The sequence below is a fragment of the Adiantum capillus-veneris genome, chromosome 5 (assembly GCF_014529385.1).
Source record: "Adiantum capillus-veneris isolate H3 chromosome 5, ASM1452938v2, whole genome shotgun sequence".
Classification (NCBI taxonomy): domain Eukaryota; kingdom Viridiplantae; phylum Streptophyta; class Polypodiopsida; order Polypodiales; family Pteridaceae; genus Adiantum; species Adiantum capillus-veneris.
In genome coordinates this window covers 166,100,055-166,172,143 of record NC_140935.1, presented here as the reverse complement: position 1 = coordinate 166,172,143, position 72,089 = coordinate 166,100,055, and positions in this window count along the sequence as shown.

The following is a 72,089-nucleotide window of genomic DNA, read 5'->3' as shown; positions in this document are numbered from 1 at the left end:
CCTCTGAAACATGGAGAAAAAGGCACTCGGGACTTCTCTCCTCTTGGAAGGTGGGTCTCAGGATCGCTAGATAAGTTAATCACACTTCCCCTACGGGGTGGAACTAGATCTCGATGCTAGTAGGTTAGAATTCGACTCACTTTGTGATGAGAGATCGTCCGTTAGATGAACCATAAACCACTTTGTTTGCTTCCGCTGTAGATCTAGTGGCCACCAGGTTTACCATCAGATCCGTTGTTTGAGACGATGGGGTGGGGACCTCGCAATTTGATTGTATTCTGGACCTAAACCTCGTAGATATATTTCCACCTTGTCATCATCATCATCAACATATGGTCTTTATATTTAGCAAATAATCATTGATAGACATGTTTTTCTTTTGTACTGTATTCAACCCAGTTTGCAGCAGCAATAGCTTTCTTGCTTTTGTGTTGGTCATTCCCAATGACAGTAAGGTATTCCAAACCTCCTTAGGGGTGTGAGAATCTTGTATGTACGCAATCATAGTGTCTTGTACACTCGCAAAGAGCCAATACATAAACTTTTGAGCTCCTTGGTTTTGATCTTTAAATTCCTTTATCTGCATAATAGTTGTACCTTTCTCTGGTAATGCTGGTGTTGTCTCATGCTCCTCATCAATGTACTCCCAATAGCCTTTACCATAATAAAATTGGTCATTTTGAACTTCCCAGCATGGAAGTTGTTCTTGTCTAGCTTCTCATTAACAATATACGGTTAAGCCCATCATTGCTTGATGTCATACTTGCAGAACTTTAGTAGTATGCACTATCTTTGAGTCACCTACCAAAAATAATAAATTTTGTCTATAACTATAGTATGTGTACATACACCTCTTCTATAATATCAAATAGTATCTTGACCACTATAGCCAAAATGGAACTTTTTGCACCACCAAAGGATATATATGCAAAATCTTAGTGTTTTTGCATGCAAAAACACTTTAATTCCAAAATGGGGCCAAAATGCACCCGGAATGGAAATTTAGATGCACATGCATAGTCCAAAGTACTACACACAAACTTGAGATACATAATCTCTAAAAAGATTGGAGATTATTTGGTGATGGCTCTTGGGAATCCTAAGACCACTTCTTCTACTGCTCTTTCTTGCTGCTCCAAGATCCTCAAGCAGACACAACTAAGCTCTACTACCATGTTAAGAGATAGAGAAGGAGCAAACTTGAGCTCTTGCAAGCACACGTGCGTGCACACACACATATGGAGGAAAAACCTTTTGGACGGGGGACCGGCTCCATGCAAATCCGGTTGTCAACTGTTGTCAATAGCTTAATTTCTCTCTCTTTTGAAAGTATTGTTCATGCTATCTAACTAGGTGTTATGCTTTTTGTTGCTCTCTCCACCCAAGCACTCTTGTAATTCTCATTAGGAATCTATTCTAACGAAATGCCCACTATGTTCATGCTAATTTCCGCTACACACAAGTTTTTAGCCCATTAAATGTTACAGCTCATTAATTACAGAGTTTATCCAAGAAAATAGGAGTTAAAATATTCCCGATTTATCAAAATAAATATTTACAAAGAGAACTCCAAAAAATGGTGTCCGTGTTAGCTTGCTGCTAACATTCCCCCCCCTCCTTGCCTGTGTCGTCCCTTGACACAACTTTATGGGTTGAAATAGTCTTCGGGTTGACGGCGGCTGGTGAGGTGGTCTTTAAGCGCATCCAGTGCCTTCTAGTATCTGATTCTTCTTTCTTTGTTGGGAACTTGCAAAAATTGCATTGTCAGTTTATTCTTCATCTCCACTACTGAGTAACCTACAAACCTGGATGTAAGGTTATTGATCACTGGCGCAAATATCTTCGTTCGCCAGGTGAAGAATCCAGTGTAGAAAGATTCTTGAAAGGTTAGCATATTATTTGATGGCAAGAGCATACATCTGGCAAAGAATCCATAAAGGACTTCTTCCGAAGGTTGACTACTCAGATCGTAGCATAAGCCTTTGTTACCTTGTAAAAATGATAGCCATGGGGCTTCTGTTTGCTCAGGCTCATTAAAAACTTGAATGCATGTGACTAGCATTCTGCAGATCTTATATAACATGGCATAGGAGAGATCTGGTAGACTCTTGAAGAAAGACATGGCGCCCGTTAGGGTTTTCACCATGTATTCCTCTGTTGCTTGTCCTCTCTCTAGAGCTAGCAGCCTCCTGGGGAAGTTAAGCCAAGTTGGACTCTTCTTTTGCAGTGCTTCATGCGCTTGCCATGTCCTTACTCTGGGTACAGGATAGAAGGTTGGATCTCTTTGAAGGGCTACAGGCGCTCTTGTGAACAGAATCAGGTATCTCAGATTCTTATTCAGCCAGCTTAACCTCCACTTTGGGTGGTCTTTATCTGCGTCATCTTCTTGCATATCTTTGTACAGCCTCTCTTTCACCTGTAATAATTCCACTTTGATGAGAGGGTATGGCAGGGATTTCTAATGCCATTGCGCATTGATCTGATTGGGAGTGAGTTAAGTGATGTTGATAGAGTGTAAAACTCTCAACTCCCAATCCATTACGGTTTTCCACTGCTCATCCACCTCTAAGGGTGATCTTCTCCTCCAGTGCGTCTTCTTCAGCTTTTGACAGTTGGACCATTGGCACTGTGCCTGCATCCGTGATGTTGATCTGAAAATCTTCATCACCACTCGACTCTGTTGTGGATTGTGTCTCAAGCTCAGCAAATGAGACCGAGGGTATGTCTATCTACAGTGGCTCTGAAGTGCCCGCCTCTTCCTACATGTTTGGTTTTCCATCTCTGAGGAGTTGGTTAATTCTCTTGAGTTCTGCAATCTCCTTTAGGAGCTCCTCTTCTCTCTGAACACTAATCAGTGCCAGGTCCCTGCGCTGTGATTGTTCTAGCTTTAATTCCAATTCAAGATCTTTATTTTTCTTCTCTAGTGCCTTGTACACTCTGTTAGTTCCTTTGATCGAGGCCACGGTTGGATTTTCTCTAATTTGTTGTAAGAAGATTGCTTGATCATTGATCCGCTATTCAGAGTACTGCAGAGAAGCATTGGCAACACCTAATAGCACCTGAATTTTTTGAGCTAACAGAGATGTCGTAAGAAGTTCATTCGTAACTTCTTTCATCTGCTCGTCTTTTGCTTTGCAGGTATCGCATAGTTTGGTGAGTAGATCACCTAACTCCTCCATTTCTTTTTGTTGCCTATCTCTAGATAACTGATGTTGTTCAGCTTTTGCCTTCATCTCTTGCACCTGCCTTTGAAGATCGGTGATGACAGTCATCATGTCTTCCAACTCTCCTTGGAGAGCGTCGATCACCATCTCAAGTTCTTTGGCCTTCGTGCTATGGTTTAGTGCTGCTGAACAGAGTCTCTCCGTCATTTCCTGCATCTGCTGTGCATATTCATTTACTTGTATTATTACCTCGTCATTTGACTGCCACTCCTCCTGTCTTGCCAGTTGAGATGTGCCTGCAACCTCATGTGTATCTTTCTGCTGCATCGTAGCTGCTGGTTGTTCTTGTGTTGAAGTAGAGGGTCGATCTTCTTCTTGGTCATCCTGAATCTTTGATGCCTCGGTAGTTTCGAGCTGAGTGGAAGTAGATGGTGATGGCTCATAGCTTGTTGTCTTCTTTGGTGCCGGCCTTTCTTCCTTCTCTGGATCAGGTTCCTTCTCATGTGCAGTGGTAGACTCTTTTTCTCCATCTGCTTCTTTATCAGACTCTTGTGTAGATTCACTTGCCTTTTTCTCTTTAGTCTTTTGAGTATCTTTGGCAGCCTTCTCCTGTTCTAGCTCGACTTCTTTTTCTTTTTGTCTCTTGTGTTGGTCATCTTCTTCTGCGGATTCTGTTTGTTTGGTGGACTCAGAATCTTTCTCTTTCTCAGGTGATGGTGGTGGGCTTGGTATGGGGTGTTCCTATTGTTTGGTAGGTGGTGAGGTTGGTCGGGGAGACCATATCCTTGCTGTGTTTCCTCTCTAGCCGTCTCCTCAGCTTGTCTTTGGTCTTCTGCCTCTTTGGCTTTCTTAGCAGCTTCTTCTGTTCCTTCAGCTTTAGAGATTCAGCCTCTTGGTACATTCTTTCTAAATGCTTTGTCAGATCATCCGTCTCTTTTCTTGTGTGATGCTTCGTTCTTGGGCCTTTGAGTTCAACAGGCACCCATTTTTCTGGGTCCTTCCCTTGTGCTTGTCTACCGTGCTGGTAGGCCTGTTTCTCTCTTTCAAAGCACGCTTGTTTTTGAGCTGGCTCTTCTTGGTGTGCGGCCACAAATTTTATTTTCATTTCTTCTCTCCGATCTCTCTTTTCTTCGTTGTCAGAGCTCTCGATGTTGTGCCTTTCCGGCGAGCTGCCAGCTGACTCTTCATCAGATTTATATGATCTTTTTCTAACCTTGTAGCTCTTGGAGAGGGTTGTGCTACCAATATCCAGGTGTTCTGATCAGAGCAAGCGATAGGTTGTCGGCCATGCCAATGGCATGATATGCTATCTTAGTCAAGACCTCTAGCGCACCCAAGTAAGTGATTTTGCCTTCCTTCTTGGTGCCCTTCAAAGTTGTCAAGACATACTGCACGTGGTCCACTGGTTGTCTTGTTGTCTTGTTGTCGACTTGAGAACTTGAGTGAATGGTGGCCACGGTGTGATTTGGTGTAGTGTACCTTGGTGGCCTTTTTGCCAAAAAATGAAAGTGTTGGTGGTACAAACAGGCTTGGTGGTACAAACAGGTTGGCGAATGTAGCCGCGGTTGTCTCTTTGGTAAATGTTCTGGCTGTTTTCCTGTCCTTTGCTCTCATGGTCATTCCTTCTATAGGCAGTCTGAGTCCCTCTGCCACTATCTTTTTAATGATCACTACTTCAACCTTGTTCCCTTGGGTGTCAGATATCTGTGCAGTTCCATCTTCTTTGATTGTGGATAGAAGCTCGTAAGCTTTCTGAAAATCCACTCCGCAAGGCTCTTGTTTGTAGAAATCCCTAAGTCCTAGCTTGTGGTTAGCTTCTTTGGTTTCTGGCTTGGCAACTACATCATAGACTTCCTTGGGTAGGAGTTGCAATTCCACCTGATGCCACTCTTCACTCTTGAATCTGCCAGAGAAGACTCTAATGTGGTGCTCTTCTCGCTGCTCTCTGGAGAGGTATGATGCCTTGGCTGCTTTGATTGACTCGAGGTCTCGTTGATAAGCGGACAGTTCCTGTACTTTCTCTTTTTGGTTGAGCTTCTTCTTGGCCCTCTCTGCTGCTTGCATGGCTCCTGTTCAGTGAATAGAGTGAAAAGTTAGCAGATTTGTCGAAATTTTCTCTGAAATGTCCTTTAGGTTGAAATGCTGACAATTTGGTCCAATTTGCTTCAAATCAATTTTTGAACAAGCAAAGATGCATAAAAATATGCAAGGAACAAAACTGTGTGGTCAAAACAAATATTTGCAACCAAAGTAAATGATCGCGATTATTTACAGCTGAGAAAAATTTTCAACTTTTTGCAAACTTGGCTTTATAGGCTTGAAGTATATACCAAATACATGCTCTGAGTGAACTATGGGCTCATTTAGATGCATAGGGTGAAAATGTGCCAGATTTTGTCTTTAGGTTATCTGAGATTTTGAGCTCCAAATTGATTCAAAATTGGCTAGGGGCTTAACACATCATGTACTTTGGATGTATGATGGAAAAATATGAAAATTCTCCAATTTTGACCAGAAAGTAAATAATCGCGATTATTAACTTTTCTTCCAAAATTGACATTTTTTGGTACAATCTGGTTCTAGGCATTGTATAGACCCTGTATATGAGATATAAGGGGATTTGGATCAAGAAATGTGGTCCACAACCAGGAAATTGTCTTGCAAAGACTTCTTTGCGTTTTTTGACAATTTTACAAGTAATGGATGGTCATTTTGGCTCATATTTGATTTCTGGCATGTAATAGGTGTGTATACATGATAGGTGAGGTGAGGTGACAATTTCCAAGCAAAACTGATGCAAAAGTAAATAATCGTGATTATTTACAAGAGTGACAATTTCTTTGCAAAACTCACAAATTTAGACCTAGACATATTCCATACACCTAATACAAGTCCTAAATTGAATATGGTCAAGTTTGGTCATGCCGGCATCACTTTGTGCTTTGTTGACTCTGAAATCACCGTTTTTGTGTGACTACTCTGCCTGTTGGGTTGGTCGGTCAACTTTGAGGCTTTGGACTTGTCCGCAACATAGTCGTGAAGCAACCTGTCCAATTCTGGCTCATTTGGAGTCAGTTTGACCCCGTATGTCAAATTTGACGCTTTGTAACCTCTGAGCCGTTTTCTGCTTTTCAAGGGCTTTGCTTGATGGATTTCACCAAACCAATCATATACATTGTATATGGACCTCATAAGCAAGCCATCTGTGGAGTCAGGTTGGAATTCTCGCATTTGCCAAAAATCTAACTTTTCTACTGGGGACCCCCTCGACCCCTGCCGAATGGTCAACTGATGATATAGAAAGGTTCTATTATGTTAGGGCATGCTATGGTTCAAAGCCCATCTGATTTGGTCGAGGTGGCAGGCCGCTATGGTCAGTTTTAGGTCGTAGGTCTTCGTGCATTGCTCGATTTCTAGGGTTTTTTCTAGGGCTTTAGACTAGCTACCGGCCATACAAAATGGATCATTGACGAGTAAAGAACTTACCCCTCATGTCTCTGTGAGACGGCGCTGAAAATGGTCAACTGTGGGCTCCAGAAAAGTCGCGCGAAAGAGGCCGAAATCTCTCTCTGCGAAGGCTACAAGTGGAAATGAGGTGGTTTTAGCCTACCTTGGATATCTATACCCGAACTTCCCGAACCAAATTTCCCCAGATTCCCCCATTAGTCCTACTAGGCTATGAAATCTGTGTTAGACTCAAAAATTTTCCTGATCGGATTCTTGTAGCTCATTCTACAAGAATTTTGCAAAAGTAGACATGGCCGCCTAATTTAAGCTTCCCGCTTTCATCTTCTGATTTTATTGAAAATTTTTGTGCTTGTCCGCCTTGTCTATCTAATCACCATCGTGTCTTCCATTTTTCCATCTGAGCTTCCCTGCTATTTATTATTAATTTTTGACCTGTTTATTTGAAAAAATCAAAGAAAATAGAAAAATGCTCTAAAAAAGTAAAGTAAAAATCTAATAATTAAGAAAATCCCTTGAAAAACACAGCTTTATTGTTTTTTGTTGGATTTTTTTATTTTTAAGCCTCATTATCAATAAAAATGATTAAAAATATCCAAAAAAGAACTATTTTTGATGATTTTCTGATAGTATATACACTATTTACACTCATCGGGAAGATATTATCAGTGAATTTTCCCTTGATGATGAATTATAAGGGAATTATTAGGTGATTTTGCAAAAAATCACACGTTCACGTCGAACTTTTTCCTCCCTCTTCAAACATTGTCCTTAATTACTTAGTACTTTAGTACTTAATGCCCTTTCACCCCTCCTAGATGGCGTACTCCAGGATGACTGTGTGCATGGGTTGAACAATTGTGTCTATGCATAGGTGTGGTTGGCTCTACCATGCTATGAAGATCAATCATATGATGTGCAAGAGCTTGGTCTTGAGTAATTGACTCAAGGGTTTTCGATGTCGAGGTTTGCTGCTGATGTCTTCCAAAGAGAAAATCTTGTAGCTTGTGTGCTCTCTGTTTGATTGTACCATAAGGATGCTTCAGCACACTAATTGCTTGAGCTTTTGGTAGCACTTTTGATTGTTGTAGAGCTTTTTCTCGCCATTGGTAGCTTGGTCGGTTTGGTGCTGCATGGTTTGTTGGAGTCTTTTGAGACTTAACTCGCCATTGCTTGATTGGTTTTGCGGTTTGTGGAGAAGATAAGTGCTCCTTTTTCTTCCAAACCATTTCCATGCTAGGTTCCTTGTGCGGAGATGCTCTTCTCTGTGTTTTAACCCTTGGAACCTTCTTTTGTTTTGTTGGTGAAGTTTTAGGCACCCAGATTTGAATCGGTTTATCCTTAACCTGTGCTTTTCGTACCCAAATTTGCCTGACTCCTTGCATGCTACATGTAGCATTTGATTGTCGAGGGGATGGAGAAGATTGACTACTTCGTGGTTTGGTCTGCTAATTACTTTTTTTCCATTCTTCCTTACTTAGTGCAATTGGAACAATGAGTTGCCCTCCATTAGGTGATAGCTTTAGCTGATTTGTATCCCAATCTGCTACTGCTTTGTATGTTTGCATCCAGGGAAATCCAAGAATCATTGTCTCATTCATATGTTCATCTGGTAAGCATACAAACTGATGAGGACATGAACATCCATGTACTATCACGTTCAAGTTGACTACTCCCAATGTTGGAGTTGGGTTCTTGTTGCATCCTTTGATTGTCGCTATTCCTGTCGTCAATGCTTGACTTGTAGCCTTCTTGTATGTGGAATAACTGACTGCATTTACTCTAGCTCCTGTGTCAACCAAAGCATTGGTGCTATGATTGTTGAGCTGTACTTTGATGCACATGTCCCTTCCATCTAACCAGTCATCATCTATTGAAACTGTTTCTTTAGGTAATTCCCATTGTCGATCATCTATTTCCAGAGTGTTGATGGGAATCGATATCTGTTGATTCTTGAGATCAGCTTTCCACTTGAGTACCCGAAGCCGAGCTTCCTCTTGGGCTTCATCAATAACCTGTTGTCATTTGATCTTCCTTTGTTTCTAGCATGCATTCTTTCTAGCAATTCATTGGTTAGTGGCAAATTGTATTTCTTTAAACGACATCCACTAATCCAATTAGCCATGGTTCACCATCTAGGGTGGACAATTTTACTGCTCCACTTGGAGATACATCTTCAATGATAAACGGTCCGTTTTCCTTTTTCTTAAACTTGGGAATGTGTAGCTTAAGGGAATAGACTAAAACTAAGTCCCCTTTCTTGAAGATCTTTGTGATTAAGTGGGAATCAAAAAATTGTTTCTATTTCGGCTTTTGTGCATAGATATGAGCTACAACAGTTAGCTTTTGCTCGTCTAGATTTTCCAAATCTTCGAGTCTTTCTGACAATTCATGTCTAGTCCACTCAAGATTCTGTGCTACCCTTAATGTCGGCAATAGAAATTCTATTGGCAGCATGGCATCAAGACCATAAACAAGGTTAAAGGGTGTAGCATTTAAAGTTATTTGAATGAAACTCGGTAAGCCCATAGAGCGGCATGGAGACTCATTTCCCAGTCTGTCCTTCCTGAACTAACCACTTTAGTCAGCATTGAGCTAAGAATTTTTTTCGTATGCTCAACTTGTCTGTTTGCTTGTGGGTGATAGGGAACTGATTTGTTATGGATGACCATAAACACATTTAAGCAAATACTCTATTACCTCATTGAGGAAATGAGTTCCCCGATCACTGAAAATCTCTATTGGTAGTCCATATCTTGTGAATACATACTCATATAAGAATGTAGCAGTGGTTCTGGCATCATTCTTTTGAGTTGCTTTAGCCTTGGTCCACTTGGTCAAATAGTCCGTAGCTACAATGATATATTGACCTTGGGTTCTATAAGCAGGTGGCCGTATCGGTCCAACAAAATCTAAACCCCATTTTGTGAAAGCTCTAGCCCCCATCGTTGGTCTTAAGGGCATGCTATCTACTCGTGTTGGCATTTTTTCTTGTTGGCAAGAATCACACCTTTGAACATATTCTTTAGCATCTGCAAAAAGTTTTGGCCACCATATGCTTGCCATCATGATTGCTCTTGCGGTGGTCTCACTAGAAAAGTGACCTCTAGCTAATCCATCACGTGCTTGTTCTATAATCGGAATATACTCGTTTTCATTTGCACAAAGATGCAAATGTTGATCTTTACCTCTCCGATACAAGTGGTTCCCAATAAGAGCGTAGTCTCTTGCTTCAGTTTCAATTGCTCTTTGACGGCGTTTACTCATATCCTCAGGAAATGTTTGGCTTGATAAGTAGGTAACCAGATAATTACTCCACTTAGGAACAGGTGACATTTCAAACAATGTTACATGAGGTATGGGTGTTTGTTTTTGACATTGAGGGTAATCCTTTATAAAAGATCGAACATCTATCCTCATAGTTGGTCAAAATACTCCAAGTCTCAAGATTCGTTGTATAGTTTGGTCTTCCGCAAAGTGAAGTCCTACTATGGAAACATGGGCTTGACTTAGGTACTGCTCTTTTTCTTCAGGATTAATACATAATAGCAATATCGAGTCCCGATTTCTTTTGTATAGCCTTCCAGCTAGTAATTAATACATAGTCGATTGCTCGATTAATTTGATCATGATAGGAAGTGGTATTTGTGAATCCACTTGAGCTATTGTCATCAATGACACAATGTTTTTCGACCATCTAGGTATCAGTTCCACGGAGAACAAATAGGCATCTGGTAGATCATCGTCTACCCCTTTAGGTGATTCCCCTGAAACAATCCTTGACAAATGATCTTCTCGTTGATGTGTAGTGCCTTTTCTTACAACCACAGTGAAATCAAATTCGAGAAGAATGATGAACCATCTCACTATTCTCCCTGTGTTGCATGGCTTGTTGACCAAATACAACAAAGCTTGGTGGTCCACAAAGAACACAAACTTGTTGGCTAATAGGTAATGTCTATACTTTTTAATGGCATAGATCATTCCTAATCCTTCTCTTTCGGTGGTGGTGTAATTCTTTTTCGCCATGTTCAATTGTCGGCTAGCATAAGAAATAGGTAAGTCAAATATTTCATCTCCTGGTTGAGCTAGTATACAACCAATAGCAAAATTGGAAGCATCTACATGTATGTGGAATACCTCGTCCCAATCTCGTGCTTTCAATATTGGAGCTGAGGTGAGAGCTTGCTTAAGCTTCATGAAGGATTCTTCATACGCCTCAGTCCATTCAAAGTGTGTAATCAAGCTATACATGGGTTTTGAAATTATAGCGTACATGTAGATGAACCGTCGGTAATATCCACAATGCCCCATGAAGGCTTGTACCCCCTTGACTATTGTTGGTCTAGGCAATTCTGCAATGACATGAATCTTCTCAATATCAGTAGCTATGCCATTTTTAGACACTATATGCCCAAGAATGTTTCCTTGTCTACCCATGAATGTGCACTTTTTAGGATTTAAGCGAATCCTATAAAGTCTACATTTTTTAAATACCTTTTGAGGTGTTAAAAATGATCAACCCGGATTAATGAATGTACGCATATATAATCCATATATAATTCTAAGAATTTCCTAAGATATTCTTTGAAAGCATGGCTCATCAACCTTCAAAACGTGGCTAGAGCATTAGTTAACCCAAACGGCATAACCCGATATGCAAATATACCCCATTCTATTGCAAAAGTAGTTTTGTGCTGATCTTTTGGGTCAACCAAAAGTTGATTGTATCCCGAAAAGCCATCTAAGAAGCTGTAAGCTTCTTTTCTTGCAACTTGTTCTAAAACATGCTCAGTTAACGGAAGAGGAAATTTGTCTCTAATGGTAGCTGCATTCACATTTTTGAGATTAAAACACACTCGTAATTTTTCATTCTTCTTGGGTACTACCACAATTGGAGACACCCAATCGGTGTGTTCAATTTCGTAAATGAAGTCGGCTTCCTTTAACTTTTCGATCTCTTCTTTTATCTTCCTAGCAAATGTTTTGTTATACATGTATGGTCTTTGTCTACTTGGTTTTGCATCATCTCTCATGGGTATGGTATGTTGACAGATTTTTGGATCAACACCCTTGAGATCCTTGTAAGACCAAGCGAAGATATCTCGGTATTCCTTTAACAAGCTCAGCAAAAGATTTTCTTCTTCTTCTGTTAGGTCATTCGCAATGTTAGCAGGTCTAGGCTCTTCTCCTGGTTCAGCCAAGTCTATTCTTTTAGCATTTTCAGGTCCTTCGTAAGACTCACCCTGTTTTCGTAGTTCCCTAACAGGTTGTTCGACTATGATTTTCCGATCTTGGAGAGTATACTTTTGTAATGGGATGGAACATGCATAACATCCTTACCATCCTCTCTTGTGGTTTCCATTTCGGTTGTGTATATCTTCTTTAGAGCTTTTTTTCAACTGTGATTTCTTATCCTGTGATTTTTCTTAAGTACCCTTCCTTGTTTTCCTTGATGTCTAAGACATTTTTGAGTTTTTGTTTGAAGGATATCTGCCAATTATTTTGTCCTTGACGCAATCATTAGCATCTATTTGCATCAGGAATTGTGGTTTACTGGAGACTGATGGCATAGGTCATGTTTTCACAATTCTGGTGTCTCTCTTTCGTCTATACCATTTTTGTCTTCTTGAATTCTGGTTTGGAAAGTTAAAAAACTTTTTCTTCCCTCCTTCTAAGACTAAGTTAGATCTCATATGCTCTTTTTCTGACCCCGAATCTTCTGAGGTAGCTGAGTGTTCATCTAGCTCATTAGTTGCATTGTAATAGAGGTCTGAAAAGACTTGTTGAGATTTCATTAAGTCCTTGGATTCCTCACCTTCTTCTTCAATGTTGAGGATTGAAATCATTTGGATGGGACTTATGTCGTAGCCATCCTCATTACAAAATTGAGTAGTCATAGACATATTCACACATACATCCATTGTTGCTAAAATTTGAGTCCACTCGAATGGCTCAAACAAATGCTCTGGAAAGGGTTCAGGTACGTAGTCTTCGTCTGTGCAGTCCCTTTCTAGGATACATTCTTCTCGTCTTAAGCTTCCGTTTTTTGAATCTCCACACATCCAAATAGGAGTGTCTTTGTTTAACTAGGACGGGAGTTTAGTTTGAGCCGAAGAGAATGAATCAAACTCTTGCATGGGTGTTTTCAAGACATCTCTATAAGTGTGATCTTTTAGATTGACTCTTGTTATAGATCCCACTTGCTTCAAGTACAGATAACTATTTCCCCAATCTTGGATAAGCTGTACCTGTTTCATGAAAGGTCTTCCCAATATGATTTCCTAGTTGAGTTTTTTCCCAAGTCTACTATGGCAAAAGTGTGTTGATATTCAATTCCACAGGAATTGATTATCACCTTTTCAAGCAGCCCTAATGGTCTCTCAATGTGTCCGTCAGCCAATTGCAATTTCATTCGAGTTTGTCTAATGGCTGGTTGTCCCCAAGATTCCCATACTGCTTTAGTGGCTATGGCTATGCCTGCTCCACTATCCAATATCGCCATGGTTTCAATGTCATTATATTTCACTAGGAGGGTGGTGTTTCCTTCTTCCCCTTCATAATATTCTCCGACTTTGTTCATAGGAACTAATCGAATCTCTTTCTTTTCCATTTCCTTTTTCAATTTTTCCAAACTCTTTGAGATTAACCCAGTTATACCCACCTTCTCTAGGGTTTTCTGTAAATCATTCCACAAGTAGGGTCTGAGTTTTAACAGTTCTCCCAAGGTAAGAGTGCATTGGATGGGTGTAGACATGATTGAATGAATGTTGTCTACTTCTAGGGTCTATTCAACTCTTTTTACTTGAGTGGTCATACATATGATGGATTCATCTTCATTATCTCCCAAGTAAGAAGGAAATGTTTTTAAGGTCAATGGTTTCAACATTCCAGAAGCTTCCGATCCACAATCCCTGTACAAGGATTGTAAATCCATGTTCATATCAGAAGGTAGGTTATCCAACCAGACTTCCTCTATAGGAGTTGACTTCAGAGTTAGGCTCCCATCATTGATATCTCTCACTTTTTCCCATAAGTGTCCTGGCCAGTCTTCCTCTACGAATGGAATTCTATCTAAGGCATCTTCGTTGTCTAGCACTATAAGCTCTGGTTCTTTTGTGTCAAGGTGGGGTTCTGCCACCACATCGGATTTTGCTTTGGTTTCTTTTACCACAAGCTCTTTAGGTTTTGCAACACTTTCAAGCTTGGATTTTTGTTTTTCCAGCATTTCTTGCACGATTCTTACCAAATTTTGATAAGCTTCCAGCTAAGCTGCTTCCATGTCTGGAGATAGATAATTTTTCTATTTGTTTTTCATGTTCTGACCTGCTTTAAGTCATGCTTGGTAGGCTTCCAAGGCAGCATTGATAGGCTCAAAAATTTTATCACAACCAGAATGGATCCTCCAGATTTCACGGTTTTTTCCTTGAATTCACTTCCAGTTTCTTTCAACTTGTCCTGGAGTAGCTTCTTTGATTTCTCCTTGATTTCAACCCGTTATTTTTGTTTTCTCATCTCATATCTTTTGCTTCTACTCCTTTTGATTCTTTAAAAAGAAACTTTTGTATTTTTTGAATCATCAGAGGAGTTGTGTTTCTTTTTCTTTGCCTGGGCTCTAGTGATTACCTTGATTGGAACAATTGGTTCACTCTTTGATAAGCTACTAGGTATCACTTAGACTACGTTTACTACGGTTTTACCCTTGTTCAAAGGATTTTTAGGACAATCTTCCGGAAAGTGTCCTCCCTTTTTGCAACATTGTATGCAATAGGCTTCTATTGGTTTGAGGTTTTTGTCAGGCTCTGGACATTCATTTTTCCAATGATCATCAACACCACAGTTATGATAGTTTCCTGTTCTTGGCTTCATCATGGGTCTTACCATGGGAGGTCTGACACCTTGATTAGCTACATAATACATTGGTGCGAGCTATGGTGGAGCATAAGTCACGGTTTCTTCCATTTGTGGTGGATGTGGATTATACCAATCTCCTTCTACCATTATTGTAGATGGACTAGGCTCTGCATAGGGTGTCATAGGCACTAATACTTGTTCTTCTATGACTCCTTCAGAGTGCATGTACTTTACAGGCACTGCATTATGTCCTGGATATGGAGATTGTTGTCCCAACACAGATTGAGGTCTTTCCATACCCATTGGTGGTCTTTGAGCGTGGGCCATATTAGGCTGACATCTGTACATGGGTTGTCCGGTGGCCGCATGGGCATATACTGAACATTCCCATCATACTTTGGCCTGAAGTAGCACTCATGGGTCTCATGATTAGTCCATGTACCCTCGATTGCACACCATTTTTGTGGCCTAATTGGTTGTCCCTGTGGAGGTATCCCTTGTCCCGGTCCCCTCATAGGTGCTTTTTGCATGTTGTTCATCATGTCGTTCATCCTTTTTAGCATATCTTCTATGGTTGAGAGTGGTGCTGCAGCAGCCGTTTCGCTTGTGCTGGTTTAGTGGATGGTGTTTTTTTGCTTTGGTTATCCTTAGGGACATCTTCCTCATTGAAAATATTACAATTGTCTCCTAAGTCAATAGCATCCGACACACACGCTTCTAGGGTTGTATGCTTTTTACTATAGAGTATAGCATGAAGTTCTTTGTTTAGCAATCCCTCTAGAAACAAAGATACAAGTTGTTCTTCTGCAAGTATCTCCAGTTCTGGGCATCTGGCAATGTATTGTTTCATTCGAGTTGCACAATCCCTAACAGACTCACCATGTTTCTGTTTAAAGATGTAGATTTGAGCTACGGTATTATGTTTGATCTTAGTGGAATGTTTTGGACCATGTCGATTCTTTTCCTTCTAATGGCATTCCAAACCCCTCGAATTGAGTATGAAAATCGAATATATGCTCTGCTCTTAGCACTTGCTTAAAGCTTGCTAAGTGGTCATATGGATCCCCTGATCCACTGTATTTTCTGACCCATTTTTAAAAATCAGCTGGTCTGACGCATCTGTTTGGTTCAACTCCCAGTCTTCTGGCAGTTGGTCCTTTTCTAAGTCCTTCAAACCAGTCTGTTGGAAATAGTGACTGATATAGCCTTGGACTGGCCTTAGTGTCACCCGGTTTTCTACGTGATGAGGTGGTTTCTGGTTTCTTCACATTACTCTCAGATGATCTCTCACGGTGTTCATCTCTTGAAATTGTCTCTGGTCCTTGTCCCAATATCCAATCCCGTATGGAATACCCTTGGTATTTGGTTTGTTCTACCTCCTCAGGAGTCATCATAACAAAGTTGTTGTTATAGCAATCCCTAAACAGGTAGGTTAGTAGGTCTGTTGATCCCTTATCTTTGATCTTGAAGATATAGATGATCTTCATGGCCGTTAATTATCCTAGTTTGGCATGAGAAGTCCACAAAAGATCTTTTATGTTTCTATCTTCCCAACAATAGACTTCGATCCTAGGATTATCCGTACTAAGCCGTTTCAAAGGCTTCAAGTCTACTTGATCATATCCCTCGAATTCTAAAGTTGGCGGTCCTTCTTTTGCTGACATACCTAGGATTATGGTGTTTTTTACTTCTAACCCCATTTGTCTATCATGTCAGGGTTTTTGACTTGTAAATAATGAGTTCCATTTCGATCCATGTACATTTCTCCTTGTTTGTTTGCCCTAAACTCTTCTTCGAACTCAATATCATGGTCATCAATGCGAATATCATACTCCTCGTTAGGGTCCAAGTAAACCTGGGTTCCATGATGATGGTTAGTCTTGAAAAATGATAGTATATGCAAATAGCGCACTGTCATTCCGGTTTCCAAGTGAGTCGAGTAAGAAGACATTTCGGATGTTGAATCTGAAAAAGTGTCTCAGACGTCTTTAGGAATTATGTGCAAGGAATTTCCTTGATTCACGCTTTCTTCGGTTGATACTCTACTGGAGGTTTCTCCAAGTATGCCCTAATTTCCTAGTACCCGACCTAAGGTTCATATAGACTTATGAAGCCCTGGATAGAGTACTCACCTTTGGATTGACTTGTCGTCAATTTTCACTTGATTCAATTGTAACTTTTTGTCAAGCCATTGATTCCTCGTCTACAACCTAATTGCTGTACAAATTTGATCAAGTTAGCTATTCTTCTATAAAGACAGTAGAGTTTTTGCTAACTCTTGTGATTGGTCTCTGTGTATCACTTCAAAACGAGCTATGAGAGTCAAAATTTGACTTTCAAATTCGACTTTAGCAAAAAATCCAAGGTCTAATCGCAACCTGTAAACTGAGTGTACATGTATCAATTTTGATCTGATTGAATCCAAAATTACCCTGTGGCTTTATATTATGTTGGTCTAACATTGTATAAGTTCAAAAGTCAAAATTGATGTCTCTGGATAGCAGAAGTAAATAATTGCAATTTACTTTTGTCAGTTTTTTACACTTTTTTGATTGGTTTGGCAAGTATACAACTTGTTAAAGTCTCTGGACAAGTTTCAACAAGTTTGGACAAAATCTGATCAAGTTTATCAACTGTTTTATGTCCGTAGACTCTGATTTCGAGAATCTGGCTTAAGTCTCACTTTTGGGATCCAAATTTCACCAAAATTGATTTGTGAGGTCTAATTGATGTGCTTGACCTTATGGTATACTCAAATTTGCAAAATCATTAAGTTTTGAAGCAGATGTAAATAATCGCGATTATTTACTCCAGCTATATTTTTGCAAGTTTTTGCCCCAACTTTGACACAGATCTGTTAAGCACGTTTAGTTAAGGTCACTAGCCAAGTTTCATCAAGTTTGGACAATTTTTGGTCAAATGGTCATCAATTATCTGTCCGCAGACAAACTTTGCAATTTTAGTCACAATTTTCAATCCAGTGATCCAAATCTTATCAAATTTGGTTTGTGGGCTTATTACAACATGGTGAAACTAGTGGTATGTAGACTTGGTCAAAAAATTTGAAAAAGTGGACAGATGTAAATAATCACGATTATTTACATTTGACAAATTTTTGGTCAACTGAGCATGTACACATGTTTATCATATCAACATAAGCCTATGAATAAAATTTCAACAAGTTTGGATAAAATTTTTTCCAATTTATACTCAAGATTCAAAAAGTCAGTACAAACTTTAGTTTTTACCCAATTTTTTACCAGTTTAGTGATCCAAATCTCTTGGACCTTTACAAAAGTTATTTGTACACATGCAATGAGTCAATGGTATGAACCTTGGTCAATTTAGAGCAAAAAGCTAATAATCAGGATTATTAACTTTAGGCTTAAAATGAGCACTTTTTTGCAATTTTTTCAAAGAGAGTCTTTATATGAGCTATTATAAGCCTATGAATTAAGTCAAAACTTAATTTGGCCTAAAATGTCAAGAAAGAGTAAATAATCTAGTTTTGACCAATTCTTGAAATTTTGATCTCGAAGTGTCTTTGAGCTTACCAACTGGTTCAGACAACTCTTAGGCTTACTTTCCAGTCGGATTGAGTGGTCTCGAGTCTTTTCGAGCTATTTCTAGCCGTAGACCTGAAATTCTGCAACTTCCAATAACAACTCACACTTGATTCTTTCACAGAGAGCAATTTTCTAAAATCCACCTCCGATCCTACTTACCCTACTCCTAAATTCTCATGCAATGGGGTTGTGGAAAGTGTCCATAAACACTCGTTTTTTTGTGTTTAATATGTTTTCAGAACCTTGATCTTAAGACTTGTCTCGCCTTTCAATCATTCTCCAAATCCTAATCTAATTTTACAATCCTACAATCCTAAAGGTACTCACCAAGTACGATTACTTCCAAGCTACCTCTACACAACAAAAGACGACAATCTTAAGCTATACGGTTTCTAAAGAAAGTTTTGAACTCTATGCGAACCTAGAGGAAGTTAAAGGACAACTACACAAAACGCTCGTGTTTTTCCCTAGTTTAGGTCACTTCGATCCCCAGCAGCGGCGCCAAATGTGGGACGCATGTCTAACCTCACTATCCTATCTTATAGCAGTATTAGCGAGAACCAAGATTAATTTGTCAAACCATGGGACGAAGCTGACTCGACTAGAGCATAGAGGCTACAAAAGGTTGTCAATCTCTCAGAAAACAACTAACATCTCGCATCTAACTCAAGCTACACTCAAGTGACTGAAATTATCAAAAGCCAATCGCTCATCGACAAACAAATCACATCCGTTACAGCATCAAATGACATTCAAACGTAAAGAAACTTCTAGGACAAGTTTATAAGACCTAAGTACACATGCTTATGGTCTCAAACCTCACTTTGGGTCATGTTCCAAAATCGTGATTATTAACAGCAGTGGATTTTTGACCTAGTCGTTTTCGACCCAGAATGAATCTAAATGCTTAGCAATGATGCCCCAATACCCGACTATGCTTAGTTTTTGATTTAAAAGTGTGAATTACTAGTTATAATGAAATTAAGCCGCGGGTTGAGGACGCCAAAAGCTACAAAATACTATGAACTGCTTACGTCAATGCGTGGAGCTCTTACATGCGATTGCAATGCAACAAATGCGACTGCAATTGGACAACTGGGGAGGGAGTAGGAAGTGCGAGAAGAAGAGAAGTGAGCGTCGTTAGCTCACGTTGTGTATTTCTTATCCAAAAACTTCTAAAAATCTTACAAAAATTGGCTTTTATACCTTAGCCAAGGTTTTTGGGTGGTCAAAACTAACAATATGGAGTTTTACCAAAGTTGAGTAATGACTGACTCATACAATCTGGAAGCTTGTAGCCCCGGCTCATTAATTACAGAGTTTATCCGAGAAAATAGGAGTTATAATATTCTCGATTTATCAGAATAATAAATGTTTTACAAAGAGAACTCCGAAAAGGTGTTCGTGTTAGCTTGCTGCTAACACATTATTAGTCAAATCTAGGAATGAGACTTATACACCTACTTCTAAAGACTATCCTAAGCCCATTGGTGAAGTTCAATGCAAACTTAGATTAAAAAAACACAAGTTAGTCCCAATTTTGAATGTATGACCATATCTTTGCGTGTTTTAGCCCTATATTCTATCTCTTGGCACTTTTTGGAGGTGAAAATGATTATTTTTTATGCATGTTCCTTTGGGAACTTATCCTTTGTAAGTAGTTGACTTTGTGATGGAGCTTATACTTAGATTTTTCTGCAAGTTGATTTGTTGCACTTTTGGTTCTGAATTTCTAAAATCTCAACATTATTTAAGTACTTTGTTAGTTCAGTGATAATGATTTTGTGGTCTTGAAGGTTTTGCTAGCTCTCCTCCAACTTGTTCAGCCACAAATTGTCAAATGTAGGAATGGCTTGTTAAGTCTGCTAGGGATGATGGATCACAATCCATCATTTCTAGAGTTTTACTTCTAGGTTCATACCATGCTATGTTGGGCATTTTGACACTTGTCTTCCACAAGTTGGGGAGTTAGATCATCTGCTTGTATATATTCTAGTATGTTAGCACCCAATCTATGGTTCTTTCCATTATCATGTATATTTATAGCAAACCCTTCATAGCTTTGCACTAAGCATTAGTGAATGTAACCGATGTTTACCTTTTCTTTTGCTACTATGTCGAGACACATGGATCACAATCCATGTTTTGATAGCTGTGATAATTTTGATGATGCATCCTGATAGATGAGCCTCAAGTGTCTAGCTTTTGTATATTTGAGCCTTTGATCCTATGACTTGTAATGATAGTTTTTGATCTCATGTTGAGAGTTTGAATACCTTTGAGATCTCTAAAACACATTCCTTATGTTGAAGTTGACCTCACTTTTCTATTCATTCTTTTGACGGAGCAATTTTGCTGACCTTGATGCTTAGGTCTACCCTTAGTAAAGCTTAGGTCTACTCTTGGTAAGGCATAACTGAAACTTTGTGTCCCCATTGCTAATGTATTGTGTAGAAGGAATATGAAAGAGGATAGGGATGAATGTTTCTAGGCTAGGGTCTAAGACTTGGATGACCAAAGTGACAAAACGTGGTGGGGAAAAAGTACCTTTGATATATTCTCTTATTTGAGTTGATCACTTCATATTTAAGTGCCTCTTCATGTGAGGTGAGTGCCTAGGAGAAACAAGGAAAGAGTGTCTAATGCAAGTGCCAATGATGGGACACTCTATATGCATACAAGAAAATTTGTCAAGAAAAACATGCAATGAAAAAATAGAGTTGATGAGTGCTTCAAAAAATAAGCTTCTCCACTCATATCTCACTATGCTCAATGTATGAGTGTCTTTTGGACTTATCTCCTTCACTTCATCTCGATTCTTTGCAAAGTGACTTTTTTCTTTGAGGAAATATCCCTTGACAACCTTCTCATTTTATCTTTGTCGAGCATGCATACACCAACTCATCACACACATATCACAAAGATAATTACTCGGCTTCACAAAGATAACTACTCGACTTCAACATTTGTATATGGCACCTTTTGTTTTTGGTTCTTTCTCCACTGCAATTGATATTTTTCCTTATCAATATTCCAAATTAGAATTCTTCCTTCCCTCTGCTACATTTGAAATTCAAGGCACTTGGCTGACTATGAATTTTCAGGAATCAAAACCGCTCAAAATGCAAAGACTCCATTAAAGGCTTGAACCGGCTGTAGGATCGCCAATGTGTACCATAGCACAAGCGCTAGACACATACACACATAAAACACAGTCACTACATGCAATTAGAATACAACACAAACTAAATATTGATTTGCTAACTATAGGATATGCAATGCACCATGTTTCTCCCTCATTCTAAATAGCAAACAGGCTCACATACTCTTAGAATACACAAAAACACACAACAAACGTGACAGAAGACATTCTTGATACATTCAAGATTTTAGTTACACAATTATGTCTATGATTGAGTAAAATGACTCCTCTATCTAATTTTGAACCTCATGCTATCTTTTTACATCTCATCACTTCCTAAGGTTCATTTAAGCCCGTTCTATCACCCGTTTACAATGTCTTACCATGATTCTATGCACTACGAATGACTTCCTTTGCTGCCTTCAATATATCATTCATATCTTCAAAGAAATCCTAGATAGATGAAATCTTCTCCTTCGCTAGGCCTATGACCACATGAATTCTTGGGTGGGAACCATACATCAACATGAATGGTGTAAATCCAGTTGAAGAATGTTTATGATTGTTGTAAGAAAAATTCAAATTGGGTAAGTACTCTTTCAGTTAGATTGCTTCTTACGTAAGAATGCAACATGTCCTATAGGATTTGGTTAAGGGTGTATGCATGATCAAACGTATCCACTTTTTTCGTAGTTTTCTCCAAGCGTGACATTTGCGATGCAAAAAACTCAACGAGATACTCTTGCTCTTGAAGCACCACTGCCCGCCGCGTGGCCTTGCCCCAAACTGTGGAGCTACACATCGAAGCCACCTTGTAACTTGGTGAGTTACGTGAGACAATTCCACGTGGCTTTGTGTCACCTGCTACCTCGACTACCATGGAGGAAATGACACGTAACTCGGCAAGTTACGTGGTAATCCAACTCGAGAGGTTGGGTTTTCCACATCAATTTGGCTTCAAGCGCCACATCATACCGACACGTAACTCGCCCCCACTGACTCGCCAAGGTGGCAATCATGCTTTCAATGTATAATTCGATGAGTTATTCTAAATTTGTTAAAAAGTAACTCATCGAGTTACTTCAAAAGTTTAGATTACTATTGTTATTACTTTTTGAAAAATTTACCAAAACACTCCTTTAATTTGCGGAAATTTCCAGAATATTTCTCAAATTTCAAAAATTCCCAACATATTACCCTTGTATCCATTTTGGTTGGATTTTTCAAGAATTTCTAATCTTTATTCCTTTTTGACACTTGAGATACGTTTTTGAGTGCTTAACATGTAATTTGTCACTCGCAAAAAGGCGATTATGTCTGAAATTAATGAAGCAATTCATCTCCAAAGCCTACATAACCAACTCAAATTCTAGTTTTATAATCTTGTATCCATAGACAATCGGTTTTCTTATGAAAAGTTACAATTTTTTCCATCTTTGAAGAAATTTAATCTCACAACCAAGGGTATATTGGGAATTTCGAAAAATTTCAAGGGCATTTTGGACAAAATATTGGGGTTACTTAGGGAATTTTTGAAATTTGAGGTGTATTTTGAAAATTTTTGCAAATTAGAGGGGTCTTTTGGTAATTCAAAAGTAACTCGTCGAGCTACATTTTTAAATTTGCCGCATCATATGTACTACATAGACTAGACTTTCTCTTCAATTTAAATCAAAAGAGGTAACTCGTCGAGTTACCTTTTTAGATTTGCTACCTCATCTATACTATACTATCTATTACGCGGACAAGGATTTCAACCTATCACGTGGAAAAAGAAGAGATGCTGCAAAGGACTTGGCCAGCAAATGAAAACGGGAAATTTGCCGCGTGGTAGCAATCTATACTAGTCTATTAAGCGGACAAGGATTTCGGCCTACCACGTGGAAAAAGAAGAGATGCTGCAAAGGATTTGGCCGGCAAATGAAAACGGGAAATTTGCCGTGCGGCAGAAAATAATAGTCTTCCCCGTTTTGTTTCTTTTCCCACCCTCCACTTCAAGGTTTGCCAACATTTTATGATTTTTGTGAGCACTATTTCGGTTGAGAGCTTAAATGACTCCTTGCCAAGGCTCATGTCCATCGTCTCTCTCAATTGACTGGAGGTCTCACTACTCTCTCCCTTTCAATGTAGTGGGTGGCTGCGGGTCCCCTCCTAGTCCACTCTCCATGGCTAGAGATGAATCATTTGTGAGCTCTAAACTTCTTGACGATATCTTCATTGTCGGGTCTCGAATAGTTACACCCAATTAGTTGTAGCCCAGACCGTGATTAAAGTTCTCTTAGCACAAAGAGGCTTTGTATGACGATGCATGTTGTGTGTGTGTGTGTGTGTGTGGATGTGTGTGTGTGTGTGTGTGTGTGTGTGTGTGTGTGTGTGAGAGAGAGAGAGAGAGAGAGAGAGAGAGAGAGAGAGAGAGAATTACCAATTCCCATCACCTTCTAATCCCTCCCAAGTCTTTATCACATCAACCTTCTGGGGCTAGGTAGTGGCCATAACACCTCTCTCCAATCCTATCCCCCTAACTTCAGAGAAACCCAATTTGAGCAGTCCTCCAATGCAATCCTCACCAACTCACCTTCTTCCCTGAACCTTAGCCTAGGTGGTGCCACATTTACCCAGCTAATGTTCCCCTTGAGTTTAGCAGAGTTATTAGCTTTGGCATATGATCTCGATACAAAGTTGAGATGCAGTAGAAAGAGAAAAGAGAAGAGAGAGAGAGAGAGAGAGAGAGAGAGAGAGAGAGAGAGAGAGAGAGAGAGAGAGAGAAATATGAAGCTAGAGAGAGAAGAAGGAAATATATATATAGAGAGAGAGAGAGAGTAGGTAAGAAATCAATAGAGAGAGAATATAGAGGGAGAAAGAGAAAGAAAGATAATATTTTAACATCTATAGGATATCAAAATCGACGTATGAGACAAATATTAAACTAGGGTGCATGAGAGAGAGAGAGAGAGAGAGAGAGAGAGAGAGAGAGAGAGAGAGAGAGAGAGAGAGAGAGAGAGAGAGAGAGAGAAAGAGGGATAGATTTTATTATTGTCCTTGGAGGTCAAATATGATCGATGGGACCAAAGTTACATGTGATGTAGTATGTGTCTAGCTGATGAGTAACTCTCGATGCTCCAAAATTGTGGTGATGAGAGTAGCAATGGAGAGCCCACACTGTGGCTGGGAGAGGAAAGTGTGTAGGTCTAAGTCATGGCTGAAAATGTGACAGAAGCAAGTTTGGATGTGACCAAAATTTGAGCACTCTAGTAGTGTGTTGTACTCAGACTCTCGAACTTACAGTGAGCATAATGTGCACAATCGATTTGACTCTTCTCCATTGCCCCAATGTCGTGTCTCGCATCGAAGGGAATGGGACCTAAGCCGAATTGCTGCGATAGTGCGTATCACCGACAAGGGGACAGGCTCAAGCATGTAAGTGTGAGTACGGTTTCCTCTTTCAACGAAGAACATGGTGTTGTTGTTGGGGGCAATATGGGTGGTGTAATGTGTGAAGCCTGACCCACCGGATTTCTCCCAATCCGTAATACATTGGCGTTGTAGAAAAGCTTCATTCATATGGGAGTCAATTGAAACATCATGTAGCAAGTGTAATGCATCCCATCTCCCAAACCACTTCTTTATGTCTTGCATCCATCCCCTGCTCAAGATCTTGCTTTTTATGCGTCTTTTGAACTTTTTTGCTTGCTTCCCATGCAATTGTAGGAAGTCGATGTGAGGGGTTTTGACGCATATTTATCATGTACTCCACAACCCTTTTCATGCTCATAACCTCAATTGGAAGAGATCCCAACTCAAGAAGTAGGAGCATATATGGTGTTTGTGTCTTAGCTTAGAGAAAGCTTGTAAAAAAATGCTTTTGGACATTCTCAAACTCTTTCCAAGTAGAATTTGAGATTCTCCCGCCCCACACTTCAACTCCAGAGAGAGAGAGAGAGAGAGAGAGAGAGAGAGAGAGAGGGAGAGAGAGAGTGGAAGAGAGAGAGAGTAGGTAAGAAATCAATAGAGAGAGAGAGTGGAAGAGAGAGAGTAGGTAAGAAATCAATAGAGAGAGAGAATATGGAGGAGGAGAGAGAAATAAATAGGATATTTTAACATTTATAGGATACCAAAATTGGTCTATGAGACAAATGTTAAACTAGGGTGCATGAGAGAAAGCAGGAAAGAGAGAGAAATAGAGATAGATAGATAGAGAAACAGATATGCATAAGCTAAGAAATGTAGGGCTCTCTCTCTCTGTCTCTCTCTCTAAATGTAGGGGTTATGTAGACAATGTTGGCATGCCTACATTGAGAAAGCATGTGGTGACGCAACCTCATACATTCATGTCCGTAGCGTTGTGAGAGGCAATGTTGGCCCCTTTGCTACATTTGTTCAAGTATTGCATTAACTGCTTTTTCACTTCTTGTGCCTTGGAGTGGCTTAATCTATAAGAAGATGTAGCTATAGGTTTTGAACGTGGCACAACATCAATGCCATGGTCTAGTTCCCAAGATGGAAACAAGACATCCGATAAATCACTAGGAACTTGAAACTCCTCTAGTAAATTCATTAAAGCATCTATTTACTTTTTTTGAAGGGTCTCTTTTGCCTTGTATTCTTTTGTTTTAGAATTGTATGCATGCCAAACATGGTTTTCAAACAGTGGGTCTTGTCTAAGGCCATCTTTTTTATCATGCAAACATTACTTACACTTTTAACTACAAAAACATTTTCACTACTTTCAATTATAAAAAACATAATGTAAAAGAGGGTAACAAGTAAATACCTCTACTATCTAGCCTTTGTGAAATGATTTATGTAGCTCCATGGAGGAAATGTGAGAGGTAGAGAGAACACTATGGTCACCAACTAGGGTGATGACCCTACCACCGTGATCTAACGGTAGTGTGTTATGCAAGTAACTCCGAACTAGACTAGGGCTGAGGCTCTACAACCACGCCCTACCTAGATATACATCTAATCTGATCAAAATCATGAACTAAAAGTCAAGCAAAGCCTCATAGTCCTACATGGCTATTAGACCTCCCAAGACTATGGTATTCCATACCATCTTATCATAATCGTTGGCAAACCAAATAGTATACTCATGATTGTTTGTGGTCTCGAACCTTCTTAACTTCTCAACTAATGAGGAATTTAATAAGTTATGGCTAGCTCCATCATTGATGAAGACAATGAATCTACGGCCACCTATGGTGTCATACATGCACACGTGTCATAAGGAACTACACTAGGTTGCCACATAGCTGGTGTCACCAAACAAGCATGAAGCTCATCATAGTGGTACAAAGTCACGTCCCTGAATTGTGCAAAATTGAGAAAAAGCCTATGCATTGTATGCACCTGCATGGAGGATATTCCATGTCTCTTGGGCTCATTATTAGTAGTGCTAGCTTTGAGCTTTGGACATTTTTCCTTGGTGTGTCCTACCTCATTATTACAGCTAAAGCAACAATTTTTCTTTTGTTCTTTAACATAATTCTTTTTTCTGAGTGGATTTCAAACTTTCTTTTCTTTTGGAATAGTCACATTTTTTTAGTCCAATGACCACCCTAAGTCCCTAGTCTATCCTCTCTCCGTGTTTATCACTACCAAACCCTTTTCTTTTAAACCCCAACCCCCTTTTCCTCTATCCCCATCCCTACTTGCCCCATTTGGTGCTTGATATCATCATAAATTTGTGCATAATTGATTGCCTTGAATAAGTCTTTTGGCTAAAGAGCTTCAACACACTCAAGATAATCATTTGTGATGCCTCTCTTGAAGCCCCGTAGCATCTATACTGTATCAATCCCTTTCAAATTGAGTACTATCTCTCTATAGTCGAGATGTATTGAGCACTTGTCCCATACCTCCCAATTACTCTCTTCTTCATTGCCCGACAAGGGTTCCTTTTGAAACATCATTTCAAATTCCATCCAAGTGGCAAGAAAAGTAACCAAACCCATTCACCACTCGTACACATTGCCAATCACTAAGAAGCTAGCCTCTATGGGTTACACATGACTAGGCCGCTTTTGCAGCGCATGAATGTCCGACCACTTTGCTAGGAACATATTCACTGAATCCTTATTCCTTTATCTTTCTTCACCTCCAAAGCTAGGAATTTTAAAACCTTTGAGTAGGGATGAGTCTGTCTCTATGTATGGCCATGTAGGCACATCGGCTTGGACTCTCGTAACTATAGATGAGGCTATGCTCACTATCATGGAAGCTCTCCTAGCTTGAGAAAGATAAGAGCCTACTAAAGCTGATGTCAACACATCTAGGCATATGGAGATTCTCTATTAAATCTTGATTACGTTAGCCTAAACCTTCTCTAAGGTGGTTAAATTTTCATGGAAATATTAAACATCTCATTACTAGAGAGCTTCATCTCTATCATGACGATGGTAGGGTCTGCTAGGTCATATTCATTATCCTCATCATCCACGAGGTCTTCATCATCCCCCTCAATAATGTCGATGTCCCTAAGATATGGCTCATTAGCCAAAGGAGGGTCGTCAGGTTTGGCGGCCTCTTCGGGCATGATGGATCCAAGGATGGGGTCTATGAACAAAAAAATTGGAAATTTTAAACATCCCGCTGCTAGAGAGCTTTGTCTCTATCAAGACGTTGCCATGGTTTGCTAGGTCATAATCATCATCTCATCATTCAAGAGGTCTTCATCATCCCCCGCAATAATGTCAATGTCCATAAGGTCTGGCTCATCACCCAGAGGAGGGTCATCATGTTTAGCAGCCTCTACGAGCACGATGGGTCCAAGGATGGGATCTACGAATGTGGAGGGCGTTTATGGGTCACATGACATGATCAAGAAGCACACTCCAAAATGGGAGAGAACTTGGCATCTATGACTAGACAATCTGGAAATATTAAACATCCCACTGCTAGAGAGATTTGTCTCTATCAAGACATTGGCAAGGCCTGCTAGGTCATATTCATCATTCTCATCATCCCCCTTGACAACTTCGATGTCCATAAGTTCTGCAGAGCTCATTGGTCAGAGGAGGGTAGTCATGTTCGACAGCCTCTACGGGCACGATGTGTCCAAGGATGGGGTCTACAAATGTGGAGGGCATTTGCATGTCACATGAAATGATTTACAAGCGCACTTTAGAACAAGAGAGAACTTTCTATGGCCAAAACATTTGGTCGAGGTTAAGTCTGCAACCAATAAGGGGAAACCCAAAAATCCTTGAGAATTAGAGGGTGGCACGGAGAGGTTACGACTAGAAAATTAAGTGCAAGAAAGTAAAAATAATGGAGATTTGAAAAAAAAAAACTAAGTAATGAGCAACCGAGAGAGGTAGTCCCCCCTTCCTTCTCTTCTGAGAGTTGCAAACCGGTGTCAAAGTCTACAGTGCATCGTAGTATCCGATGTGAGGGCGTGTCGTACTAAGAAGCTCCTTAGAGAACACTCCTTGTCCGCACGTGTGAAGAGCCCCTTGATTTAGCTTAGAACCTTGAAGGGTTTGAATAATTAATTCTCTTTATGAATACAAAGAAGAGAGAGAGAGAGAGAGAGAGAGAGAGAGAGAGAGAGAGAGAGAGAGAGAGAGAGAGAGAGAGAGAGAGAGAGAGAGAGAGAGAGAGAGAGAGAGAGAGAGAGATGCAGGCATGGGATGGTAGTGGTGGGATGGTAGTGGTGGGAAGGGGTTTGACAGTAGTAGCAGGGTAATGGTTGTAAGGCTTGGGTGGGTGAATTGATACAATGATCTCAAGGTGGTTTGAAGCTTGGAAAAACCATGGCTATACACAGTAGAGAGAGAGAGAGAGAGAGAGAGAGAGAGAGAGAGAGAGAGAGAGAGAGAGAGAGAGAGAGAGAGAGAGAAACTCACATTCAATAGACCATAGTGTACATACAATATATTTACAGCATATATTATTATCATTCATATACAAAAGGAAGTGTTTATGTACAAAAGGTCTCACAGCCAGTATTCGGTAGCTCATATCTCCAGGTGCCTTTTCAAAAAGGCTACACAAATATATGTAACATGTGTCACATCAAAAATTTAATTAGGTGTCGAAGGAGTTCCCATGCCCACCTTGCAACCCTCCCCTTGGGCATGTCATACATAATCAAGACCCAACTATCGACACAGGATGACACTATCCAGACAAGATGACAAGATCTATCCACACAGGATGAAAATACCTCCCCTTGAACTGGAGAGAGTAGAAACCGATCTTCAAAGTACATCTATAACGAAAGAAATTTCTCCTTCATCCTCAGTTTCTTCTTCTTGGACTATATGTGCTGCTCCTCTCACTGCTTTTTTTCCTTTGTTATTACTGTGGGTGCTGCTATCTTGAACTTTTGAATAGCACCTAGAAGTAGGATGCCCCTTCTTTACGCAAGTGCTACAAAATTTATTGATATAGCAGTCTTTAGCTATATGACCGATTTTACCATAGTCATAGCATTTTCGGACGTTGGAAGATGATATGAAATCTATAGATGATTCGCCTTCTCTTGCTATAAAAGCCCTGTTTGTCGGTGTAGGTGGATTTTTCTGCTTCCTTTCTTCTACCTCAAGTGAACTTACCACATCTTGAAGTGCTGGGGTTGGCTCTTTTTCTTCAAGAATAGTGACAATATGGTCGTAGTTGGAAGGAAGTACACTAAGCAGAACTATAATTTTGTCGTCTTCTTCTACTTCGCATTGGATGTAGGTCAATTGTGTAACCATGCTTTTAAGCCTATTGACCAAACTAGCTATGTCTTCCCCCTCGAGCATAGTGAGTTTGTAAAGTTGCCTTTTCAAGCTAACTTTACTTCCTTTTGCTTTAGCTCCAAAATTCTCTTCTAGAACTCACCAGGCTTCATATGCATGTGTGCACTCATCTATAAAATGCATATGCATGTGTGCACTCATGTGTGCACTCTAGAACTCACCAGGCTTCATATGCATGTGTGCACTCATCTATAAAATGTACATAATTGTCATGAAGTGCAGTAATTATTATGCCAAGTGCTTGTTCATCCTTTTCTTGATTGAATGTGGTAGAATCTCTGGTTTGTGTGCCTTCGTGATCACTGAGAGATGTTTTTACTACGGCCCATAATGTTTTGTTCATTAAGTATCCCCTTAGCTTAGTTTGCTAGGTATGAAAATGCTCCCCATTAAATTTTATGATTCCTTTCTCTTCCATGGTGCAAGCAGTTGTGATAGATGACAGGGACTTGGTTTTACCGATAGAGAGACTCTCTCTATGGCAGTGTCTTGTCCATTTTACAAAATAGTGCAGTTTCGAGCTTAACAATTTTGATTTGTGAAGTCACTCTTCTCTCCTGAGAAGTACCTCTTCACTAAAGCCTTGAAGTAAAAAAAGTATGCCTTGAAGTCATACAAGAATAAATGATGAAATCTTGATGTGGTGCTTTGCTTAGCTAAGATTCCTTTCAGCTAGTGGGATTGCCCTCTTGAGTAACACAGCCTTGTAGAGTTTTAAAAGAGCCCTTGGTTAGGAAACCTTTTTAGGCAGTGAAGCCGAGAAAAAGGGCCTCTCTTCGGGTAATGAGGATCGTCTACTAGCTTGAGCCTAAAACTCTTATGCAGATTTTGCTTGTGGGAAACCCGTTTGGGTGACAATGAGTTCGAGTAACAATGGGGGTGAGAACAAGTTCTTATATTCCATGAAAATTTAAGGCTAAAGAGAGAAAACAAAAAACGTATTTCCAAATTTCTGTTCACTGGCGAAAATGAGCAGGAGCTGTCAAATGCTGCAATGATGGATTCCTGTGCTTGGCATGAACTGAAGATGCAGAGTGTATCACCTTGGCCTCGTGACTCAATCTGTGGGGGCTGATCAAATCCTGAAGCACTCATGTGTGTGTGTGTGTGTTTGAAAATAGCGCTGCATCCAATCGATTTTATTTGCATCGATTTGCTTCTCAAAAGAAGACACTGCTCGATTTTGCCATGAAGTGCTTCAATATTCCCCCTCCAAGCTTGCTCGTTTTCAGATTGCCCTACTTTGCTGTAGCTTTAACACAGGGTGTGACTATGTGTACAGGTAGCGGCAACAAGTATCACCAAGCTTGGCAGTAGATAATGATGCCCAAAGTTGATCAGCTGGGGCAATTTGTCCCGATTTTGAATGGCTACACGCTCGCAAGAGTTGAAGAGTTTGGTTGATGGAGAGCTTGAGAGATTTAAGTTGCAAGAAAATAGAGAATGATGAGCACGTATGTGTGTTGAGATCAATACATATACTACCCTTTGTTCAATGCAGCATTGTCAATTCTCTTTGCTCACTTTACTGGCCACCCAATATGACTTGGAAGCCCTCAAGCTCACTTACTGGCCACCCAATATGACTTGGAAGCCCTCAAGCTCACTTACTTGCCTTGAATTTGCTTCTTGCAAGGTTGGCTCCAATTTGCGTGCTTGCATAGCCAAGATTTTCCTCTATTGCACTCGACTGCCTCAAGCTCTCAAGCTTCCATCTCTCGCTTGGGAGGGTTGCACGCGTGATGATGGAAGCGAGGATTGAGATTGGACTGCTGTGATGCTAGTTGTAAGGCTTAGGTGGGTGAATTGATATAATGAGCTCAAGGTGGTTTGAAGCTTGGAAAAACCATGGCTATACACAATAGAGAGAGAGAGAGAGAGAGAGAGAGAGAGAGAGAGAGAGAGAGAGACTCACATTCAATAGACCATAGTGTACATACAATATATTTACAACATATATTATTATCATTCATATACAAAAGGAAGTGTTTATATACAAAAGGTCTCACAGCTAGTATCCGGCAGCTCATATCTCCAGGTGCCTTTTCAAAAGGCTACACACATATATGTACTATGTGTCACATCAAAAATTGAACTAGGTGTCGAAGGAGTTCCCATGCCCATCTTTCAATGGTCAATGAAAACTAGTAGTGGTGTTAGTGGTGGCTAATGACAACTTGGCCATCCCATGCATTAGGGGAAGTTTGAGGTCTCTTTTTTTGTCTTTTACCATTTAGAGAGTGAGTGGACTTCCGTTATGAAATCTTCTTTTTGGAAATTACATTTGATTCTCTAAAATGAATCTTCTATGAGCCACAATTTGAGGGAACTCTCGAGTACATGTGCTTTTTACCTCAAAAAGGTCTCTTTCACAAACCCCACATATTTTTTGAATCTTCTCACGGTCTTTTTCCCCCTCCTCTTCCCAACCCTCTTTGTCTCGCCTCCTCATCTACATAATGACTTGGATCCTCAATATGCGCCTTTATGTAAGCGAAGCAAGACCAACACACAAGTTGCAGAAGCAAGAAAAGAGAGACTGAGAGCAGAGGAAGCACAACATGTAGACATTTGGACATAGGGATCCCTCTTTCTTTTGACTAATGCCTCTATTGCATTTAGAAAACCTACTGGTCTATTGACCTTTGCTATTGATGGAGAGAATGGGTTTCTTGTCTATTGCAAAGATTTAACTGGCCAAGCTGAAAATCACAGATGCATGCTTCATGCTCAAGCAAATGAGATTCTACAACTCTCTCTAATGACCAAAAAACCATATTGTAGCACACAGAGAAATTACAGGTCTTATGAAAAAAGGTGCAGAGCTTACAAAACAAAGATACGAGCTTGGGTGCTCGAGTGCGAAAGAAGAAACTATGGAATCTTGAAACCTTGAAGGTTGGATCTAGTGGTCTTAAAAAGAGAATCCAAGCATTGAGGTGAGGAGTTCAATCTTATTGGTTTGACTTATGTATTGCTGTCTTTGTAGACATGCTAATTAATGTAGGCATTCTATCTATGTATTGCTCTCTTTGTAGGAATGCTATCTATCTATTGCTTTGACTTCTAAATTTCTTTCTTTGTAGACATGCTATTTATCTGGACAAGGAAAAGATTTTTCCCACAACCAATGTAGGGAAGCAGTTGAAGCCCTTGATAAGTATTAGTCTTGACAAAGACATTGTCCATGACAAGAAGTTTAAGGTTTTCCAGAGGGATGTTGTGGATTGATTTATATATCAAAATGCAGTGCTTGCAATAGAGATACAAGGCACACTTGACTCATTTGGAGTGATCAAGAGAGGGTATTCATCTATTCAACATTCTCTCTCCTCCATATTTGTGGAAAATGGGAATAAAATCCAAGATGCTACCAATAGCATCAAGTGTTTGGAAAGAGAGACTTCAGCTCAACCATGCACATAACAACTTCCTTGGTTGTCCCTTTCATATTCAAAGTACTTAAAAAGGCCAAGGATCAGCTACAACTTATGATGAGCACAAAAATATCTTCATGGACCTCACTTTGTTCCAAATTATAATGATAGAGTTCTACGATGTCACATTTGAAGAGACTGGTGGTGTGCTACGTCATTTTATCTTGAAGCTAGATGAGTGTGATATTCTTAAAGAGAAGAAGCTAGAGTGAGTGACAATGACATTGATGATTAGGGCACTTTTGAAATGTCCTACCAATGATGCTTTATACTTCAATGTTTAGTCTGAAACCAACATATGGTGGATGGGTGCTTTTGAGGTAATTCATTTTCTTCCAGTCCTTTCATTAAAACAATACATTTCATTTCACAAAACTCATGGATAAATCTTGCAAGTAAGAAATAGGACCATGAAATTTTGTTTTGGGTCTTCAATCAAACCCCCATTCCTGATATAATTGACGAATAAATGAATCGAGGAAAGGTGTTGTCTGTGGATGAGAGGGGAGACTTTCAGGTCCAATGACATCTTGCAGGTGACCTCAAAACATCGAAGTGTATGTATAATTGTGGAATGAGTGCAATGGAAAAATCTCCATGCTTGTTTTGCATGGAGTCTACAAAGGTGATGGAGCCCAAGTGGTGGAGAAAGGCTCCTACTCGTCATAATGAAGACCCTAGCTTCCACCTAGTTTTGGCAATTCCACTTGTGAATGTCCACATTTGTACAATGCACACTCTTTGCAGAATTGTGGAGAAGCATTAGGTTTTCTTAAAAAATGAATAAGTCAAGTAAGCTCCAAATGGCTCTAGAGGCCCTTGAACTAGTATTGTCAGATATGGGTCTCCATGGTGGAAATGTCAAAATCCAATGGGACAAGAAAAGGTCAAGCAATGAGAAGGATGTGCCTTCCAAACCATCCATTGGTAATGTCAAGGCTGACAGATTCTTATCTAAACCACTAGGAATAAAAGATGTGAAAGTGACAAAGCATGAAGGATATATCACTCCACCTACATTAGCAAAGTTGAGTATCTACAATGGAAAACACTACATATGGCCATGAAGGACCAGGATCCAGCTACTTGCAATGCCAAAGTTGATATATGGTGTTCCATAGATGTGCTCTTTTTGACGTGTGACAAAGATGATTGGTCACAAGAGGATCTTAGCAAGTTTAAAGGGAGCCTGCAGCTTCTAAGGAAATCATGCAAGAAAACATGGACAGACACTTAGATCACTCATTGCATGGTACTCTCAAAACCATTCTTGTGTGATTAGAATGAACTATGTTCGTGTCTATGCTTACCAGCTTTTCTTCATTTGCAACACATCATTTTCAATGCAAAAGTACGAAAACCCAGGCATATGGAATACACGGGGCTTAGAAAAGTCTCATTATATGGCAAGGAATGCCTACTTCAAACACACTCGGCATGGTGGCTCTCGATATAAGGCAAACAATTTAAAAGAGCTTTTCCAATGGTTCTATCGCAGAATCCTTCCTTGCATGCAGCAAAATAAAGTATTAGCATCTTCAACAACAACACAGGCAATTAGACAACTGCAATAAAGAAAAATAAAATGATCTCAAGCTTTCAACAACTCTAATGCTTGAGGAGGCCAAAGAAAGTGGAGAGAGACAACGGAATATGTGAACCATAGGTGAAGCAAGAGATTAGTTTTTTGACACAATATGTACTTCTATAAATTATGGTAATGTGTTTACCACAAAACATGTAAAAATTTGCAATTTGCAATGACTAAGAAAACATGTACAAGTCACTACACTTGGTCAACTTTTTGAGATTTTAGATATATGTTCTGGCACATTGCCCTTGTATCTTATCATCATGTGTTTGCAATAGTTTATTTGGGTCTTGTTTTCCTAAGGAATAGTGCCATTGCTGTGTAAGTGTAGTAATATGTGGCACGATCGCCTGTATACCTAGGAATGTATCTAAAACAATCTCTCGCAAATATTTTTTTGACAAGAATGACTTTTGCCCGCGTTCTTTGGTAGCATTGTTCCACCTATAAAGAGAGATAATGTCTTCAGGGCAATCATCGTGATATTCACCTCTTGCAACATTCTATTGTGAAATACTAGTATCGATGCCTTGTAAATTTTATCAAGATATTGTGAAATAGCTGCACGATACTCTCTAGTCTGATGATGGAGAAAGTCATCCCTTTCTGCAAGCCAAGACTGCACCCAGAATTAAGTGTCATATTCAAAGAGAGACATTTCGGGGGGGGGGGGGAAGGGGGCGAGGTTGCCATGAAACTCTCATCCTGCATCCATAGTTTGTTCTTCCATAAGTACATCGAGCAGCTCAACCCCTGTGTTGGGTGCTGATACCATTCCTCTACTTCTTCATTGCTCCTTGAGGGATTCAGACTATTCCTGAATGCCTAAAAAATGGCCTCATAAGGGGGTGTCTCCCTATATTTTTCTACTTTTGGGAAACATAGTTTGAGGCACTCCAGTGGGTTGCTGGAGGTTTCCAATGCCTTGTCATCACTGTCATCTTCAAAGACAAATCCAGTCCGCTCCTCGTGGAATTTGGAGATGGTGCCTAGTGCAAAGTCTTCTCCTAGACATAAAATACTTTGAATGTCATGGAGGAAAATGTATGTCTTGTCGCCAAATTTGAATTCTGGCAGACTAGGAAGCATTAACTCAGCTTGTTTCTCATTGAATTCAGCCACATCCAAGGGTAGCTTGATTTTTGATGTTTTCATAGACAACATTTTGCATTGTTCAACCTCCTTTGCTTTTGCCTCAAAACCAATAGCCTCTTCTATCTCTTCCACTTCATTGTAGTCCTTCTTGACTTCCTCTTGTTCATCTAGTGGTAGATCTTGTTCCTCCAAGATTTTAACAAGGTTTTCCATAAGACTAGAAAATAGTATATTCAGATAGAAAAGTAAGCCAAAGGACTCCTGGATAAGCTTGCACTCCTTTTTGTGCATAGGGCACCACAAGGGTCTATATGACAATGGCAATTGATTGTACTTTTTGTATGAACCTCCTTTGGGATCACAATCTCTGAAGTGAACAACCACCATGTCATCAAGAGTGACCCTAATATTTTTCACCTCCAACTTAAACCTCTCTCTTTCATGCTTTAAGAAATTGGCGTGCTGAGCTAGAATATCATCAAGATTGAAGGTGGTATTACAGATGCCACATACCTTATGAAATTTAACATGAGCTCCTATAGAGATTACAAAGTCAAAGATCCTTAATCAAATTTCATTGAGTTTGTACGAATTTTTCCCCAATTTACACTCAGGTTGTCGAAAATCAGTACAAACTTTAGTTTTTACCCAGTTTTTTGCCAGTTTGGTGATCCAAATATTTTGTGCCTTTACAAAAGCTTTTTGTACACATGCAATGAGTCACTGGTATCAAGCTTGGTCAAATTTGAGCTGAAAGTAAATAATCATGATTATTTACTTTATATCCAAAATAAACATTTTTTTGCACTTTTTCAATGGACAATCTTTTCAGGAGCTATTTTAAGCCAATGAATCAAGTATAAACTTAAATTGGCCTAAAATTTCAAGAAAAAGTAAATAATCTGAGGTTTCGCAAACTCTTGAAATTTTTACCTCAACGTGTCCTTGAGCTTACCCACTGGTTCATACAACTTTTAAGCATACTCTCTAGTCGGATTGAGTGGTTCGGAGTCTTTTCGTGCTATTTCTAGCCGTAGACTTGAAATTCTGCAACTTCAAATTACAACTCACATTGATTCTTTCGTAAAGAGCAATGTTCTAAAACCCACCTCGGATTCTACTTACCTTGCTCCTAGGTTCTCATGCAATGGGGTTATGGAAAGTGTTCACAAACACTCGTTTTCTTGTTTTTTATGGTTTCCTGAGCATTGATCTTAAGACCTGTCTCGTTTATCAATCATTCTCACAATTCTAATCTACCTACAATCTTACAATTCTAAAGGCACTCAGCAAGTACAACTTAACTCCAAGCTACCTCTACACAGCAAAAGACGACAATCTTAAGCTATGCGGTTTGTAAAAAGAAGGTTTTTACTCTAGGAGATCCTAGAGGAAGTTAAATGTAACTTCACAATACGCTTATGTAATTCCGTAGTTTAGGTCTCTTCGATCCCCGCAACAACGCCAAATGTGGGACGGGCGTCTAACCTCACTCCTATCTTATTGCAGATTTAGCGAGAACCACAATTAAATTGTCAATCCATGGGACGAAGCTGACTCGACTAGTGCATAGAAGCTACATGAGGCTGTCAATATCTCGAAAAACAACAAACAACTCGCATCTAACTCAAGCTACACTCAAGTGACTGAAATCACCAAAAGCCAATCACTCATCGGTAAAAAAATCACATCCGTTACAACATCAAATGACATTCAAACTTAACAAAACTTCTAGGATAAGTTTATAAGACCTAAGCACACATGCTTATGGTCTCAAATCCCATTTTAGGTCGAGTGCAAAAATCACGATTATTAACAGCAGTGGATTTTTAACCTAGTCATTTTTGACCCAAAATGCATCTAAATGCTTAGCAATGATGCCCCAATACCCCGCCTATGCTTAGTTTTTTATTTTTAAGTGTAAATTCCTATTTATGATGAAATTAGGCCGTGGGTTGGCGATGCCAAAAGCTACGAAATACTGTGAAATGCTTACGTCAATGCGTAGAGCTCTTACCTGTGGTTGTAACGCAATAGACGCGATTGGAATGTGACAACCGGGGATGGAGTAGGAAGCGCGAGAAGGAGAGAAGTGAGCACCGTTATCTTACGCTGTGTATTTCATAATTTAAAACTTAAAATTAATTTACAAAAATTGGCTTTTATACCTTAGACAAGGTTTTTGGTGGTCAAAAGTAATCATCTAGGAGCTCTAACTAAAGATGGGTAATGACAAGTTGATACAATCTAGAAGCTTGTAGCCCGGGCTCATCAATTACAAGGTTTATCCGTACAATAGGAGTTACAATATTCTCGATTTATCAAAATAATAAGTGTTTTTACAATGAGAGCTTTGAAAAATGGTATTCGAGTTAGCTTGCTGCTAACACAAGAATACACGAAATGAGCCTCCTCGAGCTACCTTGGTCAAAATCCAAGAAGAGGATGCTCACCACAAAGGATCTCCTCTATGCCATGCTTGGAAAAAGGTAAGAGAACATGATCCTTTCATTTTCTTTGACCCCGGTTCTACTCACAATTTCATATCCATAGAGTTGGCCTCCAAGTTAGGCATCCAAGCCTATGAGATGGGAGATGTCCTACCTGCCGCTATAGTTCTTTTAAGGGGCAAGAAGTATCAGTCACTCCCTTAATTGCAAAATTGAGGTTCCATGTCCAAAGCTATGTGGAAAAGGAGGATTTCTTTATCTCTCCTCTCAAGCACGAGGATGTAATCCTAGGGGCACCATGGTTTGATTGCATGGCTATCAATGTTAAAATCCCTAAAAGAAAAATCTACTTTAATTTCAGGGAAAAAGATATGTGCATAGATTCTAAGGAGTTGGGTAACACCATATCCATTGTACATAAGCAAGATTTCAATAAGTCAATAAAGAGCTGTATTTTCGTGTACATGATTTTTGTTTAACATTCTCAAAATGAACCTAATGCTTTAGCAAAAGAAAATATAAACAATCACAAGGAATTAGAGCTATCCAATTTTCTCAAGGGATTTCAAGATGTTTTTATTGATGACATCCCTTGTGAAATACCTCCTAAATGAGGCAATGATGACCATGCAGTTGAACTTCTTCTAGGAAGTTCACCGCCTAATAAACCTCCTTATAGAGTTTCTCAAGCTCAACAAGAGGAGATTATGCAGCAAATGCATGAGTTAGTTGAGAAGGGTATGGTTAGGCCAAGCTCATCTCCATTTTGTTCACCAGTGTTACTAGTGCAAAAGAAAGACGTCACATATCATATGTGTGTTGACTATAGAGCACTGGATAGGATCACTATCAAAAATAGGTTTCCCATTCCACGAGTAGAATACCTATTTGATAAGCTACAAGGGTTGACCTACTTCAATAGGATTGACCTAAAAAGTGGCTACCGTCAAATAAGGATAGTTGATCAAGACATTGTAAAGACCGCATTTCATACTATGTTTGGTTTTTACGAGTACATTGGCATGCCTTTTGGTGAATCTATTAAGGCCTCACCCAACCTTTACTGGAGTGTTCTTTGATGATATAGTCATCTACTCTAACTCACTACACAAACACAAGCAACACCTCCAGGTAATATTTCAAGTCTTACGAGATAATAAACTTTATATTAATGGAAAGAAAAGTGAGTTTTTCTTACAAGAGATTCAGTATTTAGGTCACATTATCTCTCAAGATGGCATCAAAATGGGTCCATCAAAGCTAGAGGTAGTAAAAGGATGGCCTAATCCAAGAAATCTACATGAACTAATAAGCTTTATACATATGTGCGCATACTATAGACGCTTTATAGAAAATTTCTCACAAATCGAGGAACCATTACATGACCTAACAAAGAAAAATGTCAGGTATATATGGTCCACCAAGGAGAACAATGTTGTCGAAAAGCTTATCTCTTAACCTATGCTTACACTACCGGATCTCTCAAAGCCATTTGAGGTCCAATGTGATAGCTGTGGTGATTGCCTTGGAGCTATTTTGCTCCAAGAAGGGCACGCCATAGCCTATGAAAGTCAAAGGCTCGACCCTGTTGAGCAATCTCTAGGCATATTTGAGAAGGAACTCTTAGAAGTTCTACACGCTCTAGACTCGTGGAAGCACTATTTATTGGGGACTCCTTTTATTCTGTGGATGGATCACCAAAGCCTTAATTACTTCATGATGCAGACCAAGCTCTCCGACAAAAAAATGAGGTGGACAAATTTCCTTACAATTTCATTTTGGCATATTGCTCACATTGCTTGCAAGCATAATCAAGTAGCCGATGCACTCTCAAGACGACCGAGAGTAAATGCGGTTTTCATAACAACTCACAATCATCTATCTTCTATGATAGATGTGTACGCTATTGATCCCGATTTTAGAGATGTGATTTTAGCCCTTGTACTAGGGAAGAAAGAAGAACCATTTACCCTACAAGATGTTTATCTTCTCTATGGCAATATACTATGCATTACTAACTCACTACATGAGAAAGTAATGTATGAATCTCATGCTCCTCCTTATGCGGGGCATAGAGGGATTCAGTCTACCCTAAAAGGGATAGAAACATATTTCTATTGGCCTGCCATGAAAGCAAACGTACAAGAGTATGTTTCAAAATGTGTGGTATGCCAAAAGACGAAGTTTGATAGAGGGAAGCAACCTGGATTGCTTCAACCTTTTCCAATCCCTAATTCACCATGGGAGAGCATATCCATGGATTTTATCTTTGGATTGCCCAAGTCTATACATGGGAATACAAGAATATGGACGATAGTAGACAGGTTTAGCAAACAAGCACATTTCATACTTGTCAAAAAGACTATCAAAGCCCATCAAATGGAAACCCTCTTTATATCACAAATATTCAAGTACCATGGCTTGCCAATGTTCATAGTGTCAGATAGAGATCCTAGAATGACCAGTAATTTTTGGAAGGGTCTCTTTGGGAATTTAAGGACAAGGCTAAAATTCTCTTTGGCCTATCATCCGCAAACGGATGGCCAAAGTGAAATAGCTAACCTAACAATTCTTGATCTACTAAAAGCCTATGTAACGGAAGTAGATCAAAGGTCCCAATGGGAGAAGTACTTACCGTTAGTGGAGTATGCCTAGAATAACACTATACATACTTCTAAAAATCTTAGGTTCCAAAATTAAATAAAATGCTCAATGGTCAAGCCTTAGGGAAATTTGGATGCTTGTGGGAAGACTCAAAAGCCTTCCCACATCCCTATCAAGGAGGGAGCGAGCCATTTTCATAGGGGATGAGAGAGAAACACACACACACACACACACACACACACACACACAAATACACACACATACTCAAGGCTTCCCTTTACACAAAGTGCATAGTGGACACATGTCAAATTCCTAGCCCAGTTGCCCCCAAGGTGCATTCAAATCCTATTGGATGGCCATAGAGGTGGATCAATGAGAATTAGGCTAGAGTAAATTTAGTTTAATTCATATAAAAACGCTCGATAAAAAACCAATAGAAATTAAGATGTGCAGAAGACTATTGGACAGTCTACCAAGGGGTCCAATGAGCATTCAACAGCCCAATGGCTTGCCTAATTCCTATTGGCCAGAAGACTATGAGGTCCAATGAGATTTTATTGAATTATTTAAATACCTAAATCTCTCACAAAAGGAGAAAGGGGGACACATGTCACAAGGCTAGCAATTATGCTTCTAATTTCCTATTGGCTAAGCTTGGCATGAGCCAATGAGGGACCAACAAGAGGAAATAGCAAGAGGGGTCGACCAAGAGAGCGATGGGGCTGATTTTTGCAAGGAATTATCACACACACACTCACACAAACTCATGTATGAAGTAAAGAAGAATATCTCCTTCTCAAGCTTTAATGGAAAGCTCATCATCTACTCCAAGCTTGTGAGAAGGGAGGCCTACACCAACAACTCTTGGCTTTGTGATGCAAATCCAACCAAGAGCCAAGCTCCAATGCATGCTCATATCCTCTACCATGCTAATTACTAAGCTATGCTAAGATATTAAGAGTGATTATGTGAGGAGAAATACTTCTTCCTTGTAAGAATACTTCTTCTTCCTCTCGATCTACTCTCATACCCAGCTAGCTCTCACCATCTTCGAAGTTGTGTGAGGTCTTGGGTCTGAGACCGTGAGGGATTTGATATTGTGTTTTCAAGTGTAAGTCTAGTGCTTGAAGCTTCCATCTTCATTGCACCAGCAAGTTATTGAAGGAACACAAAGTATTGTATTGTAAAATGTCTCCCTTCATAGGGGAAACCTATAATACAAAGCCTTTTGGAGGGGGGACCCGCTCCATGTAAATCCTTCCTCAACTGTTGTCAATAGCTTAATTTCTCTCTCTTTTTGAAGTATTGTTCATGCCTATCTAACTAGGTGTTATGCTTTTGTTGCTCTCTCCATCCAAGCACTCTTGCTATGCTCATTAGGAATCTATTCTTAATGAAATGCTCACTATGTCTATGTTATTTTCCGCTATACACAAGTTACTAGACCATTAAATGTTACACAATTTTACCTCACTGCTTTGATTCTTCTGCAGCCTCCACCTCCTTGCTTGAGACTCTCAATATTCTTCAACTTCCTTTGTCTTTGTCTAAGTTCAAGATTTGTCCTCTTTCTTCTGACTGTGTTCATCAATGATTCGGGGTTCTTTACCTTCTCCTCGCTTTCTTGAAGCTGATGATTAAGAGAATCCTTGAACTGTAGTAGAAAATGGTTTTCTAGCTTAAGAATGTCCCTCTGTGCTGCAGGGTTTTGTTTATAGCCTAATAGATCTTTCATACCATCTCCTACAAATCTCATCAATGAAGAACAATTGAAGAATGGTGGGGTGCATTTGGTGATGGGGTCTATGGGATACAATTGACCATTTGTCCATAAATCAATGTGCTTCTTTTGTTCTAATTTCAATGCTTCTATGGAAGAAGGAGGTGTTTCACAAAGCCTATTTCTTTTTTGAAGAGGAAAATATTTATCTTCCAACTCGACATGGAGATGATAGATATTTCTTTTAACACAATTCATGGAGATGATGTGGGGAAGATGATGATTTGGATATGGTGCAGAGAAAGGACAAAATGAGCAGAGAGAAATTTGAAATTTGGACCAAAAGAGAAAAATGGTCCATTGGGAGGGAGAATTTTGGGGAAAGGGACACATTCCCAAGAGATTTGATAATGACGCTACACGTGGGGCCCCGAAAAGTAGCATCCCATGCACCCAACAAATATATAAAGGTTTCCCCCCAATTTTGAGTTTTAAACTTTCTTGTTTCTATTTCCAAAATGAAAAGTATTTCTCTATCTACCATTTCTTACAGGGAAAATTTGAGACCTCAAACTTCCCCTAATGTGGGAGGAGGAGCGATGATGATAGTGAGGGAGGGCATCGATGGGTAGCGAGGGAGGACACTGTCACCGAGTAGCAAGGGAGGAAGTTGATGGTAGTGGTGGGAGAGAGAGAGAGAGAGAGAGAGAGAGAGAGAGAGAGAGAGAGAGAGAGAGAGAGAGTGCCACACACACACACACACACACACACACAGGGCAATGACAGAGTGACGAGTGAGTGTGTGTGCCACACACACACACACACACACACACACACACACAGAGAGATTGCTCACTCCCCAATGATGACAAAAGCTATTGTGTTGTGTCTGTGGGTTGTAGCTCATCTGCTTACTTACCACTCATTAAGCTAAATGATAAGCTAAGGTACTCGGGCCCACTTCACACGATTTCTTTGATATCAAGATCCTACTATGATACCAATGTTATAATGTCATAATGCCACTATGGAAATATGTGCCGAAGAGGGTTATATCATCAGCTCTCCACCTAGCCATTGAGAGAATGAGTCTTTCTCCTCATTCTCAGGCCTTATATAGGTGTGTGGCATGTTATCCACATTGATCTGGTTGCTTGGGCATTAAGATCAATTGATCTCACCCTTGAACCCTGGATCTCGTCATAGCTTTTACAGGCTACATGACATTTAGTATTCATGCTCTAGGTTTATCTCAAGAATATGAGCATATTTGTTTTGTTTTTCTTCCTTTGTTAGCGCTTCTAATTAATTCCCACAACTCATTTGTCCAAGGATCCTTTATCTTTGGGATAGGTTCCATAAACTATGATCTTGAGTCATTCGTGGTGTTTGTAACGACTTGATCATCTAGTTGAACCTCTGGTTTGTTGACTATCTATGATGGAGTTTCTATTTCCACTTTCTTTTGTGATTCTAGTTTGATTTTTGTTTGAGGATATGCCCAACAGTCTTTGCCTTAGGTGTTTCAAGTTTAGTTCTCTGTTCATTTCTTTTTGGAGATGGGATGGATGATATATGCTCTATCAATGTTCGCTCTGTCTCATTCAATTTTTTACATATTTCCCACCTTTGTCTCTTATCTTCTAGATAAGTATAGGTCAACCATCTCTACTCCACTATTTGGTTATCCTCACAGGCTTGCACTAAACCGTTTAATCGTTCTAAGACTTTTTTTACCAACATTGATGCTCTTGAACTTACTGAATGGGATCCATTTTTCTACTACCAAAAATCCCTTTCTTGATGCTGTTTTAGTTGTTTTCAAGCTTGAGACATCTCGTGGCTGCCACGGTTGCTCGTTGATGCTCTTGCTTTGTTGTTGATAATTTTTCCTGTTTAGCTTTCCAAGACGAGTCCTACCATAACCGGAGCAAAATTTTGCGAGCAAAGTAAAACTCGAGCAAATATGTACATTGTTGGTGTTGTCTATGCTTTTGTGCCACATCAAAAAATAGGATAACCCTTTGAACACATCACTTGAGAATCCAAACAAAGCATACTAGGTTTTGAAAAATTGGGCGCAATTCCCAATGTACTGGAGAAAAATCTCAAAATTATCTATAGCTATTTTGGGCACCTCACATGAGGATTTCACATCTTAACCACAGTAGAACAAAAAACTACAAGCTGGGTTTGAAAAAAATGGATTGAGTCCTGTTTGTACATGGAGTAATATCTCAAAAAATACCATAACCCTTTAGGACACCTCACATGAGTACTTTAAATCTTAATCACATTAGAACAAAAAAACACATATTGGGTTTGAAAAATTGGACATATTTCTCTTTGTACATGGAGCAATATCTCAAAAAATACCATAACGCTTCAGGGCACCTCACATGAGGATTTCAAATCTTAATCATATCCATCCACAAAATAATTACAACCCAAAACTTTGCACATCCACTAAAAAATATTTAGATCAAAACATCATGGCATCCATGTATACATAGCAAGATATAACTTTGCATTTTTCTTTTTGGCATCCAATGTTTTAATCAAAACATGATAGCATCCATGTATACATAGCTAGACACAAATATGCTTTTTCTTTTTGATATCTAGTGTGATTCCATATTCCTTATGATGAGTTGCACTCATTATCGAAGAAGAAATTGAACCTCCGACATGTCTCAAGGTGACATGGATCGTACCATGTATCCACCACCATAATTATAGCCATCTCCTCTACATATACCGGAAGTATACTTCCCTAACAAAACAAAAGTCAAGGCACTCTTCCATCTTGAAAGCTAGGGAGACCAAGAGGGTCATACAAACTTAGCCTTGAAAGACAGCTTCGTTTCACAATAGAAAAAATATGATAGCTAAGCTAACACTAAGGCAAAAGAAATATGTGAAATCAAGCAAAAACCTGGTTGGAGGACTCCTTCGCCCTCATCCCTTTCTTATTTCCTTCTACCAGGTCTGCATGCCGATGTTGGCTTGTTATCCGACCATTAAAACTCGTCTAACAAGAAGCTTCAGAGGAGCACTTGGGCCATGAATCTCTGCAATGAGAACCGCATGCCGCCGTGATGCTCTATAGCACATGGAGTTCTTATTGGTGTGAAGCGCGCAATCTCATGCCTTGAGACGCCAAGAGGCACCATAACCCCCCTAATTCTAGCCTAAATAGCAAACCCATGTAACCACGAATCATCAAGCAATCAACACCCACCAACCGCCTATCTCTGCAAGTATCTCTTCTTCTTTGTTTGCTGTATTCTCTCTGTCTCTGTGTACGCCTCAATGCATGCGATATGACATAACTGTATGGAATGCTTCCTCAACCTTCTCAGACGGCCGCCTTCAAGCTTTATATTCAACATCGTATCATTAGTGTCTATAGATCTCAGAGGCCAGTGCTGAATGCCCACCTGTGATACCTACGTACGAATCTTTTGAGAGAAACCTTGTCCTATTTGACAGTTTTTATGCTCCAGGAGAAGGACGATTGGACCCCTCTTTCCCTGTCTACAACTGCACTCCTGGACGTAATGCAGCCTGCTGGCCTAGATGCTGAACCAGGCCTCCACATACTTGCTCCTTAGAAAAGCCATAAACAAAGCGCTCTTTTATTGCTGGCAATTTCAAAAGGTGCGAAAACCTCCACGCAATGTTCGGGGAAAATCATTTTCCCAAACATACAAAATTACTTTTCAACAGTAAAACATTGGGTTATTTTTTGATTCTTAACACTATTTATCTCTATGTTGGGTAGAATTTTGCCTTTTTTCCTTGCGCTCAACTGGTGTTTTTGAAATGGCAAAGAGCACGATATTAAGCTGACAAAAACAAACACAGCTGCCTCCAGTACTAGAGTAGCCTCAAGCACGTCACCAATCAATGCCAACAAGGAACACATGACTAGTGCCCAATTGCAAAAACGAAGATAAATTTCAGGCTGCTGTGATGCACCCTCCCAGCAACGGCCTACCCTCGCAATGGCGCCATGCCGAGCTGCCTGGCAGTTGCACACGCTTCAAAAACAGCGAGCTGATTGTGCTGTGGCAATTTTTTTTGAAAACGAACCTTCACAAGCTGAAGATGGTGGAGATTATGCAGCCTTTCCGGCTCTCAAGGCACCTCAAGTGCTGCCGAAATTATTGTTGTTGCTCCCTTCATGAATTGTACTGATTCTACCGACCCTGCAAATATTGAATGTGTAGACGCTTTTCAATGGCTCTCTCTCGGCAATGCCTCATGCTGGAAATTCTGAGCCACATCTGTCGGCACTGCCCCGCGCGTGATGTAAACCTGCTTGCAAATGAAGAAGATTTAAAGCGTGTGTAGAACTTTGAGGAGGATATTGTACCCTCAACAGCCGGCTCTAGTCATGTCAAGTCGGCACAATCAAATGTAGCATCTTCTCACGCCTCCTAGTTTGAAATTCAACGTCATTTTTTGAGCCCAGGTTGTATACACCTATTTACTATAAGGGGATTTGTGTATAACCGCTAGCATTGTCATGAAAAAACAAAAAAAAATGGAGAGAAAAAAAATTAAAAGAGCGGCAATAATCACGGTTATGATTGAAGTAGTGGTTTAAAAGCAACAAGCGCGATAATAGTGACATTAATATATTCATTGCTATTATCATGAATTTTATCGTTGTTATGATCGTGCTTATTATCGTTAAACGACAATTCAAAAATAAAGGTGTTCATTTGAGTTACTCAAAATTTTGAGTGACCTAAATGAGCACCTTTATTTTTGACTTGCATAAAACAATGAAATATCAATTGTTTTTTGAAAGAGTATAAAAAATATCAAAGAATTGAAATTGAATTTACTTTAACAATTTAATATGCAGAAAATCAATTATTTAAAAAAATTATAATAAAATGTAAATAGTTGTATATACATTGTACCACATTGGGACTTTTCGAAAGTTTGGACAAAATATTTTTCTATATAATCTTTCTCTATCTCGTTGTCAAGCAGAGGCATGTACGTTTGATCACTTTGACTCTACATAAACCCAAATCAAATTAAACAATTATCAACAGCTCAAAACAATTGATACAAAATTACTTGTTTAAACTTACCTCTTGTAGTGATCCAATCGTCGAGTCGAATTGCTCGTGAGAGATGTGATTGTTTTTGAACAACCATCGTCAAGTATCAAATTCTGTATATCGCTTCCGATACTTGACCATCTCTCTAGTTGCTCGAGAAAGAGTGAAATTTTTCTAAGTTAGCAATGACAATAACAAATCATCAACTACAATCTTTATAATGTCCTTCCATGCTCCCTTGCCTCCTGAGACATAGTGCTTGGGAGTTTGTTTGGCGTGAGCTTCGCGTTGTTGTCTGTATGATGAGTCCGTCGCAGCTTGATTGCTCTTTTCTTGCATTGCCCACTCCCACTCTTCGTCCGCCATGTTGTCACTGCGGTAGCTCCTGTCTGGATCTCTAACCTTGTTGACTACTGCGCGCCGCACATTGGACTACTTGTTTTTCAGATATGTCTTTATGTAACCTTCCAACCATTGTTGTGAAAAACGTTGATCGGAGATATTTAGAAACCTAGCTAACAACGCGTCCTCAGTGTACCGTGTATGATCGGATAGTTGGTCTCTAAACTTTACAAAACAGTTCTTATAGGTTGAATGTATAAGCATTTGTAGATTGCGTCGAAATGCCCTATCTTGTGCTGTACCGAAGTCCACCTCCCTACCATATTTAATCATGTAGTGACTCCCATGCGTGTCTGACACGGGTGCGTTAGTATCCTCGTCCTCTGCGTCAGGGATGACACGCTTTAAAATTGGGGACTTTGTTCCCCCACCACTACCAAAACATGCAAAACCACAAGATTCGCCGCCGCTTTGTCTCTCACGGCGCTCGTTGCCTTGAGACGAGCGTCGATGCGTGTTGCTAGAAAAAGTTCGTCGATGGTGTTCTGGCGAAGCAGGAATGGAATGGAGTGGTGTAGGACCATGTGATGCGATGGGAGTGAGACCCTACGGCGATAGAAGGAGAGTAGGACCCTGCGATGGAAGGGGAGTAGGACGATAAGAAGGGGTCGTAGACTGAGGTGTCATCGATGCGAGGCTCTGTAAGTAAGGAGTCCCTCCCTGACTCTCCCATGGTGTAGTCTGAGAAAAAAGACCGTAGGTCGTAAGCTGCTACGGAATGTAGGCTAGTAGCGATCAAATAATTCCTCTGTTGAACGGAGATACTGGTCTCGTAAAGAGAGAGCCCACTGTAAGTCTGGATCTACGACCCATGGAGGAACTTTGAGAAGGGTAGTTGTAGGATGGCCATGCCTACAAATAACAAAACATTAGGAAGAGGATGGGGTGTAGGAGGGCCTCTTTATTTGCCATGAGCTTATAGAGGTGATTAACATTTTGACGAATATGTGTATGCCATGTGTGTAAGAATGGTGGGTGTGTAAGAGATGTGTAAGAGTGGTCAAAGGATGCACTTTCCCCCCCAAAAAGGAGATCAACAATTTTATGATTTTCGGCCATAACTCCTACATATGATCTCCGATTTGAGAGGAGATCATAGATCTGCAATCTACATAAAGAGCTCTTTCCATAGGTATGCTACATGATATGGTTTTACCCGCTAGATTTTAAATTCCATTTTTGGGGGAAACTTTGAATTCAAATAAACTAGCCGTTTTGGCTGTTTGAATTCAAAAGTTGTCCTTTAATTACTTTCCTAATACTAAAGGTTTGACTTCCTTAAGCTGCCAAATAAAGAGGCCCTCCTAGACTCCATTCTCTTCCTAATGAATAAACCTATGACACTCATAGTTTAGCAGTAACTAACCAAAGACATTCTTTATTTCTTTGCTTGTTTTGACCGTCTCAAGACTTGGGTCCAATGGAGGCGATGTCTACCCTGGGTGAGAGCCCACCTGGGATGTGAACCAACCAAAAGAAGAGCCAGCTGGCTGCTCCCCATAGGTGGTCTCTTGTCTGCCATCTACATACAAAGAGCAATATAATATTTAGCTTTCCCCCTTACTCACTCAAGTATATTAGCACACAAATGCGTAGATACATACGCATAGTAGTATACCAGGTGGTCTCTTGTCTGACATCTACATTACAAAGAGCAATATAAAATTTAGCTTTCCTCCTTACTCACTCAAGTATATTAGCACACAAACACGTAGATACATATAAATACTAGTAGACCTAAGTAGAGGCTAGTAGTGCCAAAGATCAAGTGGCACCTCTTAGATATCATCACAGTCTCAACCATGGTAAAACCAAAGGTATGTTGCGATAATCCATGCAGAAGTGGACCAATAACCTCAACGCCACGATTAAAAAGGAACTATACCCAAGAGGAAGCGTCTAACCTTCGGGTGCTATATTCCTGTACTTAGTGCCTACATACATGCATAAACAAATATATGTACACACAAATATATATACATATACGTAATGTAGCCATCGTTTTGAGTAGGGATAAAGAGTTATGGTTGTAAACGTAGCCATCGTTTTGTGTTGTCCGTAAAGCGAGAGTGCTCGTGCTTTTGTAGAGTGCTTTAAAGAAGAGCTTCTTTATTGTGCTTCTTGCGCACCATCTCTTCACAATGGCTTCTTGTTCGAGGGATTACTTTGCACATCGTATATCTGCCTCCATTTTGAGGTACGATATTGTTAAAAGCTATCCAACCTAATGCCTATTCCATGGGGAGAAAGAGATAGGAAGAGAGATAGAGAGAAGTTTAATTTTCGGGGTCTATCGACGTTACGTAAAGAAGGTCTTTTTCATAGCACTCTACAGAAGCACGAGCATACCGGCACTGTACACACCACAAAATGGTTGCTCTGCATACAACCATTGCTCTTTATCTCCCTATTTCTTTATCTTACTCACTGTACCTATCTGTTTCTCCCGACAGGTATCTCTATTTATCTCTCCCTCTTTCCCTCTTTCTCTCCACGAATATCTCTATTTCTCTCTCTCTCTCTCTCTCTCTGGCTCTCTCTCTTTCTCTCTCCCTCTCTTTTTCCTTATCTCTCCCTCTTTCCTCTATCCCTCTCTTTCCCTCTTCTCTCTCTCTCTCTCTCTCTCTCTCTCTCTCTCCCTCCCTCCCTATTTCTCTTTCTCTCCCTCTTTCCTCTCTCTCCTTCTCTTTCCCTCTTCCTCTCTCTATCTATCTCTATTTCTCTCTCTCTCTCTCTCTCTCTATTCTTTGTCTTTCTGTGCGTGTGTGTGTGTGTGTGTGTGTGTGTGTGTGTGTGTGTGTGTGTGTGTGTGGGTATCCCTCTCTTTTCCTCTTCTCTCTCTCTCTCTCTCTCTCTCTCTCTCTCCCTCTCTCTCTCTCTCCCTCTCTATCCGTATTTCTTTGACTCTCTCTCCCTCTTTCTCATCTCTATCTCTATCTATCCCACTTTCAACTCTCTGTCTCTCTCTCTCTCTCTCTCTCTCTCTCTCTCTCTCTCTCTATATATATATATATATATATATATATATATATATATATATATATATATATATATATATATATATATATATATATATATATATATATATATATATATATATATATATATATATATCTATATCTATCTATCTAACATTCACTATCTCTAATAAACGTATCATTTTTAACATTTGCAAATCTAACAAGCTTAACAACGCAACAATTTTCAAACAAGCGTCTCTTTTCTATCACGCACGAAGAGACATTTCAATAACACAGCCATTTGAGACAGAAGGAGGTATGTCATGATATCTCTATCTTTTTTATTTTTTTAGGGTTTATGCATGTGTTTGAGGACAGATGATCGAATGGGCGCCCAACTGGTTGGACACGTAGCACACGTATCCGGACACCACATTTGTACTCTATTGGTTTTCCAAGCTAGTGTCGTAATACTCTGTGTAAATCCCTAAGTTGTAATTTTGTCATGATGATTATAAAGGTCCATGTGAACTGTCCACTGGCCATTTAGAAATCCCTAGGTATAAAGGTCAATAACCTTAATGTGAAAGAAGGCTTATCTTTAGAAGAAGAAGGAGCTCTAAAAATGTACACTCAAGCTACGAGCTGCTCCAAACTTGTAATCATCGTAGCTAACAATTTGGTAATCCATTTTCAATTCAAAAACTTGCATTGTGTTCCTCTCTCTTTGCTATTTAATTCAAGTGTAAGCATTGTCAATTTTGTTGAGGTTTGTGACTACGTGTTTGTGAGCTATAAATGCAGATTTGAGTGCTTAAATCATTGTTTATAGTCGTTTTGACCATAAGAGAGTGTTCATAGACCATAGGGAGACCTTTCTGGTATGTTTTGTTGTAATTTTCATGACCTTTTTCATGATGGATTGTGATAGTACCTTGTCAGATTGCGACCAGATTTTCTAGGATAGTGCCCCTAGGTGTCCTTGACCTCCTCCTAAAGTTTTGTTGCATTTCGAGTCCGTTCGAGTGCCAAAATGGTGGGATGACCTAGAGCTGTGAGAAAGGACATAAGCAGATTTCCCTGATCATTGAGTGTTGGTTTGCTTGTTGAGTTAGTGTGTTTGCTTTTTAAGGTTCACTTTGTGAGATTGACGATCTCATAGAGTCTCCATTCCCCATCCGAGTCACTTTCCCTGAGTATTGACATTATGTTAGTACCAAAAAGCTATGCTGCAGACGTCCGTCGCGGCGACCCGCTAACATTAGCGCCATTGCCAAGGATATGATCCTTAGATGGTGAGTGACCTAATGCGTATTTAGAGCGTCTTTTTATGAATATTTTCCTTCCATTCCATTTACACTTTAGCAGTGAAGCAGCTAGACAAAGGGTTTAGTGCTTGATAGAGTTCCGAAGTCGAGGACTTGCTAGATCTATTCTCGAGAAGTAAAGAGGGTTGTGAGTGAGATAGCCAGAAGCATTTCATTCTCCGATTTTCTCTATGCTTTCAGAGTGTTGTTCCATTTTCCATTTTGACTTTATTTTGTACCGTTTAGTTTGTTTTGTTTCATGTTTCATTTCAGTACTTAGGAGTAGGGTAAGTAGAAACTACCATCATCAAATTTGGGCTAAACGATTAAGGGAAAAAAGGGGTTTTCAACCATATTTTTGCCAAAATGACCATAACTCTGAAATTGTGAAAATTTGATGGTAGAGACCTCAAAAGTGATCCAAATTCAAAATTTTGTGGATCAAAGGCATCAGCAGACTCTCTAGAAGCACTCTGAAAAGTCTGGCAAGAATCTATGGAGGAACATGGATCGCGATCCATATACCCTAGAGACTATTTTTGGTGAAAAGTGATCGGTGACATTGTCCATCAGTGGCATAGTGCTCTGATCAAGTTTGCTTGAAAGAAAAAAAATCAAAAATCACATCAGAATTGACTGTTAAGGCAAAAACACCAAAAACAGGGATTTAGACACAAAATTGGACAAATCTTGAGATTTTGGAATCCAAATTCAAAAAGAGGTGAGATTTGGCTTCTACATGGCATAGAGAACCTGCAGACCAAAATTCATGAAAAAATGATGCCAAACATGGATCGTGATCCATGTACCTTTACTACATTTGGGACTAATATTTGACGAGTACATCCCTGATATCATTTGGAACAACTTTGCCAAAAGGGACCATGTCAAAAAAGTAAAAAAAGTTGGTCAAAATAGCCAAATATACAAACTAGTCAAAAATCACAGGATAGACAGAAAAACTTGCTTTTGAATGACAAAAACTGGTCCAAATCCAAAACTTTTGACACCATAGCATCTAGTAACATGTTGATCCTGATGGTAGGTCAAGAAATGTCAACTTGGCTTCCAAACATGGATCGCGATCCACGTACCTCATGAAATTTTTTTGAAAAAGTTTTGGTTGAGATTTGAGCAGTAGGGAGCTGAGACATAGACAAACACTTTTCCAAAAGAACCAAATGCAAAAAAGTTGTAAAAAGTGGTGAAAAGAGCCAAAAACTTAACATTGTCAAAATATCACAGCAAATTGTAGAAGTCAGTTTTGGTAGGGCAAAACTGATCCAAATTCAAAAATATTTGTGGAGCAAGGTACAAACATCACAAGCTATCAACACACCAAAAATTCAAAACCAAAAGTGGTGGAACATGGATTGCGACCCATGTACCCTTGAGAATTTTTTGGACACAAACGTTTCTAGCCTGTAGAGCAGAGGCCATTGTGAACAAAAGTCCCCAAAGAAGCATTGTCAAAAAAGTTCAAAAAGTGGGTGAAAAGAGCTAAAAATATTGCAAAAAAAAAGACCCTAAAACAGACCTAGGGATTGACTTTTGCTTGACCTAAAGTGATCCAAATCACACAAGAACCACATAGTAGTGATCAGTGGAGCAAGGGGAAGCTGTGTGCCAAGATTCATTACCATCTGACACATAGATACATGGATTACGATCCATGTTCCTTTGTCACAAATTGATACCATATTTGCACCATAGCTAGGGGACATCACAAGGAGTCTAGTGGTCTTTTCAAAACTGAATTTGGAAATCAAAAACCAAACCCAAAGCCTAGATTTGTTGAGTACTCTGAGCAAGTGCTAGAATTGACCTAATTTTCAATTCACAGGTCCATTTTCAAAAAAATTGATACCATAGGACCTACTAATCATGTTGAATCTGATGGTACCAAAAGAAGTCAATTTGGGCTCCAAACATGGATCGCGATCCATGTACCCATAGTGACAGCTTGACCTAAAACTCTCACACTAGTAGTGCATACACAAAGAAACATATCCCTAGGTCCAAGTTTTTAAAACAATGAGAAAATTCGGGTCAAAAGAGAGCAAAACAGATGGCATACTAAAAACCGCAGTGTAAACCTAATGTTAGCTATTTGACCTGTCAAACCAAGTTCAAATCCAAAAAGATTTGAGATTTAGCTTGTGGACATAGTCAAGAAAAATCTCCTAAGAGATCAAGTCCAGATGTGGTTGAACATGGATTGCGATCCATGTACCTCAACCTCAGAACTTGCCAAAAATTGGTATATAGCCTGCAAATGACCTTGTCTACACACATTCAAAATTTGGAGAAAAAATTGACAGAGGAACATGGATCGCGATCCATGTACCTCATCACAATGGGGGTATCTGACTTGATGATGTTGTAGACATACTTGAGTACATACCAAATCTCTAAGTTTGAGCTAAAAATATCTTCTGGAAACCAAGATACAAGCCAAAATTCTTGTGTTTTGGTCCTGGAACTGTTTTGAGTTCTGTTTTACCTGCAGTTCACTAAAAGTGCTCTAACTTTTGATAGAAAACTCCAACTTGAGTCAGGTATAGCTAACAGCTGAATTTTTCTAGGTTTCCTAAATCCAAACTTTTAGGGTACCCAGTTTTCAGAAACCAAAAAAGTCACAAATTTTTGACTGTTGAGAGACCTTACCAGGGGCAAAAAGGGATAAGTTGCACTAAGCCAAAGTGGGATTGTCAAGGACTATCTTGAGAGTTTTGAGTGAGCCTTGACCATGACAAATAATCCACCACCAGGGTTTTCTACTCCACTCAGAGACATGAAAAATGCAACAAACGCTACAATGCCGACAATAGTGGGATTGGGAGAATACGTAGAGGAGAAGCATCCTCTGATCAAGAAACCAAACGTGAGATTAATTAGAACCAATGAATCCATGCGAGTTCTTACAGATTACACTCATGAGGGCTTATACAGATTCACAAACAGGGAGCCATATATCTTCTACAAGTGTGTAGAACCCAATGCCAGGGAGTTGACCATCCATAACAACCTCTATGCATTCACATAAACAGATGCCCACGGAGTGCAAGTTTTAATGGTAGATAAGTATGGAGTAGAGTACCAACTTGTTGATCCCATTGACCTAGAATGATACACATACAAGGGTACTCCAATCTCTACTTACCAATAACGATGCCAGAGTACACATCAGAGAGGATTCCACCGGGATTTTCTCCAAGACGAGACGAGCGAACGAGAGACGTCTTTCCAAGAGACCATGAATTGGTTAGATTAGTGACTGAACCACAATGATTACGACCATATTAACTGGCTCAATGTGTCAAGACAAAGTACAGTGGGTCAGGGGATCCATATGCTCATGTCTCACTCTTCAAACAAGTGTTGAGAGCTGAGCACATTGCAGATTTCCATACTCAATATGAGGGATTTGGGTTGACATTAGAAGGAATAGCCTTGACTTGGTTCCCACCACTAAACAAAGATGATTTTCCCAAGATAGCACAACTCTTGCAAGAATTTACGGAGGAGTTCTTGAAAAGGGGAATCAAATACAACACAGTGTCCCAAATCTATGCTTTCAAGCAGAAAGTGAACGAGAGAGTGAAGGAAGATTTGCTTCGCTTCAAACAATACATAGAGAGATGTCCTGTGAGAGAGTTACTGCAAGATGAGAGATTATCAGTTCTCTTCATAGAGGGCATGAGAAATGAAACTCTTAATAAGGAACTACACCTAAAAGGATGCACAACATTTGAGCAAGTCAATAGAGAAGCTCTATATCTAGTTGACAATTGCAAAGCCTACGGAGAGGTATACTGAAGATACAGACAACACGACTAGTAGTGCCTCATCTCAGAAGATAAAATTAACAACAAAGAGAGACATTCAAACTTCTTGAGAACCAATCATTGAACAAGTGGTCGAGGGGGTTATTCAAAGATTAAATCAAGGCTACAAACAGAACCAGAATGTGTGACAACCTCAATTGAGGAGATGTAATACTTGTGGAGGGGATCATCCCACTCCATGGTGTAGCACTCAACCAAAACCGCAATGTATGCTAGGACAACAATCACCTCTTCAGAATGATGGTAGAGTAGTAGTCAACGACACTCAACCAAAGCATGTTCCAAAACCCATGAGAAATCAGTACTCCTTGGATCAGAATACACTCATGTTCATAGCCAATCAAGAGTATGGTTCGAAGAACATTCCTACTAGGCAAGAACAACCATTGGCTGTATCACCAGTTATGGAATAAGAAGGTCCATGCTATGAGTGTGGAGGTGATCATTGGGCACGAAGTTGTCCAAACAAGGGTCCACAAATAGAAATATTTGTATTCTGTGAACGTTGTGGAAGAGACCATCCACGCCAACACTATGCTAAGAATCTAGACTACAAAGGAACAATGAATTTTGTAGGCGTGATGCCTTCTTCAAGCGGATCCGAGGTAGAACCCGCCATTCCTTTAAATGTGATAACTCGAGCTCAAGCTCAAGAAGCTGTTAAAAATGCAATCGTTGAGGAGGAACCCACATTGCCTGCTCAAACCAAAATAAAAAACTTGTCAGTGAGAACAAGAAGAAAATCATGGAAAGCCAAAAGGGATAAAATGAAATCAAAGAGGCTGCAGGAGAAAGCTGCTTTGGAAATTGAACTAAATCAAACAAAAGAACAAACTTAGATGAGAGAAAGAAATCCAGAAAAACGCAAAGGGACCTAAAGAGTCAAAGATTAACACGGAAGTTTTAGTCTTGGTCGACAAAGTCTTTGAACCTTTGGATGCGATATTGAAAGCTTATGATGCTAGGTTAAAGACCAACCAAACCCAGGAGGATAGATGGATAACATATCCTCATCTAGGTTATGAAAAAGAGAGGTTGCAAATGTGCAAGGAGCTCATCCGTAAGGCCCAAGCTCTTATGGAACCAGTTCCAGATGCTCCAAAAATGAAGTTGCTAATCCGCGAAAAATCCAGGAATTGAAAAGTTGTGGTATTGTAAACAAAGAGGGAGATCTAGGAGTTGAGGCACCTTTAGATACAAGGGAAGTAGCTAATACCACAGATGGGGTGGGCTCGCAAGTAGTGATTCCTATTCCGGAGGTAGAAGAACCGTGGCCACAATCCTTGTGGGAATCGATCAGAAACCAAAAGATGGTAGTGCTACTTTACAATCAACACCTATCCTTGAGATAAACATGGATCACAAATTTTTCCTAGGAGATATACGATCTCTATACGGGGATGCCGGGTCTGTAGCATTTAAAGAGAGCAAACCATGCTCTCTACAGACTTTGCCATCTTTCATAGGAGAATTCAAAACAAAATTGGAGGTTAAAATGGTACCTTCTCAGTGGAAAGACACACCAAAAATGATGGATACCAAGAGCTTGCATGAATTGATGTCTAATTCTCCTATACAATGCACTTCAATATTGAAATGATATCCAAATGGTCTCAGGAAATTGTTAGCATTCTTTCCTTTGGAGGTAGGTTTGATGACAAGGAAGACAGATCCAAACAACAAACAATTCGACAAACAAAAAACTTCCATAGTAGGATAGCTGTATCATCTAGGATCGGACCAAATTCTATGATTATGTATAAATCCAGAGGAATTTGAGTGTTATCTTGAAGAAGCACATGTCCAGGATTGTGCATTTCATTGTTCAACAATGAAAACACACCAGAGATTGAAACAATTAGGGATTTATTGGCCAACTATGTATGCTGACACACATACTTATGTTAACAATTGTACTATGTGTAGTGCCAAACGACCAGTGGATCACGCAACATTGTTTCAGGTAAACATTGCACCTGCATGGAGTCAATATATCATTGATTTCTTAACCACAAGGACGTTTCCTGAAAATATAACAAAAGCACGAAAAAGGGCTATAGAGTTGGAGGCTCGCGACTATAATTTAATTGGGAACCAACTCTATAAGCGAGGAAAGGACAATCAACTTAGAATCTGTGGAAGTGAAAGTGAATACTTGTTGATTCTAGAACATGCACATGGAGGCATAAGTGGAGGACATTTTTCAGGCGATAAGACGATAAAACTTTTCTTAACCGCAAGAATTTGGTGGCCTACATTGCATATGGATGCTGAGGAGTTTGTAAAGCGTTGTGACGCATGTCAGCGCACCAAGGTGCCGATAAAGAGAGATGAGATGCCACTACGGCCAATGATGGCAGCAAGGGCATTTGCAAAATGGGGCATTGATTTTGTGGGGCCTATTTCACCCCCTGCATATCGCACCCATACCCAATATATCATTGTGGCTACGGACTATCTCACAAAATGGGCGGAAGCCAAGGCAACAAAAAAAGCAGATGCATGAACCACTGCAAAATTTTTGTATGAGAATGTCTTTGTACGATACGGGTTACCAATAGAAATTGTCAGTGATCGAGGAACACATTTTCTTAATGAAGTCATTGAATATCTGCTAGAGGAATTCATGGTTATACATAGGAAATCTGCTCCATATCATCCACAGGCAAATGGACAAGCTGAGGCCACAAATAAAACACTATACACAGTTCTCACTAAAATTGTATCAGAGTCAAGAACAGACTGGGATCAACAGCTACACTCAACACCATGGGCATATAGGGTAGCTTACAAAACATCAATAGGAACAACACCGTACAACATGGTGTTTGGCCTAAATGCTATATTACCCATAGAGTTTTTAATACCAACTCTATGAGTAGCGAAACACTTAGAATGGATAGGTCGTGAGCTCTCTTCAAGAATAAATGATCTTGAAAATCTAGATGAACTTCGCTTGAGAGCTGTGGCTTCGATCTATGCTAAAAAGAGAAGACAAAAATAATTTTTTGACAAGCATGTGCGCACAAAAGAGTTCAAAACAGATGATTATGTACTTGTTTATACCTTGAAGCAACATGCCAAGAAACTTAAAAAGCAAGGGATGGGACCCTTTGTGATTAGTGACCTATCACAAAGTGGAGCTGTCAAGCTTGCTATATTAGCAGGTGAAGAAATGCCAAATTGGATTAGTGGGTGTCGATTAAAGAAATATCATTTACCACTAACACAGGATATGCTTCAAAAGTCCATCAAGAAAAACAACGGATGAAGGAGAAACATAGGGTACGCGACGAGGCCCAAGCAGAAGCAAAAGAACGCATTGCAAAAAGACGGCTTCTATGACAATAACAACAATGTGGATCACCGTTGCAAATCAATGCCATTCGACTAACGAATTTTGATGAAGACACAGTGGAGCCAATAATTGCAGTCAAAGTGGGTAGCAATCAAGTTGAATCGACGGCATTGCTTGATTCTGGAGCTCAAGCAAATCTAATCTCTTACAGATATACAAACAAATCAAGCTCAAAGGTCAACTACAACCTACTCCACAAGTGCTGGAAACTAGTACATCACATTTGCTAAAAACAGTGGGCTGGATTATACTGCATGTACAAATACATCAATATATTTATCCATAGAAGTTTTATGTGGTCGAGGATGAAAGCACATAACACCCCATGTTGTTGGGACAACCTTGGCAAAAAGAGTATAATGTGCAGATAGATTGGAATGCGGATGCAGTCAAAATTCAGTATGCACAAGAACACCCAGGTGATAGCCTTTGCTTAGCAACCACAGAAGAACCAGATGGAAGCAACACAATCACTGGATAAAGAGCCAAAAGGAAGGGTGCCACTAAAGAACAACATGGCGAACAAACAGGGAACAACCAACCATGTTCACTCCAAACATAAAACAACACAGACCGTAGTGTCAAGATCAAGGTTAGCAACATGCGACAAACAAGTATGGGTGTGGAAGGATAGAAATGACATGGCAGACAAACAAAAGTACAATAGAAGAAGTCAACCGAAGCAGAGAGTTCAACCAAAAACCAAGGGAATAAAACAGTGCATTTGGATCTCGAAACCAAAACAGCAGGAACTCCCTTCAGTACAAGCAACATCGGAAGGCAGAGACACACAACATATGAAACCGGCAAACCGATTTATGTGGGCGCCAATCAGCAGCAAAACAATGACAACTGAGGAAGTAGCAATACACCTACAAAAATCAGCAAAGCAAAGCTACAAATGGAAAGCAAAAGAGACAAAGTCTATGGCCAATTCCGCCACGAAAATTCACTCCAAGGAGACGACTATGGCAATATCGACAATAGCGGCAAAACAAGGAACTTTTGCAAGAAAGACGATCAAACAGAGAGCGGTAGAGTTATAACTTTTACTTGCAAAGAAAATCTGCCGACCAAATCAATAACAAATAGGAAACCTTGACGGCGAATGCCAATAAGCATCTTGCTTATACCCTCCTCTTGCACAGCATTAATTTTTCCATGCATTGACCGAGCATGCATCATATAGGGCCACATTACACAACCAAGCATTAGCATGATTTTTTTAACCCATGCACGGCACATACTCCGAGACGATACCTGTCGTCCGGGAGGACTCCGGCTAGGAGGGGGAGAGGCATTCTCAAATGCGAACCCAATGGAAAAAAGAGCAAAAAAGGGCATGTTTTTTGACTATTTTAAAGGGTTGTCGTTTGATTGCGAAATTTTCTTAACGAACCCAAGTACATATGCCCTTATACAGTATGAATCTACAAGTATATGGGACCAAACGCCAAATCAAGCCCCTAGGTGTGTGTATATAGGTAAAAACAGGCATTTTTCAGGCAAAATATTGGTAAAACAGAGAAATCCGGCCATAAAAATTGCATGTGAGTGTATAAAATGTTTTGCGGTTTTTGGAGAGTTTCTGGGTTTAATTTGCTATTTTCCTTTTAATTTTACTAATTTTCGGCAGAAAAACTTCAAAAATGCCAAAAGCAGATGAAAAACGATCGTAATGAAAAACAAAAAATATGAGGATGATCAATGACTATAGGACAACCTATGGTACAATGGGGGTGAAATTATGTGAATGAAGCGAAAAGCGTGATTTGGCCAGATTTTGACCGAAACAACAAATTTCTCGAAAACTGGGCAAATGGAGTCTAAATCAAGAAATTTTTGAGCCTAAACCACATCTTGCAAGAAGTTGGGAGCACATGTCAAATTTCATGGAAAGTGGTTCGGGGACCCCCATTATAAGAAATTTTCACTTCATTTTAAGCTCATTTCTACTATTGATTTTTGAGAGAGAGCTTCTGCCACCTAGAGCGAACGGGACTTCCAGCAGCTTCTACGACGTGCACGACCACCAGATGGGCTTTAGACATGAGAGATAGGCTCACCACCTTGAGCTTTTCGCGTATGTTTGTTGTTTTGTCGCGAAAACTAGCGTAGGGTTCACACAGAAAGCAGGCAGTAGAGACCTACAGGTAGAAGTAACCACCTAACAGCTAACCCAAAAGCAATGAGACTTCATCGGCAGCTTACCCTAGCATAGGAGACCACTTTTGGATGACCAAAGGCAGTGGAAAACCATCGGGAAAAACCCTAATTCCTAGAGCCCCGCACGAGGCCACCAAATGGAAAATCGGCAGAAAGGCGTCCAAATGCTACAAAAACTCATGGGTAGGAGCATCTCAACATGGTCGACAAGTCTATATAGCCCACATGGCTATACGGTGACCCGAAGTGGCACTAAACTTCAGAAACGGCATCAGACACACAAAATGTCAAATAGCTCTCGTGGCCAAACCGCATGTCCGTTTGCCACCAAACTTCACGAGCGGCTTTCCTAGACCATCAACAACCAAGTCCTATGGTGGTAGACCACTGCAAGTCATCAAAGGAATGAAAACGCAACTACGGGTGCTTCCAGAGAGACAAATTTCCAAACGGAGCTCCGGTGAAGCCAAAGTCGACAAAAACCATATGGCAAGGATCCCCAAGGGATCGGGAAGCTATGGAGACCAACATCAAGAAATTTCATCACCAAAAAGCACTCCAAAAGTCAGAAAACGGCTCCACACAGGGAGTTTCTTTCTATCTATTTGACTTTTTTGTTGAAATAATTCTTAAAAGGGACTTAGGGGGGCTCAAGGCACCAGTAGCACCTCCAAGAAAAATTTCATCAAGAGATATCCTATGCGTAGGATGTCTCAAAGACAAATTTGGGCAAACCTAACATTTGTCATCACACAAAGTTTCTGAATAGCCTTTATATGCTAGCCACCAAGTTTCATCACATTTGGACAAAAATTGACCTCATGTGCACCAAAAAACGCAAAGTCAGAGCATAGAGGCAATAATGGACCATAGACCTACCAAAACTTGTCCAAATCACATGAAACTTGCACAATACATTCATGAGCACATTGCCAACCTATCTGTGTGGTCACATGTAAAAAATGATGAAATAGACATCCTACGCGTAGGATGTCTAAATGACATTTTTGGCCCCCATATGGTATTTTTCAACTCCAGATCTCTTTATTACCCCTTTATGAGCTCATATATCAAGTTTCAAGCCATTCCCATCACATTTGGCCCCAACACCTCAAAGATGCAATTTTTGAGCCCAAAAACACTACACATGCTCTTACCAACACCAATTCTTTTCCAAATCAAAATCCAAGAGCAGGGCCATGTTCCACATGCCAAGAGCTACCTACAGAACCAATTTCAAGCCATTTGATGAAATAGACATCCTACGCGTAGGATGTCTCCAGCATGATTTTGAACTTCTATGCAAGAAATGACATCATGAGAGCCATTACCATGGTGCAAGAAGCTCATGTATCAAAGTTCAACCCATTTGAATGTCATTTGTCACCTGTTGTGGACATCCTACCCAATTTGTGAGCCTGAAGCCTGCCCAAAAATACACTTTTTGATGACCAAACCTAATTCCAATCACATAGCCATGTTCAACACGTCAAGGACCACCAGCATGCCAAGTTTCACCAAAAACTGATGAAATAGACATCCTACGTGTAGGATTTCTAAATGATAAATTTTGGCCAGAATGATACTGTGAGCACATGCAGGGTTCCCCAAGTTCCTTTTAAGTTTTATTTTCAATTTTCAAGTCATTTGGATAGTTAAAACTCAATTTCTCAGCTAATATGGAAAAAACGATAACTTCGGACTACTGAGTGCAACAGGATCCATGGCAGTCGAATCACCGGCAAAGAAGAAGAGAATGACAATAAAAGACTACTTGGAAGAAGTAGAGCTGTTTGTCATCCCAGAAGGAACTCTGAAGCCAACTAGCACGTGGATTCAGGAGGATTTGCTAGAGTCAAATGATTTGAAGATCTACCAAGGCGTGTTCAAGGATATTGAAGGAAATGCAATAGAGCTACCCATGCTACCTCGGGAGCTCAATGAGTTTGTCAGAAGCAAGATGGGGGAGTACCTAGAGAAGATAGACCTCCATAACTATTTTGAAGCTTTGCCGGCAGGAATCGACATCAAAAGAGTGTGTGAGTTTGTAACTACTATCAAAGACGATGGAGTGGTCAGAGTCACTGATCTGCAAGGCAAGCCAGACACTATGATTGTAATCACAGAGAGAGTGGTGGCAGCCGCTCTAGACATCTCCAACAAGGGGGATAGTGTAACCAAAAGAAGAGATGAAGTCAAGGTGTACTCAGAAAAGAAAAACAACTATACCTTTGAAGACATTGCAAACCCAAAGTGGCTATCATGAGCCAGCTGTACAACCAATACTTTCACATGTGTATAAAGTGGCCACAGAAGTACAGAATGCCACCTGGAGCCATTGCTACCACCTTCACCTGGGCAATGCAGAAGAGCAAGCCAAAGATGATTAATTATGCGGCTTATATCCATGACAACCTGGTGAAGATGGGTAACAAGAATCCCACCTACATTGTGCCAGGTGAACTGATAACAAAAGTGGTTTATGTAGCACTGCATGCCAAAGGAAATTGGCCAGACCCTCCATCTCAGAATGATTGGCTAAGGCTGAAAGAAGATAAAGAGGAAGAACAACCCAAAGCACCCAGAGTTGCCACAAGGTTGAAGCGCCGCCTAGAAACCGTGCTAGAAGAGCCGCCAGAGACGAAGAAAGGAAAGAAAGAAAGCGTACAAGTGCCTATCAAAGAGACCAAGTCATAGAAAGCGGCATGGCGAGAAAGATTGATGGAAAGCTTTAGAGCCGAAAGAGCACTGAAAGGAGATTTGAGCGAGCTGTGGAAGCCCTCATTAGAAGCCATGTCAGGATCATCTCGGAGAGTGCACCGAGATAGGTTTGAAGATTATATCAAAAATTGTGAGATCCTGGATGCTACGACAAAAAACATCCCTAACATCCCATTTACAGAAGAAGAAGTGGATGAAGTACAACGGCAACTGTTGGAAGAGCAGGAAGGCCAAGAAAGAGAGCAAAAGACCAAGGCAGACCAGGACTTCAGGAAGAAGCCACCAGCTCCACCGTCAAGCTCGGAGTCTAGCCCACTGCCATCACCACCTCCTCTTAGCCCTCCACAAACCCAACAAAAGGAGGAACTAGACACATCTGATGAACAAGAAGATTCAAAGCAAGAAGAGACCAAAGGGGAAGAGCAGAAAGAAGAAACAAAGCCCAAAGATGAGCAGCCAAAGCCAGAGGAAAGAAGGTTTAACACATTTCTTGATCTACTAGTTGCGGGACATTCATGAGAAGAGACAGCCACAGTAGCATTTGAGTTGGCAAGCACAAGGCCCAAAGAACAGATGCAGAGCCTGCGGTTAGTGGCACTGAAAGAGACGGCCACTGATACAGTTGACCTACAGACACCTGCCAATGACTTGGATGTGGTGATGAACAAGCTAACGGGGCTCATGGAAAAATCATTGGCCACGGAAAGTGAGATTGACAATCTCAAAGCCAATGAAGTTCTTATCAAATCTGAAGTCGACACACTACAAAAACGAAGCCAACAGCATATAGAGAAAGAAGCAGAGCTGCAAGCCAGTCTAGCTATGGCATTACAAAGATGCTAGGAGATGGAACGAGACAATCAGGAAACAGATCAAAGACTTCAAAGAGCTAAAGAAGAATACAATAAAATCAGTAAGTCCTTGACAGATGCAGAGAGGGAAAGGGAAAACCTAACCCTGCAACTTGCTGAAGAATCCAAAGAAGTGGAAGCCCTGAGGAATGCCAAAGAGAAGGCAGAGATAGATCATGAAGCGAGCCAAGATGAGGTCATTGAGCTAAAAGACCAGATTAAAGTCAAAGACCAAACCATCCAAAGGCTGCGGGCATCTCCTGCCAGAGTTAGAGCTACTAGCTTGACTCACACCACTTCAGAGATTGATTTATATGAAGAACAAATGAAAGAGCTTCAACAGGAGTTGACATTAGAGAAAAGACAAAGGCTGACGCTGGATGAGGGCTCTATGGTAATGCAGAACCGACTGGAAGAAGAGCACAAGGCCATGCAAAATGAGCTAGAAGCCATCAAGAGAAAGCTCGAGGAGGTGGAGAAAATAAATGCAGATCTAAACGACCTCCTAGTAAACATGGGAGAGCAAGCGAAAGAGGAGAAGAAAACATTTCAGAAGCAGATAGAAGAGCTGAGAGGCTAGCAGAAATAGAAGAGCAGCAGTTTAGCACTGGGCCAACAGCCATGGAAGGAATCGACATAGAGAATGTGGCAGATCCAGTGGACACCACCATGCAAGAGGAAATCCTTGTGGGACCCTCACAAGAGCCACAAGATCTGACCCAAGAAGAAGAAGAGAAGATGCAAAAGTCCATAGAAGCGGCAGTCAGAGACACAACCAAAGAAGCCTTGGAATGGGAGCAGAGGGTCTTTAAATCAATGACTATTCAGAAGATAGATGCCAGCAACCTTCGGCGTGAATGGCTACAGCCCTCTCTCCCATATCCTCTGCTGAAATATGAAGTTGCCACAATCAACAAGCGGATCAGAGAGGAGCCAACAGTGCCAATGTACAAAGTAGACATCTCCAAACTTGAAGGGGTCACGCTGATAGTAGACTCTCAGCCCAAGTGGAGAAAGGCATGGCTTACAAAATATCCCCAGTATCTAATCCATTTGGTAGAGGCGCCTAAAGCGATCATAGATAACCTCAGTTTCTACCCTCTACCAAGGATGAGGACATGGAAAGCCCATGAGTTGCTGCAGAGAAGCCAACCCACTTGGCTAAATTACCCGAAGCTGCCAGGCTCAAAGGTAGGCGAGAGAATGAGTGAGCAATACATGGTGAAAACCCTAACGAGCGCCATCAAATTGTTCATTCACTGGCTTGTCGCCTGACCTATCTTGCATCATGATGAGAAAGATTTGTAAAACCCTTTTGGCAGTCTTCGAGACATTCAAACCAGGCCAGGCGACAGACAGTATCTTCTTCTTTCAAGATACATACATATGTGCATACGATCTGCCTGGTCAGCCTTCTCACGAGGTGATACATGCATTGTATCAGAGGATCATGTTTTTTACCATATTATCACCTTCAGGATTTGAAGAAGCCTTCTACACCGGGTTCTTCACAATCAGCACATATATATTTGGCCCGATGCTACTAGCTCAACATGCAAGATATGAGTCACTTCTCAAGATGAGAGAAAGCCTACGATGAAGAAGCAGCTCAACAGCCATGTCAGGGACGACATGAACAAGGAGGGGGGGAGTGTTAGAAGTTGGACACAACCTACGAAAAATGACTGCTCGACGGATTATTATTTTTTGTAATTATTCATTTATTGAGAAAACCCGACATTTCACCTTTGTAAATATTGGGGCTTACAGAAGTTTCCAAATTGTATCCCAGTTTTGACATTTGGATTGAGTAGATGGTTAAATTGGAACGTTAGGGTTTGAGATTGTAAGATATTTATACCACTTTTTGACCTTAATGAAAAACCTTTGTCATTTAAAAAAAGTATTGTATGTGAGTGAGCATACTGTGTACGAGAGAGAGTGAGAGCTTCATCTTGATGCTATGCGTGCACCGGTGGTGAGAATCGAGTGCAAAGAAGTGCAACGTGTTTCCCTTGACGAGAGCTATGCGCCAATACCTACATTGCGTACGTACGGTCCGGTTTTTCAAGCTCGACCTACGAGATTCATCTGGTGATTCAGTGAGCATACGTTATCCATTTTCGCATTTCAGCATATCCACGCGTTTGCATTGAGTAGAGCTACACATTAGGCACTTTAGTTTTCGAAAACAACGACCTGTAAATTTCGGCCAGACATCGTACATGATTTTGCACCGGGTGTTTAGGGTTGGGATTTTGGTTCATAGACCTTAGGGAGAGCGACCTATTGGTGTTAGTAGGGTCTCCTTCAAGTTTTTTGGCATTTCAAGACCGTTTCATGGGTATTTGACTCTTGGAAGCGTTGTAGGAAATCTCCTCTTATGCACTCTTGAAGGCTGTAGCTTAGACATTGGGTAGAGACCTCTGTAGGAATTAGTCGAGAGTCGGTCGAGTGTAGATTGACATCCGATGCTTGCTTCCACGCGCTTGCGGGTCGAGCTTCGTCCTTAGCTGACAAATCTTGTTAGGTGAGTTCTCGTTGTGCTGACATCCGTCGTGGTGTATCCGCCAACAATCATTGTTTATAGTTGTTTTGACCATAAGAGAGTGTTCCTAAACCATAGGGCGACCTTTCTGGTATGTTCTGTTGTAATTTTTAGGACCTTTTTCATGATGGATCGTGATTTTGATACCTTATCAGATTGCAATCAAATTTGCTAGGATAGTGTCCCTAGGTGTCCTTGACCTCCTCCTAAAGTTTTGTTGCATTTCGAGTCCATTTGAGTGCCGAAATGGCGTGATGACCTAGAGATGTTAGAAAGGACATAGGCAAATTACCCTGATCATTGAGTGTTGGTTTGCTTGTTGAGCTAGTGTGTTTGCTTGTTAAGGTTCACTTCGTGAGATTGACGTTCTCATAGAGTCTCCATGCCCCATCCGAGTCACTTTCCCTGAGTATTGACATTATGTTAGTACCAAAAAGCTATACTGTAGATGTCCATCACAGCGACTTGCTAACAGCATGTGTGTGTGTGTGTGTGTGGAGTAGAAAACAATAGGGAAAGAGAGGAGAGGAGCATTGTTTCGGGTTTACCTTTGGTTGTAGCACGGTTGCCGGTTATGTTGAGCTTCCAATGACAAACGCGGAAAACCCCCTTCGACAAGCTCCTCCTTGACCTGAACGTGCATGTGTGTTTGTGTGTGTGTGTATATGTGTTGATGTTGTGTAGGGAGAGGGGGGGCTGGGGGGTGATGGTTTGGGAGGTGGAGAGGAGAGAGGAAGGGGGCAAGTGAGGGAAGGGAGGGGGGGAGCTTCGAGAGGGAGCAATGGCAGAGAGGAAGGAGAGCAGAGTATGCAGCAAAAACGTGGCATATTAGGCATTACCGCGGCTATTACCGTGTTTATTACCGCGGCTGGTCATTTCAAACAGATACATGAAAATCCGAGGTTGCAGGGAGAGGGGGGGTACAAACCACCCCCTCTACCCTTAGCTATCCATTATTCAATTTTTTAGCCTTTTGAGTTTTTTGATGAAGATGTTTAATTCTTTATGGATATTTCATTTTGCCGAAATGGAGGATAGATTGATGGCGAGTGCCCGAAAACCTCTTTACGAGGGTGCACAATACTCGGTGCTCCAGGCATCGTTGGAAGTCCTCAACTTGTAAGAAAAATTCAGTTGGAGTAATGCAAGCGTCGATGCACTACTTTTGTAAGTATGGAATATGGCTTTTATTTACTGTCCACTCGCTTGATGGTGCCGTCTTCTAGCAATTGTACTAATACGCTTGTTTGTTGTAGTTTGATCGGCAAAATGTTGCCAAAAGATCACCACATGCCTTCAGATTGTCGTCGACAAGCACGATCGTATGTCACTGCACTTGGAATGGAGTATGAGCGCATCCATGTGTCCGTCAATGATTGCATGCTATTCGCAATGACCATACACATGCTCTCTCATGTCCCGTGTACGGGGAGACACACTACAAGACCGGAGTGAGCGGGACGCACCTACGCCGCAATGTATTGAGACATTTTTCATTAATTTCTCGCATCCAACACATGTTTAAAAGAAGTTCTAATCTGGAGCTTCTCGCGTGGCATGCCAACCATCGCTTAAATGATGGAATGATACATGTCCATGCCAATTCACCTGCATGGAGGCACATCAAAACTCAATGGCCAGAGTTTGGGTTGGAGCCTCAACATTTGAGGCGTGGATTAGCAAGTGATGGTGTCAACCCCTTTGGCACTAAGTCTACTTCATGGAGCTTTTGGCCTGTGGTGATCATCAACTACAATATTCCACCATGGGAGACAACCGAGAAGGGTAATATACTTCTTTCCTTGCTTGTGCCAAGGAAGTACAAAGTGTCAAATATTGACATCTACCTCGAGCCCCTCATCGAGGAGTTGGAGGAGTTATGGAGAGGCATTCTTGTTGTCGATGTCTCACTTGCAAAGGGGGAGAGAGAGGCCATTGTGAGGAGAATCCTTATGTGGACTATGCACGACTATCCTGGGCTTGGAGAGATTTTTGGTAAACCCCCTTTCCTCTATCTCTCTCTCTATCTTTCCCTCTCTCCCTTTAGTTCACTCATCTGTTCAATGATATGATATGTATGCAAGGTTGTCCAAATCAGGGCATAATGCATGTCCCACTTACAAGCCATCGTTTATGACAGAGAAGCCCAATTCCTTGCAAAAGGTAACCTATCCAAACAACCATCGTTCTTACCCCAAGGGGATAACTAGCACAAGGCTCCAACAAATGGAAAGACCCCTCTAAAGCTCACAATGGTAGATTGGGCAACCATTTGGGAAGAGCCCACAACAACAATTCAGCTCCGTGTCCTCCACCAAAAGGTATGTCAAGGTATTCCATATTTTTAAGGCTTCCATATTGGAAGGACTTCAAAATACAACACCTCTTGGACCCCATGCACATATTCAAGAATGTAGCCCAAACACTATGGGGCCACATTATTGGCAAGAAGGACTCTTTGGGTGCGAGGGAGGATTTGAGGCTTTTAAGACGTTTCCCTACCTCTGCTACTCCACGTCGTGCCCCATATGGAAAGATTGTGCTTCCTAAATCCCCATGGATGCTAGCCAAAGAAGAATTAGACAAGGTGAAGGGTACCATTGCTTCTATTCACACACCAATAGGATACATGAGGTCGTTAAAGGGAGATTTCACAAAAGCGAAGAAGGGTGGAAGCGTTCAATTGTATGGGTTGAAGTCCCTTGATGAGCACAAGATGCTTTAGGTAATCTTCATACTCCCTATTCTATCTATAGTTTGTGTGTATGACTTTCACTCACTTTCCCTTCCCCTGATTTACATTGTAGTTCATTTTTTCGGTGAGTATGTGTATATGTCGGGATAAGAAAGTTAGGGACACTATTTTCAAACTAAGCTAGTAAGGTACACCACAAGACTCCACTGAACTACACCTTTTTTATGTACACAATAATTTCAACTAGCACTTAGTGTATCCTTGTTCTCTTTCTTGCAGATTTGTCAGCTCCAAGGAAATTGAAATAGATGCCCGAATAGATGCTATCCCTGCTGGTCAAACACTTGCAACAGAAACTGTGTGTGCCATTGAAGATGCATTTCCTCGATCGGTCCTTCTTAGTCAAATCCACCTCTTGGTTCACGTGGTGGAGGAGATCGCTATATGTGGAGTAGTGCAGGCACGATGGATATTCTTCTTAGAGAGGTTTTTAAATACTCCAAAGATTTTTTGCGGCTACGCTCTCAACCAGAGGCATGTATGGCCAAAGCCTGGATCGTTCAAGAGGCATTTGTTTACATACTAGAGTATTTGGCACAAGTTGATTCTTCGATGCCTCGCATGTGGTCAGATGAGGAAGATGCAAGGATGACTTCACACTTGCCAAGTGGAAAGGGAAAACTACTTAACATGGATATGAATCTATCCCGAGTGGTCAATAACTTTTGTATTCTCAATGCAAAGATTATGACCAAGTGGGTGGACTTGTGGACAGTGGCAAAGGCAAGGCGTTTGCAAGAGAGAGAAGCATGGAAACAAGCACATGGAGGAAGGAGGGCACCCCCAGTGCCTAGACACCTTGCATGTTTCCCAAATCTCATTAGTGCAGAGTGGATTTATGAGAGAACGACAGAGACAAAAGTGCACAGAGAATACATCACTAGCAAAGAATGGGAGTATGCATGAGGCTGCATAGCAAAGGTAGAGCACTCATATACCTAAACCATATTGTAAATTTTTTCTTGAAACTATCTTTAATTTGTATTTGGTAAAATATATTTTTCTATTTTGTAGTGTCTTTACTTTAACTCTATGTGGTCAAAGGGTCGTCACTTTTGTACGCGCCACATTGACGAGCATAGAACCACCATGGATTGTACCATCATGGGCAACTTTGACACAGATTCTGATGAAGCTAGGTACCGTGGAACTATTGAAAGGATACTAAAGGTCAATTTTAGAACCTTTCATACCTTCATCTTTGAGTGAAAGTGGTTTTCAAATGTGTCTAGACGACATGAGAATGGCCTCTACATG